This window comes from Gopherus flavomarginatus, chromosome 2, assembly GCF_025201925.1.
Source record: "Gopherus flavomarginatus isolate rGopFla2 chromosome 2, rGopFla2.mat.asm, whole genome shotgun sequence".
In the NCBI taxonomy this organism is placed as follows: Eukaryota; Metazoa; Chordata; order Testudines; family Testudinidae; genus Gopherus; species Gopherus flavomarginatus.
Genome location: NC_066618.1, coordinates 209,294,580 through 209,365,679, shown reverse-complemented (window position 1 = coordinate 209,365,679; position 71,100 = coordinate 209,294,580). Strand labels below are relative to the sequence as shown.

General features: G+C 41.4%; 1 protein-coding gene across 6 annotated transcripts; it reads left to right on the top strand.

Moving 5' to 3' along the window:
* Positions 1-13,730: 13,730 nt before the first annotated feature.
* On the top strand, positions 13,731-70,521 carry RALBP1 (ralA binding protein 1). 6 transcript variants are annotated; one of them, XM_050942149.1, is made up of 12 exons: positions 13,731-13,900; positions 32,912-33,057; positions 36,075-36,156; positions 37,792-38,083; positions 49,416-49,874; positions 53,815-54,164; positions 56,425-56,586; positions 60,757-60,888; positions 62,047-62,154; positions 65,517-65,638; positions 66,098-66,221; positions 68,022-70,521. In XM_050942149.1, exons 4-12 carry the CDS (start codon positions 37,840-37,842, stop codon positions 68,286-68,288), a joined length of 1,968 nt encoding a protein of 655 aa, XP_050798106.1. In that variant the 5' UTR covers positions 13,731-13,900; positions 32,912-33,057; positions 36,075-36,156; positions 37,792-37,839; the 3' UTR covers positions 68,289-70,521. The 6 variants fall into 6 exon arrangements, with proteins under 6 accessions (XP_050798106.1, XP_050798107.1, XP_050798105.1 ...); XM_050942150.1 differs by lacking the exon at positions 36,075-36,156; XM_050942148.1 differs by lacking the exons at positions 32,912-33,057; positions 36,075-36,156.
* The last annotated feature ends 579 nt before the right edge of the window (positions 70,522-71,100 follow it).

Below are 71,100 nucleotides of genomic sequence, written 5' to 3'. Positions count from 1 at the left end.
CTTTATATAAAACATGAAACCTACAAAATGCAATTTGTGTAACATTCTGAAATGTTCTTATCTATGAAAATCCCATTATAGGAGAATACTATGTAATTTACATGGCATGGGAGGAAAAATAATAAATATTATCACACATCTCAGTTAGGCCCTAATTGTAGGAAAGCACTTAAACACGGGGTTGAAGTGAAGCATATGCGTAAGTACCTTGCTGAATTGGTATCTTATCCAGCTGAAGCATCTGGGCAACTTATATAATTAAACATTCACTATAAAATTGTAAATCCTTAAACTTTAAGTACTCAGTAAAAAATGCCCCTGTGTAACGATCAGTGGTACAAATCCCAGGTAAATTCTTGATCAACTAAATTCTCTTTGTTTCTATCTAATACATTAAAGCACAGACATGTAATATATAAAATATTTTAACAGTCAATTAGTCTCTCAGCCCCAGATTTCTAATATCTGTAAAAATGATTGATGTGTAATTTGTAGAATGGTAATGTAATGCCAGTGTAGTATTTAATGCAGTGTGATTTATAACTGAATTGTCATTTCATTTTGAAGTCATATACGTTTAAAAAAAAAAACAAAACCTGAGGGACAGATCACATCTGCTCCAGTAGGTTGCTCTGAGAGCATACAGGGGATAGAGCTGTGCTGCAATGGGCTGAGGCCGGGTGAATTATCTCAGTGCAGGTTCTCCATGGCGACTCTACAGTGGTTCCTCTTGGAAACCTCAGTGCAGAGGGAATCTTGGTAGCAGGAGGCTCACTCAGGTGTGTAGAAGGAAGTCTCTGCAATGAACTGTGGAGATTCTGGGCTGCTCTGGAGTGTGCATCAGCCTATGTCAGGCTGCCATGAACTAGAGCACCTCTGGGACTGCTTTAATTTTTGCCAGGGGGGCCTTTCAGTACTTGAAGCAGCCCAGAATCCCAAAGGTGAAAAGGACACTTAAAGCCACCTTTGCCCCCACCTTCCCCTGAGCTGCACCTTCTATGTTGCATTTCAGGGAGGCATAGCACAGAATTTTAATACACTGGACTTAGCCCAGTGATACTGTGCTTAAACTCATTGAATAAGACCCTCAGCTGGTGTATATTGTCTTACCTCATTGACTTCAATTGAATTATGCCAGTGTGCACCAGCAGAGAATCTGGCCCACGGTGTATAAAGCCAGACTGTATTTTAACATATAGAAGATGATCCTGCATGCCCATCACTACTGCAGTGCACACATCGAACACATTAGTCTTTCTCTGGTTCCTGTCAATCTTCAGTTAGTTTCACCAGGTCCTAGTATCTACTGGGAGAGGTAAATTTCCTAAATCTTGTCAATAGCTTGTCTTACTTAAGCTCCCTAGTAAAAGTCATCTGACATATGCTGAAAACCTGGCATTTTTGTTGAGAATCATCAAATAGTTGTCTGTCTCTGCAGAGAGGGCACACAAGGCTCTAAAACACAACGCTATCATCTCACTTGTTGGGACTCCTGTCATGCCCTAAGACTGAAGTTCTCAAACTCTGGTTTGCGGGCCACCAGTGGTCCATGAGCTCCATTCAGGTGGTCCATGGATAGTTCCCTCTAAGGTGTGTGCCTGGGTGGCCACATGCGAGGGAATGAAGGGCAACCCACCTAATTAGTGGAGTCGCGCAGGCGTGGCTGCACTAATTAGGTGCCTGGACCCTGGAGAATATGCACATGAAAGGTGAGGTGGTGGCCTTGCGAGGAATACGGGGTAGGTGGGAGAGGGCAGTGGGGTGAGAAGACAGGATGGGGGGAATTTGGGACGTGCAGGGCTGTGGTGGCCAGAGAAAGAGGTGACTTTTCCAGGGCTGCGACTGCCGGGAAGAGATGACCCTCCTTCCCAGCCTCAGCTCTGTGGCTGGGAAGAGAAACCCCTTCCTTCCCAGCCCCAGCATGGGGGAAGCTGCGATGGGGGAGAGACGGAGAGACCCCCTCCTTCCCAGCCCCAGCTTGGGGGCTGCCATGGCAGGGGAGAGAGGGCACATCCATCGCATTAGAAAGGTAAGACTACGTCTACTGATATTAAAATGAGTTATGTGCTTTTATGTGTAACAATCAGAACAAAAAAAGTTAATTAGTATAAAGTTTTTTTGTATAGTGCTTTTATCCAAAATGCTTTACAATAGTTAGCTAAAGGTACAAACAACATTTGGAACGATCGTTAAGTGGTCCGCCGAGACCCTCAGCAATTTTCAGGTGGTCCACGAAGAAAAAAAGTTTGAGAACCACTGCCCTAGGAAACATCCACTCCACTTTCCTGTTCTTAAGAAATGGATATAAGGGTGAGCACCTCACCACAGCTATAAAAAGAAATGGATTTATTCTTGTGAGGCTCACCAGTTCCTACTGTTGCTATTTTCTGAGTGAGTGGATTCTTTAGCCCTTTTTGTTTGAATGGAGAGAATGTTTTTACCATCTATTCACCAGGAAAAATTGGTACTAGAAGTTATCTCTTCACATGGCTGAGATAGTGCTGATGGCATAAGCTGTTCTAACAAGCAGGGTGTGAGTCTGATGGGTGACGCTCATCAATGGTAAGCTTAAAAACTGCCTGGGGTAAAATATGTAGCTTTCAGACAAATCTGATACGTACAACATAGGGTTGCCAAAATTCACTCTGTCCTTATCTTTCCCTTATATGTATTTTAAAGATTTCTTATTCTTCTAGAAGTTGTTTGAAAGAGAGAGATCTAAACTGTGTAACTCCATAACAATAATGAGAGTTGTATAGATAAAGCTTGATATGTTGAGTAGATAATTTTTGGTCCATAGCTACTTTAACGCTGAGATTTACTGTCAGCTTGTACCCAAACTTTTGCAGACTAATCATATTTACATAGAATGTCTTTAGAAAAACTTATCTTTTCCCAGGCTTTCCTTTACTCTTATAAAATGTGTGCGACAAGATTTAAGGTGAGTGAATATTGTGAACGCAAAAATCACACTCAGCCAAGGGAAAATTAAATGTCTAAGGCAATGCTTGCCATTATAGCTTGCATATAGTCTTCGTGTTTTGTATGTCAGGTTAGCCACTCTCCTAAATCAGATCTCTTTTGTTACTGCATCCTTGGGTTGCTGGCAAGAGTTAAATAGTCTCTCTACAGATTGTGTGCATGGAAGTTATTCTGGAATAAGGCAGGCTGTAAATTTGGATATTCCAAAATAGCTTCCTGTGTGCACACTTAGTGTTCCAGAATAAAAATGTTCACATGGGGATACACATGGAAAACTTATTCGGAGTAACTATGCTGGTCAATTTCCCCATGTAGCCAGTAACACTGAGTGTTAAATATTTTAGAGAATTATTTAGAAGTGGTAGTTCAATATGTTCATCAGAACCTGACAATTCCATTTCAAGGTAGGTGAAGGCGTGATAAGTCTTTGAAGGTGGTTCCATGCATAACTTTCATTCAAAACAGAGGGTGGTGAGTGCTGAATAATCTGCCAAAGATCATCAGAATGCTCTTACCTCACTAAGCATTCTCCTTGCTCCTCCCTGAGCAAAATGGGGACAGACTTCAGTAAGCTCCCCCTCCCCAATGCTGCAGAGCAGCCAACTAGCTGACTCATACCCTGTTCTTCATCAGCTGAAGATGAAGAGGGCATGGGATGCCCTCAACTGAATATGGAGAGGCAGCCTCAGGCAACCTCCTACCCTTTAGCAACCAGGGCACCAGTTCATGTCACTTTCCTGATTCAGGGGCCAAGGCAGCAGAGGTAGCCTCTGTTACTTTTCTCCCTGGCAGCAGGGACAGAGTTGAGCCTGATCCTATCATGTAAACTGGTTGGGGTCTTCATATTAAAGTAGTTCTTTTCCAAGGGTGCAGGCAGCCTACCTTCAACAAGTTAATCTGTAGCCAGAGCACTATAAAATAAAAACATTGCTAAGCTGTTCTTGCAAGCGCTCTCTTTAAAAGCATCGTTTTAATTGACCAAATATAATAGTATTATAGTTTGACCATGGCAAAATGTCTTGACCTTTATTAAACCAATGGATAGTTTTTTAAACTGCTGCACTAGAAAACAGCAATAATAGTGAATTTAAGGGCCAGGAGGGAGAAATTAAAAGTTACTTCATAAAAATGGCCTCTTAAAGCAACAACTACCAAAAAATGCCAACAGCAATAACATCAGGAAAAGAGGCTTCCTCTAGCTCCTCCAAAAATCATTCTCTACTTGTGCATATTATTTCTCAGTTCTTTCCAAATCTGCCAGCATCTTGTCTGCTCCTATTCAAAGTATTGTGTTCAGAGAAATCTGTGCTCACTGTATTCCTTCTGCTACTGGTATTTTATTCTGTTTTGGCCACTGCTTTACCTAAGGCCACCTTAGTTATTTCAAAATGTTTGTTAACTGACAAATTAGAAAGTGTATCAGCATGCTTAGAGCTATCACCTTATTGCATTCCTTAGTATTGGCATTATCCAAAAAGCTACTCCCAAGTTATCCGTATTGTAGATTTTAAACTTAATAGTAACTAGACAACTCAGTGCAAAATGTAACTGCCATTAAATGTAAAATTTACAAGTAGCAGTAAAGTCTTAATGGAATTAATCAAACTTCAGTTTCCATCAAAGATTTACAGCAGGTTTGCTGTTGCATGGGGCCTTTTTTTTTTTTACCTTATCAAAACGTATATTTTATTATAAGATATATCCCAGAATTCAACTCTCACTTGATACACAGGGATTTGCTGCTGGGCAGCACAGCTAAACCATGTTTTTTTCTACATGGAAACATGAGCAAAAATATGAATATGCTTACTTGAGCCCTTATGCTTGAGGTTGAATTAATTTCCATCAGTTGTCTAATACAGTGGTTCTCAAAGCCGGTCCGCTGCTTGTTCAGGGAAAGCCCCTGGCGGGCTGGGCTGGTTTGTTTACCTGCCTCGTCCACAGGTTCGGCCGATCGCGGCTCCCACTGGCTGCAGTTCACCGCTCCAGACCAGTGGGGGTGGCGGGAAGCGGCAGCCAGCATATCCCTCGGTCCGCGCCACTTTCCGCAGCCCCCACTGGCCAGGGGCTTTCCCTGAACAAGTGGCAGACCGGCTTTGAGAACCACTGGTCTAATACTTTTCACTTTATATATAGCTCCTCTGATTGAAGGAGCTCAAAGTTCTTTACAAAGGGTTTGATGCTCACATTACAAATGGCAGGGGGAGGAGGACCTGTGACACAGGCAGGACTGGTCATACAGAGCGAGTACCAGTCAAGAATTGAACCTTAGCTCTCCTACTTGCCAGTCGTCTGCTCTAACAACTAGACTTGCCGCCTTCCTGAGGAGTTGGTGCTTCCTGTTGCTTTAAAAAATGTGTGCTAGTTTTGTTAACAAAATGTCATGCAGCAAATCTATCCCAGTAGTCTTCCTAGCTGCCAGCAAGTGGAGATGTATGGCATCCCTGGATAAAATTAATAATGGAGAATAATAAACTGATGACTGAGCTTATGAAAACAGGGCCAGACCCTGCAATGTTCTCTTGAGTTCTTGGAGGGAAGTGTTCAGGATATTTTCACTATCTGTCTAGTATGGTTAAATCATGTTCTGTGTGGTGGGTGCATATTGTTTTTTAAGGCAATTACCATTCAGTATCCAAATGTGAATTGATTCTGCAATCCTCTTCAGGGAGTTTCCTTTTTTTTAACCCCCTTACACTTTCTCCATAAGCTGAGAGATGAATGGTGATCAGCTGTTTTTATCTTTTCCAGTGCACATAAGAACATAAGATTGACCACGTAGCCCAGTATCCTGTTTTCCAACAGTGGCCAGTGCCAGACGCTTCAGAGTGAACAGACAGAGCAATTTGTCAAGTGAACCATCCCCCATTGTCCAGTTCCAGCTTCATGTAGAAGTTTAGGGATACTCAAAGCATGGGGTTGCATCCGTGACCATCTTGGCTAATAGTTATTGATGGACCTTTCTTCCATGAACTTATCTAATTCTTTTTTGAACACAGTTATACTTTTGGCTTTCACAGCATCCCTTGACAATGAGTTCCACAAGATTAACTGTGTCTTGTGTGAAGAACTATTTCCTTATGTTAGTTTTAAACCTCCCATCTATTAATTTCATTGGGTGACCCTGGCTTGTGTTTTGTTCAATTTCTCCATACCATTCATGATTTTATAGACCTCTGTAATCCCCCCCCACCCCATCATTTTTTTCCTAGCTGAGTAGTCCCATTCTTTTTAATCTGTCTTCATATGGAATCTGTCCCATACCCTTAATCATTTTAATTGCCCTTTTCTGTACTTTTTCCAGTTCTAATACACCTTTTTTGAGATGGGGTGATCAGAACTGCATGCAGTATTCCAGGTGTGGCCTACCAATGATTTATAATAACGGTAATGTGCTATTTTCTGTCGTCTTATCTATCCCTTTCCTAGTGGTTCCTAACATTGTTAGCTTTTTTGACTGGAGAACTATCCATGATGACTCCAAGATCTCTTTCTTGTGTGATAACAGCTAATTTAGATCCCATCATTTTGCACACACAGTTGGGATTATGTTTTCCAATGTTCATTACTTTGTATTTATCAACATTTAATTTCATCTGCCATTTTGTCGCTCAGTCACCCAGCCTTGGGGAGATCTCTTTGTAACTCTTTGCAGTTTGCTTTGGACTTAACTATCCTAAGTAATTTTGTGTCACCTATAAACTTTCCACCTGTTTACCCCTTTTTCCAGATCATTTATGAATATGTTGAACAGAACTGGTCCTAGCATGGATCTTTGGGGAAACCTGCTATTTAGCTCGCTCCACTGTGAAAACTGTTTATTCCTACCTTTTGTTTCCTGTCTTTTAACTAGTTACTGATCCATGAGAGGACTGGTTCCCTCTTATATCCTGACACCTTACTTTGCTTAAGAGCCTTTGGTAAAGACTGGAAGGTAAATAATTTGGCTTTGCATACACAGACCTTGTCTACACTACAGTTTACTTTAGTATAACTTGTGTCATGCCCGGGTATGAATCCACACCTCTGAGCAACAAAAGTTTAAACTGACCAAAGCGCTGGTGTAGATAGCACTATGTCAGCAACAGAGCTTCTCCTGCCGACAAAGCTACCGCCTCTCACAGAGGCAGGAGCAATTAAGCTGACGGAAGAACTCTCTCCCGTTGACTTAGAGCATCTCCACCACAAGCACTACATTGGTGCAACTGTGCTGCTGTAAGTGCTGTAGTGTAGATGTCGGCTGAGTCAACCCTTAATTTTAGTGTTCAAGTTTACCAGTGGTTGTCTCCTTGGATCCCTCTGCAATATTGAAAAGCATACTGCAAAGATACACTAGATTCTTCTCCTCTGTTAGCCTCTTCCTCCTTTTTATTATGGCGGTGTTGGTAACAACTCCATAACTGAATGTTGCATTGAGATTTCCAAGTAAAACAGGGCTAAAATCCCTGTTTTATACCTTAATGATAGAATACAGTCTTCTATGGTGCCACATTAACTCTTCATGAGACAATTAGATTTTCTGTAACTCTTTCAATAAACCTGCTTCCTCAGAGACTGGATGGCTTCTCCGGAACTGGTCTAGTCTGTCAGTTCAGCAGTGTACTTGAAATCTTCCATGAAATAGTTTTCATGATTCCTAAACCAACAAACAGCCTTTCCTGAAGTACTGTTAAAGCTGGCAGGAGATGGAATGAAGACTTCTTAATTTATACAGCTGTGCTTTTCTTGGGTTCTCTAAACACACCCTTTCCAAAACTCCAACCCATTATTTATTATACTTGTGAGGCTCAGCTGTAGCAGCAAGACTGAATTCCAGAGGGAGGACCTGTCATTTCAGATACCCTTCCCCAGCTCCTGTGAGCTCTCTCCTTGAGACAGCCAACAAGATTCTGCCAACAATAAATGTAATGAGATGGAGAGAGTGAGACTATTTCTGAGGTAACCGGGACCCTGGTCACTTAGAGCTTTACAGATGTAGAAACTAATATAGTGAATTTCACATGACAGTGAACTGGAAGCTAGTGCAGTGTAATATGCTTTCACCTGTCTGCCCTCCTTAGAAATGAGGAAAGTTTCATTGTGCATTAGTTAGCCAATGGGATGATTGTGGGCTTAAATTGAGAATTGCCTATATGAATCCCCATTCTTGGCAGTGAGTGTTCTGGTGAACGTCACCCAAGAATAGGGATCCATACAAGCAATCATCTAAAAGAACTAGAGCAGCTAGTGAAGAAACCTTTGTTTTTTTCCTTTTGCCAGCTGTATTATAGCCTTTGTATGACAAAAATATTGCTTGTAATATTAAACTGTAACGCTTAGTCTTTGACATTAGGATTTTCCTCTAAAGGAATGTGTGGAAGTTGCTTGGTTAGGAAATACATTGTAGACAATATCTCTGTGCTCATGAACACTAATCAGAATGTTTACAATCCTCCCTTTTCTATTTTCTACTGAATAGACACACAAATTCATGTGGGGGACCCTTACATTACCACAGAAAGTTGCACAAAGAATCCATTCTGTAAAGATCAAGGAGTACTGACTCCCAAGTGAATAAATGAAGCAGGTGGCAAACTGCCACAATATTAATGTGTCCAATAGCTTTAGGATTATGCCTGAAGGCTGTGGAAATGCATCAGAGCAAATTCCCTTGTTGATTAGACTCCTGAAAGAGATTCAAGATATGCAGGTGTTTAACATATCCAGAAACTCACATTTAAAAGGAGGCAGAGTACAAAAATGTATTTAGGCACTGAGATGGAAGATGCATTTCCTGGCACCGATCACACGCTCAACCAACAGCCAAATTATTTCTCCATTCTCTAGAATTCTATGGAACGGCAAAGACGAATCAAAAAAGATGCTAGATGACTCCTTGGCAAATGCGGATGTCATAATATATTGCTGCTTTGTGATACAGATATATCACTGGTAACCATGAAGCTTCATTCTAATTTTATTCCAGAAGCAAAGTGAATGTGCAGATCTATAGAGCAGTCTTGAGCCTTATGGTTTTATCAATGCTTCTTAAAGAGTGCTTGGGTTTTCTACTCTTGCAACATTTTTAAGGAGAATATAACATGACTTAGTCATATTCTAATTGAATTATGGCAAACTAGTTTTTTTGTATTTAAAAAAACTCTGTTCGGAAGAGCAGCTGTGCTGCTGAATTCCTAGGTGCAGGCCTGTTCAATATGGGTTTAGTAAATGCGACATAATTTCCCTCTTTACCTAAGAACTGCTGTTTTCTCCAGCTTTTCTTTGTTGGGAATAGACTCATGGTTTGGCATTGGGGTGGGAAGAGTTAGTGAAGGCAAAAATTCTCTGCAGCAATATTCTACACCATCCTTACCACAGGACTACCCAGCTACAACGCTAGCAGGAGGAAGAAGTGAGACCCCCAGCATTTCTCTTTATATGGAATTGCCCACAGTATTTCAAATTGAGATTTTTCTAGCGGATAAGCTCCTCTAACTGCGTTGTATAATTTTGTTAAAAGAATGGAAGCAGTCCACCACAGTAAGATGAACACACTTGCATGAGTCCTCCACTAGGATGGCAACTACTGCAAATCTATATAAATGGTTGTGATGCACAGACTAAAAATGTAACTGTGTTGTGGTTGATAGTGTTGAAAGATAACATCCACTTTTTGAGGAACACTGAGAACTTTAGAGAATTTTAAAAGTACAGTGACCTCCACACACTAAGATTCCCTAAACTACAAGGAAGATGCTGAGAATGTGGTGGAGTTTCCTCTGTGAGCAAGATCAGGCAAGGAGTAGAACTGTGCTTCCTTGCCCCAGCAGGAGGAAAGCTCTGACACTCCAGAAGGGGACCAGGCAAAAGATACCCATTGCTGCTCACAAACTCCTCCCCTTGTCAGTAGAAAAAAAGAGGTCTTGGCTCCTGTGTCAGAAGGAATCTACATGTGCAGTGAACGAAAGAGAGACTTGGCACTGTGTGTATCCAGTGCCTACAGTGGGAAACTGAAAAGCCTAACACCTACATTTACTTCTTCCATTTGAAAACAAAAACAAAAACATCACATTTTCCATATATTTACAGATCATAAACATCTAATATAAACTTTTTTTAGATCTGCAATATTGCTTCATTAAGTAATTATTTCTTATGCACTGTACAATTACTTACTGCACTAAATAATGTCATTTGCCAGGAAAAAAAATGAGTATCAAAGGAAAAAAGCTTACACAGTATTCTGGATATTTCCAAAGTGCCTGTCCAATAATGGGAGAACCAGCTAGCACTTTTCAGTCAATCAAAAAACACAGATTCTACCAACTCCAAAATAAGATTTACCAGTTAAGTAGAAAGAGTGTACAAAACACTTGAATATGGGATTATTCACCTTTTGAACAGAACCTCAGTTAGCTAGGGCTCTGCTGTAAACATTTAATATTTACTGTGTTATATGAAAGCGAGGCTGCAATTCTACAGTTAAGATTGTACTTAACTTTCCGTTGAAAACTTAATTACAAATCTGCCTACTTTAAGACATGCACGCATGCAAAAAGAATTTTGTTAAAGGTCTGGTTTCTAGCCAAAGGGGAGTTTCTGGCAAAGTTGGAGAATTGGACAAGAAGTTTTTGTGATATGAAACTCTGAAAAATGAGGACTTCAGTTTTTTGAATAGTCTTCTAATTTTAGTTTTCTAAATCCCAAACTCAAAAATAGTCTCAAGGTGATTATTCTTCTAATTTTCAGAAGCCTTGATTACCACTAATTCATAGGATTATATCTGCTTCAGTCTGGGGCTAGCATTAGGAATTTTTTCCTACAGGCCTCTGGACACCTTGTGAAGTTTGCCATTGATCTGCAAAGATTGTAAGAGGTCTGGCTATATAGGAGGCTGTAGGCTCCGCCAGCCAAATCATTCATGTTCAGGAAAGTTAAAAACTCCACTGGCATGTCCTGTTGTGGTGCACATTTCACCTAGAATAATTAAATTATAGCAACAGAGACTTGCAGAACATATGAACTACTTACAGTTTTCCACCATCAGCAGGGGTGAAAGTAACTTAAAGGACTTGCCGGTACTCCAGAGTCCTGCAGAGGGAGAGGGGCCTCAATGAGAAGAGGCATGGCCTCTATCAGAAGAGGTGAGGCCTTTAAATCCCAGGGCTTTTAAATCAGGATTTAAAGGGCTCAGGGATTCAGCTGAAGCTAAGGACTGGGCCCTTTAAATCACCCCCAGAGGCAGCTGGGAGCCCTGGGGTTTGGGCAGGGGTGAAAGTAATTTAAATTTCTTACCCATATGGTCCAATTGCAAGCAACCCACCTCTCCTACGTACTTCATGGATCCCTCCCATTGCATGACATAGATAGAGAAAATAAAGCTACTATTACTACTACCAGTAGTGTCTGTAATAAAACTTTACTATTGGAATAAGCCTGAAAAAGTGAAAACTTACTGTCACAATTTTCTCTGTCTCTTCTCTCCTCCTCCAGCCAGGCTGTAGACACTAGGTTCCATGCTTTCTCCCTAACTGGCACTGAGCTGCAGCTGCAGGGGCTTCTCTCTAGCTTGCAGCAGGGAGCAGGGAGACTGGCTGAGGGAGGGAGAAGCCTGCCTCCTGCATAAGAACAGTTTAAACTCAGCTGTTCCCTGCACGGTTCAGTAACATTTCAAAGAGGATCTGCAAGCAGTTTGGACAGCACAACCATGATCCTCGGCTGGGGAGGGAATGGGATAGATTTGAGCTTGGAAATGGTTCCTGATTTTGATTGTGTTTTTTGTGTATAGGAGATCCCCCTCATCCTGGGTGCAGAAAAGAACTGCCCTGGCATGGACATACCCCAAACAACTGGAAGTGAAATTAACAAGGATGCCAGAAACCGCTTCTAACCCTGGGGCTGAACTGCGCAGGGAACAGCTGAGTTTAAACTGTTCTTATGCAGGCAGCAGCAGCACGCATCTCAGCCAGTGTCCCTACTGCAAGCTAGAGCCTAGAGGCGAACCCCTGCTGGGTTGGGGGAGGAATGCAGAGCCTTGTCTGCAGCCTGGCTGGAGGGGGAGAGAGGAGACAAGAAACCACTATGACAGTGAGTTTTCCCCTTCCACCTGCTTTTACTAGCTCTGGATTTAAGCTGTGCAGCCAAATGCTTGTATTTGTTGTGTATATTAGTACTGGAGAGAGATTCCCCTCATCCCTGGGGGCAGACAAGGACTGCCCCTCCCATGGTCAAACACACCCTCCTCACTCCCCCCAGCTACTGTGAGTGAAATTAACAAGGATGCCAGAAACCACTCCCAAGCCCCAGGGCTGAACCACTCAGGGAACAGCTGAGTTTAAACTATTCTGGGGGGGGGCAGGCTTAACCAGTCTCCTTTTCTTACTGGTCCTCCGTATCTGCCCCTACCTGCTTACTTTCACCTCTGACCATCAGTGAGCCAGTTCATACCATCCTGCACGTACATGCAAGATAGGGCCCTCTGGGAGAGAAAAATCTATGAGAGGCTCACTTCGTGGAGACTCTCCTACCTCTCCAGTTCTCCACCAGTGATACCCCTCCCTCTTTGAAAAAGGCTGCAAGACCCACTCCTAAACCTACCTGATCCTTGTAGCAGACCACCCAGAATCCTTCATATAGACCCCTGATCACATGGGGGGCCGCGGGTAGGAAGAGGGGCTCAGATGCAGCCAGAAAGACCTACTCCCTCTAGAACCTGGCTCTCATGAGAGTAAGGAAAAGGGGATCACACCTCTGTAGATGGGAGGGGAACAAGAGGACGGATGATAGCCTGGTACTCCTGTCTCCTCACTAGTGTCGCACCCCTTCCCTCCTCCTCTCCCAGCGAGCATTTTCTTTTCCAACCGAGTTTCAGCGCCCTCTGACCATTCCGCGGCAGTCCCACCGCCTGTCCCGAAATAAACGCGCCCCTTTGACAGAGGCAGATGGCAGCAGCAAGACAGGTGCCGCCTTGTGTTGTGCCAGTTTGCAGCCTGGCCGCACAGCGCCGGGGGCTCAGATGCGGTGAGCGCGACACAAGCGCGGGGCAGCCCTACGGGTAGTTGTGCAGCGAGTTAGCGCTTCTCCCCCGGCACACGCTGAGCGGCGGAGCCATTTGGCCTCAAGCCCACCCGGCGCGCCCCGAGCCGGAGAAGCAGCTTGGCCGATCACGTTTTAGCGAACCCCGAGCCCCCCGGCAAGGGGCTGGGGCTGCGGGGCCGGGGCAGGGACCCTGCTTTGATCGCTGCCTTTGCGCTCAAACCCGTCGCCTTTAAGACAAGTTACTTTATGGCGGGGGCCCCCGGCTTTGGATCGCGGCCCCCTCCGGTCCCCCACACTCCCGGGCACAGGTGTCAGCGCGCGGGCAGCAGCCACGCTCCCAACAGAAAGCGGGGCTGGGACTCGCTCTGAGCCACCCACCCAGCCCGACTTCCGTGCGCAGCTGGCACCGCGTCCAGAGAAAAGCCCGGCGGACTGGACGCGGGCAGACCGCTAGAAGCTCCACCCTCCGATATCCAACCCCCTGCCGTCCCGGCCTCTACTTCAAGCGACGGAACTACAATTCCCAGCATGCCCCACGCGGGGAGGAGACATAACTGCCTCCAGCAGTGCGCAAGCGCACTGTCGTCTTCCCGTCGCGTACTCACCGGCAATACGCATACCCCCCCCCCCCGAGTTTGCGAGGCGCCTGCGCAGCTCCCTCCCGCCTCTTACGGCTGCCTTTGCTACGCGCATGCGCACTTTCCTCCTACCGCTGCGTGGGGCTGACGGAGGGAAAGCTGGCGGCGGCGGCGGCGGCGCATGCGCGTTGGCAGGCTCACTGTATTCACGAATCCGTACCCGTCCTTGTAAACGGGCGGCGGAGGCGGAATGGGGCGCGAGGCGGCGTGCGCGTGAGGCCGAGGCGGAGCTGAGCCGCCCTGCAGGCAAGCGGAAACCTGGGGTCAGTGCTGGGGTCGCGCGCGTGGAGGTCCCCGCCCCCACTTCCCAGTGTGGGGTGGCGGGGGGAGTGACTTCCGGGCGGGGGTTAGAGTGCAGCCCCCGGGGGCAGGGACCCTCTTCTTTCCCCACCCCCAGCGCCCCGGGCAGCGCCTGGGACCCTCCCCCACCCAGCGCCCTCCCTGGAGAGGCGTTCACACCGGGGACCTCGAGGCTGCTGCTGCCCGTGGTGTCTCCAGGGCAGGGGTGTGGCAGAGACCTACATCCCAGTACCCCCTCACAGGGACAGGAGCTCAGTGTGCGCCACTATCTCCGTTTACCCCAGCCCGCTGCCCTCAGGCATTTTTGGGCGGGCACCTAGCTTTTGCACCTGCTTTCCTCTCCCAGGGTGAGCATCGCACCTCCCAGTGACGGATACCAAGCTCCCTGCACCCCACGTACTCCCAGATGGTTGTATGCTGTGAAACACACATGATATTCTGTGCTGCTTATATAGCACCAATGGGGAGGACTGTGGTGCTGCATCTTACTGTCCTGTCTTTTTCATCCACTTCCCTTTTATTGCCTTGAAGTGGAAATCACTCTTAAACAAAACTGGTGTCATGCTCTTCATATTGTATATGGTGTGTTTGGAAAGTACCTAGTATGCCCTACACAATACCAGCAACTAATAGTAATTTGTTGTTACAGCTGTGCATGGTTTCTATGTAAGTAAAAAGGTAGACCCTGTCCCAAAGTGTTTGTTATCCATTAAAGCAAAATGCAATGAAAGGGGTAACAGAACACAGGGGAATGTGCATTAGGTCAAAGAACATCTTGTTCTGGAAACACTGAGGTTTGTGGTCATTCTGAGGAGTTCCACAGTCCTGGGTAATTTGCTTAGAAAGCTCTTCCTCCTGCACAAATAAACCTTTTTTTTTTCTTTTTTTTTTTTTTTTTTTTGAGATTGACAGATTCCATTGTTGCAGTGGAACAAAGTGGACCTGCTCACATAGAGTGCAGATAATGATTAATCATATGTAGCACCTTTTATCCCAAACACTCTTGATCCACTTCAAACAATATATGTTCAGCGTCACTAAAATGCATCTGCCAATAAGCTTGAAGGTGGCAGTCAGGTGGCATGTTGTATGATGTAGAAAAACAAGGAGAAGAAATTATTAGAGCATTGGGAGTCAATCTCTACTCTTACAAAAATGTTATGGGATCTTAATAATCATACAGGTGTGGATACAGCCTTTATTGCATGATGCAGTTTAACTTTTTTAATGTTTATATTGACTTCTAGTGTAGTAATAATATATAAATCAGTATTATTTAGTATTTGTAGTGCTTAGGGGCCAGAGTTATAGACCAGGACCTCATTGTACTAGGTGCTGTACAGACACATAACAAAAAGACAGTTTCTGCTCCAGGTGGCTTATAGTCCAAGAATGAGACAAGAGATGACAGATGGATATAGACAGATGGAGGAGTACAAGTAAATAATGAGACATTATTGGTCAGCATGGTAGGCAGTGGTCTGTGCACACTAGCAGCCTAACCATTATCATGTTTTCTGTAAGCCTCACAGCAAAAGGGAGGGATTTGAAGGTGGATAGTGAGGTAGTTTTGCAGATGTTTAGAAGGAGTGCCTTCCAAGTGTTTGGGGCAGCATGAGAGAAATAGTATACTGGAAAAAACACACATTTCAGATATTTGGGTCCAAAAGTATGACAACTTAGTGTGGATCTGGGTTCAGTTTTCAGTTTTGCCAAAGGCTTCCTGTGTTGCCTGAAAAAGTAACTTAATCTTTCTTTGCCACAGTTCACCATCTCTAAAATGGGAATAATAAAATTTCCTTTCTCCCACACTTTGACATGTCTATTTAGATTGTAAGATTTTTGAACTTGGCTTGCTCTACACACAGTTTTTGTGCTAGTATAACTTTTAATTAGGGATACAATATTATATTTTTTAAACAAATGGTTAAAATAGTATGTCCCCTAATGTGGACCCTTTTCGTGGTATAAAGGTGCCTTCTATCATTGTAACTTATTCCCCTTCCTGTATGGGAATAGCTAAACTGTTGTAAAGCACCTTTATACTGAAATAATTGGGTCCACACTAGATGAGTTATACTATCACTGTACCAATGTAGTTAAACCAGTACAACTTTTGTGTGTAAAATCCTTGTGTGTGTGTGTGCTGCATCTGGCACATTGGGACTCTGATATCCGTTGGGGCTTGTGAGCACTACACTAATACAACTCTAATTTTTGTTATATATTATTTGTATTGCTCTTAGCAAAAGTTGAATGGTAGTCTGCCAAATAAAAATACTTGATAGGCTGAATAGATCAATATTTAAGATATCACTGCCTCAAAATAATCTATTGTGTACCCTTTTCTCTCATTCCATAAAATCTGGCAACATGTAACCAGTGTCAGCAGAAAGGAACTCTGGGGATGGAATGCTGTTGTATGACAGTAAAGGGGCTCAAGGAAACACACATACTTAGCTTAATACACTTGAGTAATCTCATTGAAATCAGTGAACCTACTCTCATGTAAGTATTTACAATATTTGGGAGTTTAGTTTTCCCTTTTGTGTGCATGTTTTTCGCTTTGTAAAAGAGTCGAAAGAAATTTTAAACATAAAAAATATAACTGAAAAACCACAAATTGGACAAGGACCAAGGGAAGTCTGTGTCTTTCCGGCTCCATATTCACTACCGTAGAATCTCAGGAGTTACAAACACCTTTGGAATGGAGATGATTCATAACTGAACAAAATGTTATGATTGTTCTTTCAAAAGTTTACAACTGAACACTGACTTAACACAGCTTTGAAACTGGTGTGAAAAGAAAAGTGCTGCTTTTTACTATCTTAATTTAAATGAAACAAGCACAGAAAGTCTCCTTACCTTGTCAAATCCTTTTTTTAAACTTTCCCTTTATTTTTAGTAGTTTAGTTTACTGTATTTCCATATATATATATATTTGTCTCTGCTGCTGCCTGATTGTGTACTTCCGGTTCCAAATGAGATATGTGGTTGACCTGTCAGTTCATAACTCTGGTGTTCGTAACACTGAGGTTCTACCGTAATTCTTTGACTCTTTCTGTTGTTTTTTTTTTTTTAATTTTCTATTTTTTTTATAAAATAGAGATACCAAAAATCTTAGAAAATTGCTCAGTACAGAATAAAATGGAACACTCTCTTTATCATTTAAATTTTTGTGAGATTGTTGAACAGTCACGGCACTGAAGTCACCCCATTCTCTCCTGGGACATGTCAGCAGTCTAACAAAAGAAACTTCACTGACTTGGTGGAAACAGGGCTTTGGAGCAGAGCCTGGAACTGGAGCACAGAGCAGCAGGTTTTTGCCTGGAGCAGGAGCAGAGCGGGAGCACAGCTCCAAAGCCCTGAGTGGAAAGAAATAAGTTTTTATATATATATATATATATATATATATATATATATATATATATATATATATATATATATATATATATATATATATATATATAGCTTTTAAGTGCTTGTTAGTTTTTTGAAAATTCTGCTGCTACTAAAATGCTGGAACAGTATTGTAAAAGTTGAAAATAACACCCTAATCTTGTCTGCCTAACTCCAGGCTCTGGGGGATTTTTCAGATCTACAGGACTTTCTCCAGTGTCTCAGCCAGTGCCACAGCCATGGGTACAAAAGATGTGAAAGTGACATTAAATGGAATTAACTTTTGTTCAGGCAAGCCACCAAAATGAGTTTTTTATTCCCAGTCATCTGGAGTCTTCTAAAGCTGTTGTCCTGTTTTATTAATTTTAATAACACAAAGCATTTGGCAATATTTTCAAACAGAAGACACACATAGGTATGTGTTTTTAAATAAAAAAAAAAGGATGAGGAAAGCCAAGAGGAAAACCTCAAGGTTTCCCATTGTAGGCAGGAATGCCATTGACCCACACTAAAGTGATTGCCAATTTTAGTGACAGTTAATTTTAAAGTAAGATATTCAGTGGTTCAAAGCAAATGCCAACCTAAATTAGCCCTCGGAATGCACATTTCTAGTGTAAAGAGGAAATGTCACTAAGCATTTTTTGTGATTACCTTTTTTATTTGTTTAATTGTCTGGATCATCTCCTTGTCATCAAAGTAATATTTTGGTACTGTAGTTACACTACACTGAATATTCCCGTGTATATGGACTTGTTTAGCTTAGTGCACAGTGATCACGTCCTGCTTTGAATCAGAATTTCAACAGATTTCCAACTGTTTACATAAAGAGTGAATCCAGCAAAGCGCATGCTAGTCAGCAGAAAGAAACAATGGGTATGGAGTACAGTCTTATGACAGTAATGGAGCTCAAGCAGAATGAGGAGTGGGTTGGAAAAAATGCATTATGTGAGAATGACACCAAATGGTGCATTGGAATCAGAACGTGAGATGTTGCGTCCATTTTCACAAGAATTAACAACCATAAAGATTCAATTCTATTTAAAACAGATCTAATTTTTAGAATGCTAGTTATACAGTAAATTAAAAAAAAAAAAAAGACTGATGATGACAAATATCTCTTTAACTAATCCCTAGACATTGAAGGGATTCTCAGGTCAGTATCAGAGTAAGTGTTCAAATTAACTTGATTGTTGGGGTGATCAGTACCTTAAGAATTCCAATTGTACATGTTTGTATTGATCTTGTTGCAGCACTTAAAAAAAAAATTTAAAAAAGGGAGAACCCACTTCCTGTGTGTTACACTGAAAATAAATTGATGTATATTGATCTATTAGGACAAAATACATGGAGTAAAAAAAGTAATCCTCAAAGGTAAACATTCCAGCAGTGAAGCTCTCCGGTTGTGCTGGTGGTGGTGAATGTTTTTGCTGTGGGTGTTCTGTAAAAGTTCTTAGGTTCATGTGTAGTGTGTGTTTTCTCTAAATTAGTAAAAATGTACTAGTTTGAACAGGATTGAGAAGCAAAGAATCCTGTGGCACCTTATAGTGCCAAGAAAGAAACCAACAGGACTCCACTGGCCATCACATACGGTCCCCAGCTAAAACCTCTCCAACGCATCATCAGGGATCTACAACCCATCCTGGACAATGATCTCACACTTTAACAGGCCTTGGGTGGCAGGCCAGTCCTCGCCCACAGGCAACCTGCCAACCTGAAACATATTCTCACCAGTAACTGCACACCGCACCATAGTAACTCTAGCTCAGGAACCAATCCATGCAACAAACCCCGAAGCCAACTCTGCCCACATATCTACACCAGCGACACTATCACAGGACCTAACCAGATCAGCCACACACACCATCACCGGTTCATTCACCTGCACGTCCACCAATGTAATATACGCCATCATATGCCAGCAATGCCCCTCTGCTACGTACATCGGCCAAACTGGACAATCGCTATGGAAAAGGATAAATGGACACAAATCAGATATCAGGAATGGCAATATACAAAAACCTGTAGGAGAACACTTCAACCTCCCTGGCCACACTATAGCAGACCTTAAGGTGGCCATCCTGCAGCAAAAAAAACTTCAGGACCAGACTTCAAAGAGAAACTGCTGAGCTTCAGTTCATCTGCAAATTTGACACCATCAGCTCAGGATTAAACAAAGACTGTGAATGGCTTGCCAACTACAAAACCAGTTTCTCCTCCTTTGGTTTTCACACCTCAACTGCTAGAACAGGGCCTCATCCTCCCTGATTGAACTATCTCATTATCTCTAGCTTGCCTGCATATATACACCTGCCCCTGGAAATTTCCACTACATGCATCTGACGAAGTGGGTATTCACCCACGAAAGCTAAAAAAACAAAACAAAAAACACAACAAACTATAAGGTGCCACAGGATTCTTTGCTGCTTTTACAGATCTAGACTAACACGACCACCCCTCTGAGAATTGAGAAGACTCGTTAAATAATTATGGAATTATACAATTGCTTAATTGTGGGATTTTAAAGTAATGTATAATATATAATTTTAGAATTATAATGTAATTATAACTAAAGAACAATTATGTCCCGTAAATGCATTCATTGCATTGATAGTAGCGGTGGGGAGAAGAAATAAGTACCCATCTGGTCTGTTTCAAATATGTTGAAGTCAGAAAGAATGTTTCAGAAATCCAGTGGATTACTTAAATCTAATGATTTTTACATTTCCTGTTCATTAGATGTTTTTTCCTCTATAAATTCCATACAAAGTGTGCTTCATATTGCTGCTAGTCTCCTCCAAACTAATCTCAACTGAAAAGTTCTTTCACAGGGAGCAAGTGGCGCACTTCTTAAAATGTTTAATCCTTTGAAATCTGGCTTTATAGTACTCTCAATTCACATAGCAACTCAAAGACTGCTTGATCATAGGGTTTATTTGGCTTCTTCTCAAGAATGTTCTGAAAATGCTTTACAGAGTTGTTGGAGGAAATGAAATACAATTTGTGGGATGAGGGTTAGGAATGAACAGCTGGGTGGAGATCTTGACTGCGAGCCTAGATGGTTAATATAACTCTTGAATTGAGTCTTGGATTCAAATCCTAGCTTGTCATATAAGAGGATGAATTTGGTGGTCTCACCATAGTTCATAGGAATGTGGAAATTATCCTATATCACAGAAACAACTCAGAATGGGATAAGATTTGCAGTCTCTTCAGGAAAATAGCCTAGAAATGGAATAGCAGGGGATGCGCAGGTCAGAAAAGAGGCACACTGTATACTCATCCTGTGCTTGGTTTTAGCTAGTGCTTTTAGTCCTTTATTTTAAAGAACCCAAGCAATTTAATGTTAAAAAAATGATTTCAGTTCAGACTTCAGACACATCTACAGTCATGGGCGACAGGTATAATAGGCTAGGAGAGGCTCTGCCTCCACCAGCGTGGCCGCTGGACCCTCAGTTGCGGGATTTGGCAGCGAAGCTTTGCTTTATTATGCCCCATGCAGGTTCCTGGGTGGAAGAGGAGGCACATACCACCTCCTCGGCCACTCTGGAACCTGCCTGGGGCACATCAAAAGCGTCTTCTAACAGACACTTTTCCCCTGGGCTGGTTGGGTCTGGGGAGGGGAGGTGTGGCTGTGGCTGTCCCAGGGCTCCTCTGGATGTGGGGAGGCTGGGAAGACTCAGGGCTTCGGCCAGCCCGGGACTCCTCCAGCAGGGTGGGGGGCTCAGAGCTTCAGCCAGCCCAGGGCTACTCCAGCCAAGTGGGAGTTGCTCAGGACTTCAGTTGGCCTGGGCTTCCTGCGGCCAAGGGAGGGGGGGAGGACGGCTTGTGGCTCTGGCCACGGCGGGGGGGGGAAGCAGGGAATCCTGGGGCTACAGTCGTGGGGAGGGTGTGGGTGAAAGGGGCGGAGCTGGGGCTAGGCTCCACCTGCCGCCCATGTCTACAGTATAGTCAAACATATATCATACAGGTCTGGTTTACACACAGTTTTTGTATCATAACTGCCAGGGGTGTAATTCTGTTTTATTTTTTGTTTGTTTTTAACTGTTAATTATATTGGTACAATCCCTAGTCTGGCGGTACTTAGGCAGGTATAAACGTGCCTTTTACCAAAATAGCTTATTCTCCTTTCCATATGGGAATAAGCTGTACTAATTTAAGTGTGTTTATACCAATATAACTGTCCATGCTGAGGGGTCGTGCCACCTGCTTTAACTATACTGGTGTAGTTACAGTGGTACAGCTTTTGGATGTAGACAAGACATGATACCAATGAGTTATATTCTTTTAATGAATCTGAGTTGTCTGATATTTTATCAATCAGTTTATTAATCAAAGATAAATCAGCATGATGCAGAGAGGTAATACATTACCAATCTCTGGGAAACAGTCCTGCAGCATCCAGCCTGTCCCAAAATGATTACAGAATTTTGGTATATAGCCTGCCTTTTTACAACAGATGGAAAATCAAAAAAATACTCTGTATTAGCACAATCCTTTCCTCTTTTCTCTTATGTGGCTTCATACATGTTTTGCAAGACATAGAGGTATCTGTACCAGTGTGACCCAGTACGGCTGCAGTACAGTAACTGGCAGATGGTGCATATCTTACAAGCTTCACCAGAACATACATCTTATTTTCTGACAGATTCTGTACGTACAAAGAACAGAACTGCATGTACAAAAACAGATTGCAACAGTTTAGTTACTAGTAGTTTTCCACAGTAAGCTTAGCAGGAATACAGTTCATAGTTCTACAACTTAGAATATATGATATATCTTAATTGTTCAGTATTAGCTACTTTCTCATTTTAGTTGCACAACACACCATATTCTATCAGATTTCTAGTTATGCAATAAAGTAATTTACATATTTTGGTTAATACATCTGTTTGTAAGAGCTGATTTCACAGTCTTAATACAATTCTGTTCTTTAAATGATGAAACTACCACTGCAAGCATGAACACTATAGTTTCTCAGGTTGTAGTTTTCCACTTCATCTGTGGTCTAGTCATAGAGTATTATAGGACTGTGGTTCTCTTTGGTCATCACCATAATTGCACAGGTAGGATAAAGTGGGCAAGGCATGGGACGGGGAGTCAGAAATTCAAGTTCCAGAACTGGCTCTGACATTGATTCTGAGTGTGGCTTTGGTCAAGTCCTGTAACTTTTCAGTATCTGTCGGGGTTTTTTTTTTTTTGTTTGATTGGTTGGCTCTCTTCCCACCCACACCCAGCCTATAAAATGGAGACAATTACTTAACTCGCACAGGTGTTGTGAGGAGTCAGTATTTGTATAGCACTTTGAAGATGTAAAGTATATCAGTGATAAGTAATGCTGTTAACTTCAAACTTGATATTAGAAAAAATATGGTAATGTATATGAGTTTAATCTGAATTAAAAAGGTGTTCTATCACCCCTCAGAACTGTAGACTGCTAATGTTTCACTTCAGCCTTGTGTGGGACTGTTTTGTAAGTCTGCAGCCTGTTGGACAAACCCAAGTTATATTTTCTCTTCTGTACAGTAGGCTTCTGTGGTGATGTTTTTGTAGAATATTGCCAATGTATTCAGTGTAAATATTTGTTAGTTTTATTTAAGGCTCTGTATAATCCATGTCTTGTCCCTTCCAGGGGGTTTGTTTTATTGAATCTCAAACAACAATCAGACATGTTCTACAGCCAAAACTTTCAGTCCAAATGTGGCTGGGGTTCATTTTTTTTCTTCCAGAATCTCTCTGTACCAGACTTTAGTTTCCGTGCCTGACAGAGTTTCAAATTCCCTTTATGTCTTCATTGGCACAAATGAATATAGCTACTGGTATGACATAGTAATTCCACTGCACCTTCATGTAAGGTACAAGCACCTGATAGAAAGTCTTACATATATATACTTAGAATATGGCACATTTTTACAAATAATTTGAGTTTTTACAACAGTATTCATTCAGGCAATGAAAGCACGTTTATTTTTTAGACTCATAGACTTTAAGGTCAGAAGGGACCATTATGATCATCTAGTCTGACCTCCTGCACAATGCAGGCCACAGAATCTCACCCACCCACTCCTGTAACAAACCTCTAACCTATGTCTGAGTTATTGAAGTCCTCAAATTGTGGTTTGAAGACCTCAAGCTTCAGAGAATCCTCCACCAAGTGACTTGTGCCCCATGCCACAGAGGAAGGCGAAAAACCTCCAGGGCCTCTGCCAGTCTGCCCTGGAGGAAAATTCCTTCCCAGCCCCAAATATGGCAATCAGCTAAACCCTGAGCATGTGAGCAAGACTCACCAGCCAGCACCCAGGAAAGAATTCTCTATAGTAATTCAGATCCCATCACGGACCACTGTGCATACTTACCTGCTGATAATCAAAAGATCAGTTGCCAAATTAATTGCCAAAATTAGGCTATCTCATCATACCATCCCCTCCATAAACTTATCAAGCTTAGTCTTAAAGCCAGATATGTCTTTTGCTCCCACTACTCCCTTGGAAGGCTATTCCAGAACTTCACTCCTCTGATGGTTAGAAACCATCAAGTCTAAACTTCCTAGTGTCCAGTTTATATCCATTTGTTCTTGTGTCCACATTGGTACTAAGCTTAAATAATTCCTCTCCCTCCCTAATATTTATCCCTCTGATATATTTATAAAGAGCAATCATATCCCCCCTCAGCCTTCTTTTGGTTAGGCTAAACAAGCCAAGCTCTTTGAGTCTCCTTTCATAAGATAGGTTTTCCATTCCTTAGATCATCCTAGTAGCCCTTCTCTGAACCTGTTCCAGTTTGAATTCATCCTTCTTAAACATGGGAGACCAGAACTGCACACAGTATTCCAGATGAGGTTTCACCAGTGCCTTGTATAACGGTACTGACACCTCCTTATCTTTGCTGGAAATACCTCGCCTGTTGCATCCTAAAATCGCATTAGCTTTTTTAATGGCCATATCACATTGGCAGCTCAGTCATCCTATGATCAACCAGTGCTCCAAGGTCCTTCTCCTCCTTTGTTACTGATGTGTCCCCAATTTATAACTAAAATTCTTGTTATCGATCCCTAAATGCATGACCTTGCACTTTTCACTATTAAATTTCATCCTATTACTATTACTCCAGTTTACAAAGTCATCCACATCTTCCTGAATGATATCCCGGTCCTTCTCCGTGTTAGCAATACCTCCCAGCTTTGTGTCATCCGCAAACTTTATTAGCACACTCCCACTTTTTGTGCCAAGGTCAGTAATAAAAAGATTAAATAAGATTGGTCCCAAAACTGATCCCTGAGGAACTCTACTAGTAACCTCCTTCCATCCTGACCATTCACCTTTCAGTACGACCCGTTGTAGTCTCTCCTTTAACCAGTTCCTTATCCACCTTTCAATTTTCATATTGATCCCCATCTTTTCCAATTTAACTAATAATTCTTCATGTAAAACCGTATCAAATGCCTTACTGAAATCGAGGTAAGTCAGATCCACTGCGTTTCCTTTGTCTAAAAAATCTGTTACCGTCTCAAAGAAGGAGATCAGGTTGGTTTGGCACGATCTACCTTATGTAAAACCATGTAAGTCATATAGGAAAAATTCTACTTGTTTAGTTGCCTGGTGCAAGTCACTTTTTGATGGGCAAGTAAAATATCATCATAGCAAAGATAGATGAGTACATTTGATATCTGGGCTTGTGTGTTTTCATAAACACTTTGCAAGGCTTAATTAAGTCTTACAACATCCCTGCACAGTAGATATTAACGTTTCATATTAATCATAATTAATGATATACTATGCGTGGCAGATTTGAGACCTTGGAAGCCTGAAAATTTCAAAAGACTATTGTATTGGGATGTGGCAGACACTGGGATTAGTGATAAACTTTTATATGTAACATTTATAAATACATCTTTTGTTTGCAATGTTGGTCCCAGGATATTAGAGAGACAAGGTGGGTGAGATAATATCTTTTACTAGATCAACTTCATCCACCCACCTTCTCTCTCACAGGTCATTTCATAGGTGATCCAGTCATTATATTGTACTTAGATTTTCAGAAAGCCTTTAAAAAGGGCCCTCACCAAAGGCTCTTAAGCAAAGTAAACTGTTATAGGATAATAGGGCAGGTTCTCTCAGGGATCAATAACTTGTTAAAATATTGGAAATAAAAGCTAGGAATAAATGGTCAGCTGTCAGAGTGAAGAGAGATAAATAGTGGGGTCCCTCAAGGATCTGTACTGGAACTTATGCTGTTCAACATATTCATAAACAATCCGGAAAAAGGGGTAAACAATGAGGTGGCAAAATTTGTAGATGATACAAAATGATTCAGGATAGTAAAGTCCTGAAAAGAAAGATGACTGTGAAGACTAACAGAGGAATCTCACAAAGCTGCGTGACAAAATGGCAAATTTAAATTCAATGTTGATAAATACAAAGTAATGCACATAGGAAAAACTGATCCCAACTCTGCATACATCTTAGAAAAGAGATGACTGAGGGATAGATGTGATAGAGGTCTATAAAATCATGAATAGTGCGGAGAAAGTGAATAAAGAAGTATTATTTACCCCTTCACTTAACACGATGATGGGATCCCCAGGGTGCTCTTGGAACTGGGGTACTGCTGTGCACCCTTATGCCTCCAGCCTGGGCTGTGTCTTACAGTGCTTTGCTAGTGACAAGCAGCAAACCCCACCAGGTGCTGCTGTCACTCAGGACAACAGCCCCACACCCAGCTCAATTGCATGACTGCTCCCAAAGCCACTCATGAATCACACAGAGAAAGGCACCAGCCAATTCCCCCCAGCCTTGCATCCCCAGACTATACCATCTTGCCCTGGTCAGAAGCCTAACCAGTGTAAGTTTATTACCCAGTCTGCCCCTCCCTCAATGTGGCAAGAACATGCACCAGTTTTGTACCAGATTTCCCAAGCACTTCAACCAAACCACACTGTTTTAGGTAAAATGTAAAACAAGTTTATTAACTACGGAAAGGTAGATTTTAAGTGATTATAAGTGATAGGCATAAAAGACCAGAGACAGTTACCAAAGGAAAAAAAAGATAAACGCGCAATCTAAATCTTAAACCATATTATACTAGGCTTTATTTAGATAGCAATTTTCTCACCCCACTGGATGTTACAGTTCTTAATGCACAGGCTTCTCCTTAAGCCTGGACCAATCTCCTCAGATGACTCACCACTCTTAAAAAAAAAAAACCACCTCAACAAGGGGCATAGCTCCCAGTGCTGGGGCACTGTTTACGCTGGCACTTTACAGCGCTGCAACGTGCTGCACGGGGGTGGGAGAGTTCACACCCCTGAACGAGAAAGTTGCAGCGCTGTAAATTGCCAGTGTAGACAAGCCCAGAGTCATAGAGTTGAGCAATCTCCATTATGTGGTGCTTCTGCAGCCCTCATTGAATTGTAAATCCCTTGATGATACCTCCCCTGCTGATTAATATTTGTTGAGCACCCTTCTGGAAGTGGTTTGCCTTCTTTGTATGTCACTAGCAAACTTGCAACATATTTCAGTAACAAGCACACAGCAAAATCTCATAACTGGATACATAGTAACAATATATGTATTTTGACATAACAATGGGTTTCAGAATATCATGATCTTTAATTTGATATCTTACATGGCATGTTTTATATGAAATATCACAACCATATATGAATGATGAATATGGGGGTTATAGGGTGCCATTTTGAGGTGCAGTATGTCACAGTAGATTTTTTTAGGACAGAAAATGAGAGTACCATCTTCCTTTGGGTTTGTGGAAGAAACTTGATGATGTGAGATTGCAATACTGTTCTGTGTTGGAAGCACTGCAGGTGCTTCTGGCCATGCAGCCAAATTCAGGATTACATTGTTAAACTAGCAATTGTTGAAAAGGTCCCCATTTCATGCTGCAATACTTCACTTCCCTAAAGTTTTTTTCTCATAATGGGTCTGATCCAATACTGTTGAAGTCAGTGGGAGTCTTTTAATTTACTTAATGAGCATTGGATTAAACCCATTAACAGTATGATAATACACAAGGCTTTCTACCCACAGTAAGAGTTAGGGCACAATTTGCTTTCCCACTCATCAAAAGCCCTTATCTATCGGAAGAACTGTTGTGCAGTATATAGGATGAATAACTAGTCTTTCTAGGTCATAAGCTTAATTACAGGCTTCCTTTCCCTTCTGGTGCCATTATTGAATGGAGTTCATCCCCACAACTGCTAATTCCATTTTAATCATATGGAGGTCATGAAATGTTCGTTAGAAGATGCTGCGATTCATTTATGTTGCATTATCATCCAGTGCAATATATCTTACGATTTCATTAATAACTTTCAAGTTGATCTTCTCTGTGTCATTTATCACCCCATAGAGGAATCAGAGCAAAGCTGTTTTCAGCTTTTTTGTTTTAGATTTGTCAATGCAAATGAGTTTGTGTTGTAATAATGCAGCCTGTTGTCAGTCTATATATGGCAGCAATTGAATAGGAAGCTGTAGAAGCTAGTCTACTCATGTCAAACCTGGAGGAGAACTACTTTTTGCTGGAAGTGTTAGGTTTGTATCAGAAGGTATTTGCTTTTGCGGACTGTAGTGCCTCTGTTAAATCTTATTATTTTTTATATTGAGAACTGGATCAAACAAAGCTAGATTGTTTACACTCATGTCTCAAATAAAGGATTATATAGCAGCTTTCATAAAATGGACCCAGAGCACTTTCCAGATTGTAAATACATGAAATTAAGCCTCTTCTTTGGAGAACCATGGCATCCTTTCAAGTCTGTTAGCAGTGCTTTCTAGAGCGGGAAAGTAAAGAATAAACTATCCAGTTGAAACTACTTTAGAGAATTTTTAGGTTGGAAAACTTGTATCTAAATTGGAGTATTTAACAGAGCTAATATCCCTACTCTTGTGAAAATATTTAACAACTTTTTCTACATCCCACCTAAAAAGATGCTACCTTTAGATAGAAGCACAGTGTCCCTGCTCCATTCAGACTCCTGCTGCCAGGTAATGGATTAGAAGGAAATGTGCTGTCCATTGTCACAGTAACATTACTTAGGATTTAGGCCAGGGGTCGGCAACCTTTCAGAAGTGATGTGCCAAGTCTTTATTCATTCACTCTAATTTAAAGTTTCACGTGCCAGTAATACATTTTAACGTTCTCAGAAGGTCTCCTTCTATAAGTCTGTAATATATAACTAAACTATTGTTGTATGTAAAGTAAATAAGGTTTTTAAAATGTTTAAAAAGCTTCATTTAAAATTAAATAAAATGCAGAACTCCTCAGACCAGCGGCCAGGACCCAGGCAGTGTGAATGCCGCTGAAAATCAGCTCACGTGTCGCCTTCGGCACCCATGCCATAGGTTGCCTACCCCTGATTTAGGCTTTTCTTTGACAGTGTCTCCTCCTAGTGCTAATAGGGCTCAGACCTGTTTAACTGACAATATCTATTAATCCTTGCCTAGACTATTTAAGGAGTGATATTAGCATGTTAGCTAAAATGTTTTAGAAGTCTAGTGTAGACAAGGCATGCTGCCTTTAACATATGCTAAACTGGTCAAGATAGTATGTTAAAGGCATTCTGCCTTGTTGCTCCAGACTTTTTAAAATGTCTTACACATTAGGTAACACATGCTAACATCACATCTTCAATTCTAGTCTACCCACAGCCTTAAATCACAGACCCAGATGGTAGAACTGGTAATTCTTGTTTCTCTTCCTGCTATGGAAAATCAGTTCCTATTCTTTTGCTTCCTGATCTATCATGTTCAATGAATAGTAGCATAGTGGCAATTGAAAGAGTAACAAGAACTGCTCAACACTCAAAATACTCAGTGCTGGATCCATTGGCTTTATTCAGCTCATTTTATTTCCATTGTGGTACTTTAGACATGTTTTCTGAATTAAATTGTATGGTATGTTTAGCTAAACCAATCTGTTCTTATTTTTACTGGAGTATCTGTACAGTCCTGCATAAACATTGGTGTTTTCAGGCCATTAGAGCTTTAAGTACAGAGGTGAAGGTTCCAGTGTGCACATGTGATTATTAAATAGAGTGGAATAACTGAGACCTGAGTAAGGGGTATTTCTTCATCTAAACAAGCCCAGTTCAGCAGCTGAAAGTGTAAGAAAACAAGAACAATCCAATATGATTGCTATTTGGACACTAAACACTACTGTTAACAGTCTGAAGCTTCTGCATACTTGTAGTGATCTAGGATCCTATGTGAAGACTTATTCAGAAATTTCAAATTATTTAAAAAGTGTGTCAGCCTCTGGGTATGTGCAAAACCTCGTGTGGGGTTATGGCAGTTGGGTAAAATAGCCCCAAAAAAGTGGGGATGGGGATTTGGCATAGTCAGATAAATTATAATAATATGTCTAGGGCTGCCGATTAATCACAGTTAACTCATGCAATTAACTCAAAAAAATTAATCACAATTAAAAAAATGAATTGCAAATAATCACCCTTTTAATTGCACTATTAAATAATAGAATACCAATTGAAATTTATTAAATATTTTGGATGTTTTTCTACATTTCCATATATATTTTATTCTGGGTTGTAACTGAAATCAAAGTGTATATTTTTATTATAAATATTTGCACTATAAAAATGATAAAAGAATTGTGTTTTTCAACTCCCCACATACTACTGTAGTGCAATTTTTTTGTGCAGTGAAAGTGCAACTTACAAATGTAGGTTTAAAAAAAAATTGTTATATAACTGCACTCAAAAGCAAAACAATGTAAAATGTCCCCTGGTATGATGGTTGAAGCATGAAGGGACATATGAATCTTTAGCACACCTGCCCTGTGGCGAGGTGGTGAATCTCAGGGCTTGAGCCATACAGGAGGCATGTGCTGGGGCTCCGAGCTTCAGCTGGAGTGGGGCTGAAGCCCGGAGCTCCAGCAAGTGTGCCCCACAGGTCTAGCCCTGAGATTCCCAGACCCTTAGCCCCATCGCCCCACTGCAGGGCTCAAGCCCTGAGCCCTAGCAGGCATGTCTGGCTCTGAAACTTCTGAAGATTGTCATATGTGGCTCGGAAAGCCAGTAAGTTTGTCCATTCCTGCTATAGTGATAAGCTCTATAGAAAACCCTTTGAGGAAATTAATAATTCTATCTTCAGAGCAGATCTGAATATCATGCAGTAAATAAGGACTACACAGTGAACAACAAGGAGAAATCAAAATACTGAATATCTTCTCCTAAATGAAGTAGGGGACCTGTGGAAAAAATAGTACATCATCATATAATTAAAGACTGTACCATAATGCATACACATAAGAGGGCCCAAATAAGATTGCACAGGCTACTTTAATTCTGGCATTTCCTAATTTATGAGTTCTTAACTTTGCAAACTTAGTAATTTTTTTTAATACAGATTTTTGTATGTGTAATACTAATAAAGCTGGGCTGGGGCTAGTATTATTTTGAAGATCATGTTAATAATGTATTTAATGATCTGATAGTTTAAAATTGCAGTAGGTAACAATCATTTTGCTAAATAAGAAAATTTTAAATAAAAATAAGCTTTTAGTTTTAAAATAGATAACATTATAGGATTCTTATGTAAGAGAGCATGAACCCTGTTATTTAATACAGATTTTATCTTCATCTGTGAAATTTCAGGGAGGGCCTTTATAAGACTTTAATTATCAGTAATTATGGAGAGTATGTGATTCACATGGGAATTATTTGATGAGCTGATCAGTCATGCCATTATGCTGACTTGTGAAATTTAAGCTTGCTTTACCTGTCTCTGTTGTTGCAGGTCAGCAAGCTGGGAGATTAGGGCAGAAAAATTTTAAGCTTCTCCAAGATAGCTCTTGAGTGTGTTTAAAACCCAGCACAACAATCTAAAATCCAGATGAGTGAGCTTTGTGTAAATGACAGAGAAAAACTAGATACTTGTTTTCACAGTTAACTAGTATCATCGTAGGTCAGATGCCACTCCTGAATTTGAAATTTGCTTTGTAGGACTTTCTTGTAGAGACTGAAGTACGTAACTTTGGAGAGAAATACACTTCTCTTTTACACGTGCGGGCGAAAGCTTATCCTTTATAAGACTATTTTTGTATATCCCAGTGCTTTACACTAATTCAATAAAGCTGTTTGGATTCCTGCTTGGTTTCAGCAAGCCAGGCTGAGTCACATCGTTGTCTTTTTCTCTGTTTTCATGGCATTTCACGTTGACAGAAAAACAAGGATGCACATTTGCACAACTGAATACTGATTTTTTATTAATACAGCTAGGCTTGGCAGAACTCGATTTTTATTTATTTTCATTTGATGGATAATGTGTTTATTTTAAAGCTTTTATTTGTATAAATTTTAAATTTTCAGTTGCATTAAATTGTGAGTTGAGGCATTTTTTTATTTTTATCAATTTAAAACTTTTGCAGTTATAGGAAATTATGGGGTCAGACAATAATTATTTAATGACAGTTCCCAAGCAGCATTTTTCTTTCTTTGCCTATCTGTAAATTTCAATTATTATTGATGGCAATCTTTTTTTCATCAGCTTGCGTGTGGATGGTTACATTTTACCAATAAAAATTGAATCCTTCCAAACCTAAATATAACTTGGCTTTTTCTCTTTAAAGAATGTGTAATTAAACCAGCAAGAGGACCTTCCAGTTTGCATACAGTACATTGCTTTGTCTCAAATACAACTTGGGTTTCTTTCAAGAGAATATTAAGAATTATTTTGATGTATTTTATGTGCAGTTGCCTGAACTATTGCATTTTTTTGCTGTAATACTTTAGTATGATTTAAAGCTAAATTATTTTAAATTGGTAAAACTATTGCTTGTTTTTTGTTTAAGTTGTTGTCAAATTTGACAGCCATCTGCATTATTATTGAAAGATTAGATTTGACAAAGATTTCACAATCCTTCCTCATAGCATAGCTTAGCGGTTGAAGTTCTAGTCTGGGAGTCAGGTTTGGGTTCTATTTCCAGCTCTGTTATGACCTTAAGTAAGTCACTTAACTCCTCTGTACCTCAGTTTTCTCATCGGTAAAAAGTGAGTAATCATCCTTAACTTCTAAGCGGTATGTAAGCCTTTATCACACTTATGTTTGTAAAGTGCTTTGAGGTTTTTTCTGCTCCTGCTTGTTTCTTTAAAAGTGAAGCTGATGTTTGTTACTAGCGTGCTTTTGTTCCAAGAATGGTGATCCTTATTTCCTTGAGGGATGAGTTGTTTCCTTAATTTGTCCTGGTCTTTTTGACGTAAGGCCTAAGATAATGAGTACATTCTGTACCCTGGGTCTTGTTTTTATGTAGCTGTCATAAAACAAGGTATCCCAGGGTGGTTGGTAGCCTGGGAAAGTACTCCCACTTTGTCTCCGTCTGTTGACTTCTTAGCTTTTAGCACTCTACTTCATCATGACAACTAGAATTTGAGAGAGTATGGAGAAAACACATTAAGTTTTGGGGCCATATGCAGTGTTTCTGGTGTAGACCTGCAGAGTACTTGCTGCTGTAGTAGAAATTCTCATCTACTTCACTCTGCATAGCAGTTGTTCTGAAGAATAGCAGCCAAGCGTGCAGTCACCTCTTTTCATTTGCCCCTGTTGCAGTCAGGACAAAGGCATGGGACTGGCTCAGCACAAAGAAATAATGAAGCATTCTGTGCTGAAAGTGTGTGTGGTGTGTAGAAGACAAGCACAGCCCTGAAAGCGGTATGGTCAAGAGCTTCAATCTCTGTGACCCATGTTGCTATAAGGTATGGCTGGTACCACCGCCTATTATTAAGATTGCGTGGCGCTTCCCATTAGAAGACCCATTTTTCTGTTCTTTATAATTTTAATCACTGGGGATGGAATATTTCTGCCTCAGATTCCAAATTTTTTGGAAAATTTAAGCCAAAATGGTTCAGCCATTTATGAGAATGAGGCTAGGGAAAAATACATTTGTTTTGCCCATTCTGGTGACCTTTTCTTCTAAAAGTTCTAGTTACCCATGTTTTGGAGCAGAGACTTGAAATTTGTAAGGACTACATTAACACAAACTAGGTGTCTTTTAATTCATGCTAGCGGGGAATACACAGGGCAGTTACAGCGCCACACTTCAGTGTGCATTGCAGCTCATGCCTCCGTAGTCCACATTGCTGGGCAATGTAGATAAGCCTGTACATTTGAGCAGGTAATTTCCCCGAAGATTCCATCTGCACAGGACTGAGCAGGATTTCCCCTGCAATTGCAGCTCTGGGCTGCTGCAGATCGTGTTGGGTCTGGGCGCCTGAACTGAGAGCAGGGAGAGTCTCTTATGCTGTCAGTCAGTGGTGGATTAGCCACTGGACCAACAGGAGCCCTGTTGTCCAGGAGCCCCGGGAAAATGGGCACCCCTGCGCCCTGGCCCACTCTACCCACCCGGCACTACAGCCGGGGCACACCCCACTCCACCTACCTGCTGAGCACTCCTACTGGGGAACAGAGCATGGGGGTTTCCCTTGCCCTCCCAGCACTCCTGCTGGGGAGCAGAGGAAGCCCTCATGTGCTGACCCCGCTTCCCGGCAGAAGCACTGGGCAGAGCAGAGTAAGCCCCTGCACTCCAACCCTGCTCCCCAGCAGGAGCACAGGGGAAGGGAGGGGCGGGAAGGGAGACACCCTACTTGCTTTGGCCCAGGTCCCCACCAAACGGTAATCAGCCTTTGCTGTCAGTGACTCTTACACTGTCAGAGACCCCCAAGGCAGTGTGGAGAAGGAAGCTGCCTTATCTGAATGCAGAGGGAGCAAGGACTGGACATTTGGGGGAAGGAGGGAGTAGCTTGGGGCTGTGGGAGGAATCTGGCGGGAGGGGACAGGTAAACTGAGACTGGGAATTGGCGAACGGAGACTGAGACTGGGAATCAGTAGGTGTGGGGAGACTAAAAGATGATGGGCAAGGAAATGGACTGAGAATCAATGGAGCAGGAGGAAGGAGGTATAGGGGAGGGGAGACATCTGACAAAGACTATGGAGGAGAATTAGGACTGTCTGGACAAAAGACTGGGATGAGGAGCTGGGGGAGGAAGATTAGAACTGAGAGCCAGAGCAGACAGGGATGACGGGGTCGGGATGGGGAGAGCAACTGGAGACCAAAGGGTGGGGGGAGGTAGAGGAGAGACAGATTGGTTTAGAAATTGGGAGAGGAGAACTGGCTGGCCAATAGGAGTGGGATGAGCTGCCTGAGAAATGGAGAATGGGCCTGGCGAGGTGAGGAGATAATGGAATTATGATTAGGAGCCTGGATTGGGAAAGAGAGAGGACTCGGACAGGTTGAGGAGGGTGGGGTAGAAGTCAGACTTCAGTGGAATGGTCAAAAAAATCTCTGCCCACTAGAGCGTGCTCTCCTCCAGAGCCATGAATGGAACCCAAGATTCCTGAGTCTCACCATTCCTCTGTTGTCAGCAAATCTCTGTAAAACCCACTGGCATAGCGTCCCATCCACCTCATGGTAGTCTACATCAAGGACAACAGTTTACTGTTGCCATCAGTTACGCTGTTAGCTCAAGCGGCAGAGGTCCTTGTGGCTGATATAAAAGTTCCAACTCTGCTGATGACCCATGTGGATGTCAATATGATCTCAACATAATGGGTTGGTTTTCAATTTTGTTTTTTTAAAAACCTAGGAAATTCCACACACAACTACATTAAAAGAACATTATTAAGGTTGTAAAGTTAAGCACTCAAACGTTAGGACATGTCAGAATTAAGATTGCCTGTGCAACCTTAATTAAACATGTGAGTGGTGGAGGAGGTAGCATTAAGTGATTTAAAAGAAGTTATTATGGAATCAGTCCTTCAGCGCTGTGTGAAGCGCTACTGTGCTGTGGGAGGTGCCATCTTTCGGATGAGAGATAAAACTCATGTCGTGACCACAAGAGTAGGGATGTGAATCCTGGTGTCTTTGCCAAATTCTAATTGAAAATTAAAAGTTACGTTTAGATATTGCTCTATTAAACAGCTTCTGTATTCCAACCTATAGATGACTGCATTTCATTGGTGGGTGCAGTGATGTTCCTGTCCTTTACTTGAAGTATTATGAGGTTAATTTTGTAGCATTTTTAAAGCACATTGAGATATACAACCGAAGGATGCCATGGAAGTGCAAGGCAATGTCATTATTCATACTAAGTGCATTTTTATGGATTGCAAACTATGATATTGGAAATGTCTTGGATGGTCACAACTCTTAAACCACAGCAACTCCTAAATATTCCTGTTAGAGTATATACTATTACAGAAATAGTCACTTGTTTACATGTAAAAACAAGTTAGCACAACAGTTATTGAGGAGATTTGCAGCAAAGAATCCTGTGGCACCTTATAGACTAACAGACGTTTTGGAGCATGAGCTTTCGTGGGTGAATACCCACTTTGTCAGATGCATGTAGTGGAAATTTCCAGGGGCAAGTATATATATGTAAGCAAGCTAGAGATAACGAGGTTAGTTCAATCAGGGAGGATGAGGCCCTGTTCTAGCAGTTGAGATGTGAAAACCAAGGGAGGAGAAACTGGTTTTGTAGTTGGCAAGCCATTCACAGTCTTTGTTTAATCCTGAGCTGATGGTGTCAAATTTGCAGATGAACTGAAGCTTAGCAGTTTCTCTTTGAAGTCTGGTCCTGAAGTGTTTTTGCTGCAGGATAGCCACCTTAAGATCTGCTATAGTGTGGCCAGGGAGGTTGAAGTGTTCTCCTACAGGTTTTTGTATATTGCCATTCCTGATATCTGATTTGTGTCCGTTTATCCTTTTCCGTAGAAACTGTCCAGTTTGGCCGATGTACATAGCAGAGGGGCATTGCTGGCATATGATGGCGTATATTACATTGGTGGACGTGCAGGTGAATGAACCGATGATGGTGTGGCTGATCTGGTTAGGTCCTGTGATGGTGTCGCTGATGTAGATATGTGGGCAGAGTTGGCATCGAGGTTTGTTGCATGGATTGGTTCCTGAGCTAGAGTTACTATGGTGCGGTGTGCAGTTACTGGTGAGGAGATTTGGATATCTATAATTCAAATAAGAAAAACACAAGACAAACAGGAAACAGTTATCAAAATTAACACCATTGAAATAAGAAAAATTAGTTGTGTCCTTTGGATAAGAATATACAGTCTAACATATATGATCATTTATCTAGGGTTATTTTCACCCCCAGATAATTTTGTGCATTTTGTTCCCCTGAATGAAGGTTTATCTAGTTATTTTTAAATGGAATTGTTCTCTGCTTACATTGGGGAGGTGGGGATTTCTCACTATATAGTGTGTACATCACTGAGCAGGAGCTCCAGATCTGCTGACTCCAAGGAGTTGGTTACGTTGAAGCCAAAATACTGATGTTTGGAAGCAATCCTCTGGCAACTAGAATACTCTTCATGTGGAAGTCAGTTCATCAAGACTCTGTTCACATTTCATTGTAAACCCATAATTCTATTCTCTGAGCCTTTTGTCCAAGCACACCAGTAGACGTAGGAATGGAGAGTCTCCTAGACTGAGGAAGCAGGGAAAGCAATAAAATGGAAAAGTTACATTTCAGGATGACCATTTAGATTCAAGAGGCCAAATTCAGCAAAAGCTGATGCAGGGAGATGTAAAATATCCTATGAATCAATCCGGTGGAGGGCAGAGTTTCTGCAACTGCTCTCTGAGAATGTGCTGGTTTGGGAAGAATTTTAATTCTGGCCAGGAGCTCTGCTATAAGGAACCTCTGAAGGGAGCCTTCTGCATTAGTGGCCTTTATGGCTAACTTGGCCATGACTCCCTAATAGGTAGCTTGCCCAAATTTTGGGTTCTGCTTGCCCATTATACTCCTATCCTTTGTAAGCGAGGTTGTGGTTGTTCTGCACTGGATCAACCCACTCCTCCTTGATTCTCTCCCTCTTCCCTCTCACTTACACCGCCATAAGCTGGAGATGAATTTGACCTCATCTCTTTTCATATTGGAGCAGGATAAGCAAATTCTTGTTTGCATGTAGGCAAGATAATTAATTGGAGAAGAGAATGATCTCTGTATGTGAGTGGTGGGGCCTGTAGAAGGTACTCATGGTCACTGCCAGCCCCCATACAAGAGTAATTTGTGTGAAAACTAGAAGCGTAAATTCCAGTAAACCTTTCAAACAAGCAAACAAGAACCAAAACCACTACCTAATTCAAGAAGTAGAAGCTTCTAGGATTATTTTTGTAACTGGTATTCAAATCTGTTGATATTTGAAATGGCAAATTTTAAATATTTTATCCTTTTCCAGTTTAACTGTCTAATAGATCCCTCAGTACATTTGTATAACAAGGCTGCAGTTCAGTAATTGTCAGATCCTGCAGACACTTACTGCTGAGTATAGTACCAGGAGCGATCCCATTGACTGTCTCATTGTAATAAACATTACTGTTGCTGCTGGTTGTAGGATGGGGATCTAAGGAGGTTGTTTAAAAAACATTGTTTGGAGTATTTCAGAGATCTTCTTTGTTTTTTCTGTTGTAGGTGTGATGGACAGGTGACAAATTTTTCATTTTGTGTCAGGGAATCAGAATGACCGAGTGCTTCCTGCCTCCTACCAGCAGCCCTAGTGAACATCGCAGAGTGGAACACAGTGGGGTTCTTGCCCGTACCCCGAGCTCCGAAGAAATCAGCCCTACAAAATTCCCTGGATTATACCGGACTGGTGAGCCTTCACCACCTCATGACAATCTACATGAGCCTCCAGATATAGTGTCTGATGATGAAAAGGAGCATGGGAAGAAGAAAGGAAAATTTAAGAAAAAGGAGAAAAGAAGTGAGTAGGCAGCTTCTTACTCCATGTGTGTGATCTCTCTAACTCGGAGTTTCTCAACCTGGGAGTCTGGGATGGGTTTGGAGGAGGGTCACAAGCAGGGCCTGCATTAGGGGGTGCGAAGCAGGGCAATTGCCTGGGGCAGCCCCACAAAACTAATTGACATGTTTCACAGGGCTGAAGCCTGGAGCCCTGAGTTTGAGATGGGGGTTGCAATTTTTGTGGCGGGAACGGGACGGTGGAGGGTCCAAAAAAAATTTTAAATCCAAAAGGGGTCGCCAACACTCGCAGGTTGAGAAACACTGCTCTGACTCCTTTCTTTTCATGCCTAAATTTTGAGCTATGATTGCCTCTCTTAAAAAATACTTTGTTGTTTTTAAATATCTTACTTCTTTCTAGGAAAGCTAATGAGCAGGTTTATCCAAAGTCCAAGACACTGCTCGGTCAATTGTCTGGCAGTGGGTTCTCTCATTCCTCTCTCTTCTTTCAGACACATCCCTCGAAGTCTGAAGCGATAATTGGGTATGTCTTCACTGCAGAGTTAGCCCATGTGTTGCCCCTGAAGGTTCCATCCACCAAAGGAAAATCTCTAACCTGGGTTTAAGCCCAAGTGAGCACAGCCGAACGTATAGGCATGAGCTTGGGTTTGGCTTCAGTCCAGGAACCCACCTGCTGTTAGTGTGCTAATCCTGTCCCACAGTTCCACCTAGGCTGTACTTCCTTGTTTTAGTCCTCCATTCCTCTGCACTGCATTTTTAATCTCGTGTAACTGCTCCAATTCTGCACTTTCACAGCATTTGAACAGATATGCTATCAGAGAAATCCACCTCCTGTGCTGCCAGTTTGCCAGAAGCTGACACCAGCCCTCTGATAAAGGTTTTGTGTGATAATATCTGTAATTTGGGGAAATATCTACAAAATGACATATGTTTAGTGGACGGGAAAGAAATGGAGAGGCAAAGGAATCAGTCCATTAGGTGTGAATTACTTTGGTTTGCAGACTGAATTTCTTAACGAGCCAGGATGAGTGAGGCAATATCTTTTATTGGACCAACTTCTGTTGGTGAGAGAGACAAGCTTTCCAGCCACACACAGCTCTTCTTCAAGTCTGGGAAAGGTATTTAGAGCCTCACAACTAAATGTAGGTGGAACAGACTGTTTAGCATAAGTTGTTAGCACATATTCAGGCCGCTCTGCCTTGAATGTTCCCTTAGCTTAGGCTAACTGCAGTGAAGACATACCTTGAGAAAGGAGTTCCCAAGCGTGTTCGCAAATTCTGAGATAATAGCATGCCAGTAAAACAGAGCACTTTGGTGTCAAATCTCTTTAATTGTCCAAAAATAGATACTTTTTGTTTTAAATTATTTCTATAATTTTTAAAGTCAGAAGAGTGAAAAATTAACTTTAACCCTTTGCCATCCTGTAATTTTTTGTTGTGGAATCACTCAAGTTTTGTGTGTGCATACTGTATGCTTTTTGAGGTGTAGTGAAATGTGCACTATGGTTACTTAGTTAAGCCTAGTCACGTAGCCACAAATTATGGACCTAAGCATGAAATGGCATATTTACTATTTTGTATATTATGGTGGTGCCCAAAATGAGCAAGCAAATTGTAAGATCGGCATCTTAAAAAACAGATCGAGAAAGGGAGGGGTAAAGTGGTGCTGTGGCATTCCCTGCCACAAAATCATTTTTTAAAACTTCAGCTTTCACAGCAAAAATTGTTTCTGGTCCTTAACAGTTGTGAAGAAAATGGTAAAAACACAAAATGATTGTAAACTTGGTACAGTGATATCTTCCTGAGCCTTCAGACAACCTAAAGCAATGGCTCAGAGAGAGATTAACTGCCTCACTCCCCACAATACGTTGCTAAGTCTGAAACCTAAAGATGACAGTTTAAATGTCAGTACTTCCAACTATTCGCTGCTGTTCATTTTGTCAGAAACATTCAATTAACGTGCTTACTCCACAATCGCTAACTACACCTCTACTCCAATATAATGCAGTCCTCGGGAGACAAAAAAACTCACTGCGTTATAAGTGAGACCGCTTTACATCAAACTTGCTTTGCCCTTCCTCGTTCTCTGACTGCCCCCTCCAGAGATCCCCATCCCTAATCACCCCCAGGATCCCACCCCCTACCACCCGCCCGTCTCCTGACTGCTCCGACTCCTATCCACCCCCATCCCCCTGCCCCCTGACAGGCACTCACCGGCAACGGCGGGAAGCGGAGCATCCTGGCCCCAGTCCGCTCCACTCCGCCAGCTCCCAGCCATGTCGCTCCGCTTCCAGCTGTCAGTGAGTTCGGGGAGGTTGGGGAAAGTGGAGCGACGCGGCCCCAGCCCGCTCCGCTTTCCTTGCCCCAGCCCCAGCTGTGTCGCTGGGGGGTGGCTGGGAAAAGGTCCTGCACTCACCTGTGACGGGAAGTGGAGCGCCGCGGCTGGGAGCTGACCGAGTGGAGCTGGCTGGGGCTGGGCTGCTCTGCTTCCTGCTGCCAGTGAGTGCAGGGAGTTTGGGGAAAGGACAATCCCCGCACTCACCTGCGTTGGGAAGCGGAGCACTGCGGTTGGAAACTGGCAGAGTGGAGTGGGCTGGGGCCGGGCTGCTCCACTTCCACCACTGCTGGTGAGTGCAGGGGGGATCCCTTCCCCTAAGCCACCTCCCCCGAGCGACATGGCTGGGGCCAGGGCGATGGAAGCAGAGCGGGCTGCTCTCGGCCCTCCACTAATCCCCTGGGCCACTGTGGGACTGCAGGGCCCCCAAAAGTGCTCTCCCACAGCTCCTGCCCCTCAGAGACTGAGGGGGGCAGCCCCTGACCACCCCTGAGACCCTCTGCCCCTTATCGAACCCCTTGGCCCCGGCCTGGCCCGGCACCCTTAACATGCTGCTCAGAGCAGCGTGTCAGAGCTTTACCGCGTTGTATGCAAACCCGCGTTATATCAGGGCGCGTTATATTGGCATAAAGGTGTACTTCCCTCGGTGCTAAAAGCATCGCCTTCACCAGTAACTACTTATATGACACACAGTTATATCTTGTCAATAAAAACTTGTCATTGAAAACATGATGACAGCATAAAGTTCAGTCAACTCATATTAAAATGCACACAGGGACTACTGTACTTGTAATATTCAGATTCATATTTAATTAAATGGCAAGAAACCTTAACGCAGAGTTAAGGTAGCCCAATGGTAGCACGTATCCTTCCAGAATGTCGAGTTTCAGCGAAACTCAAACTTCTGAAAACCAGAAAATTCAGAGTTAAGGTAAATTCCCATGCAACCTTAACTTTGCCCTCTGGAGCTGGCGGGAGCCACTGGGAATTATCTGTGTCATGCTGTCTTGCCTGGCTCATGACCATGAGTACCAGCCTCAGGGCAGACTATCAAAAAGCAGGGCACAGACATCCTAAACTGGTTGTATGTTCTATAATTAGATTTCACTAACCTGGTAACAAGTGTGAACTTTGAAAGCACTGTAACAGTCTTATCATGGAGTCACAGACCGTCTCCTTGGGCATCTATGTTGGCGATCGCTGCAAGTTGGACTATGTGATAGATTATAAGTGGGCAAACTGTGGCCCACGGGCTGTGTCCAGCTGTCAGAGCTTTTAATCCAGCCCTCGAGCTCCACTGCTCCGCACCAGCACTCCCACCGGGGAGCTGGGTCAGGGGCTTGCCCCATTCCACCAGTCCATGTTCTCCTAATCTTTCTGAACCAGTCTCTCATATTTCAAACTTGTAAGTAACAGCCAGGCAAGGCTTGTTAGTTTTATCTTAGTTTTCTCAACTTGTAAATGTTCCTTTTTGCTAAGAGGATTTACCTCTGTTTGCTGTAACTTTGAACCTAAGGCTGGAGGGGGTTCCTCTGGACTCTATGAATCTGATTACCCTGTAAAGTTATTTTCCACCCTGATTTTACAGAGATTATTTTTACCTTTCTTTCTTTAATTAAAAGCCTTCTTTTTAAGAACCTGATTGATTTTTCCTTGTTTTAAGATCCAAGGGGATTGGATCTGGACTCACCAGGAATTGGTGGCGGAAAGGAGGGGGGATGGTTAAATTCTCCTTGTGTTAAGATCCAAGGGATTGGATCAGTGTTCACCAGGAATTTGGTGAAGAAGTCTCTCAAGCCTATCCAGGGAAGGGAGTTAGTATTTGGGAGTGGTGGCAGCAAAACCTGATCTAAGCTGATAATTACATGCAGGTCCTCATCTGTACTCCAAAGTCCAGAGTGGGGAAAGAACCTTGAGAGAAACAAACTTGTGTTGTCCCTGTTTGAAAATGAATTGTTAATTTCTTGAGCATTCATCGCCCACCATACAATTTCCATACCCAGATGTGGCCCTTATGCCAAAAAGTTTGCCCAGCCCGTGATAGATGATCACTTTACACCAAAAATACCAACAATTTTCAGGTTACTCCCAGTCACTATCCTCAGGTCAGTTGTACTCAGATCTCAAACCAAAGATAATGCCGCTAGCCAATCCTGTAATAAACTAACTAAAGCTTTGTTAACTAAGAAAAGAAATGAGTTACTTACAAAGTTAAAACAGGAAACATTTACAGGCCAATGAGTTACAGTCTTAGATTTAAAAAGGTAATATAATCTTCTATAATAAGCAGTTCTGTATGTCCTTAGGGCTGACTCAGGAGAATCTCTTGTTTAGTAATCTTTGCCTTTCAGAGTCCAGACAGTATAAAAACCCAGTTTCCTTTTCAGGGATTTTTGTCCCTTTCACCCCAGAATCCAAACAGATGGGATGAGTTCATGTGCAGGTCTCCCCTTCCTGCAAGGAGTGAGGAATGCAGTCAACAATGTGCTTTGATGCTACCCATTGCCCCCTTTGCCTTCAGTGGGCCATCTTGTATGCAGGACAAGCACTTTACCTTAATTAATGCTGCTTTTCCTGTTTGGTGAGTTACACAATTATAGTGGTTTTACAATGCACTATAACTTTATACTATGGGATACAGTTGTTATAAGTAAAATTAATACCTGCAGCATCCTGTAAGCGTTCCATAAAGTCTAAACACTAAACATGTTCATATAACACTAATATCTCTTTTAATTATACTAACCCACAAATGTGCCAGACTCTGTTTTCAGCTATGCATTTGTCAGTGTTCAGTGAGGCCTTAGGCCTTTGGTATGAGCTGGTATCCGGTCTGCCAGCATCACAGTCTGCATGCATTTCAGCTGCATTCATTATGTGATGTGTAGCTGTATAGTGGAGAGAAAAGTGGAGCTGCTCGGAAGAGCTGTGATTGTGATATGAAGAGACCTGGGTCTGAGTCCCCCGTATGTATTATCAAAGGAAGGAGGTGCATGTGTATCTTGAGGTTCCAGCCTGCATTATTTCAATACAGAATTATATAAGTTGTTTCCGTAACAGGGCACTGGGGTCGTCTTGCCATGGTTGTTGTCATTAGTGAAGTGGGATATGAGTGCAATCTGTGGATTTATTAATGGGTAGGGGAAGGTATAGGTTTAGGTAGTATCCTGTGTGCAGATGTGAAGGGGTTGTAAGCAGGTATGAAGTGGTTGTTAAATTTTCAAGGGTGGTATTCTCTCAGGGGAATAGGCTCAATGTTTAACTGTAGGAGGTGCAGTAGCACCAGTCCATTACAGTGAAGAGGCAGAGTGTGTGTGTGTGTTATGGGCATTGTGTATGAGGCACTGATCAAAAAGGATACAGTTAAGGCTGTGTGGGTGTTTACCAGGTGCAACCACTTCAGAATTCTCTCCAATTTTCTGTATACTGGACTCATAGAATATGGGGGTTTTGCATGTGCATCTTGAGAAATGTTAGATCCTTTTAAAGTATCTCCCTTCTCAAGGCCAAAACCAAGACTGTAGGGTTCAACTAACAGTAAGATCTTCTGGAGGCCCTGCCCCTCCCCCAACAATCTCTTTTCCCGCAAGCAGGTGTTCCCTTTATTCCTCTTACCCCCACTTGTAACCTTGTGTGGAAGCCCAGTGGTCTGCAACTCCTCCTTTTCAGTATCTTCAGGTTTTCATTTTCAGTTGTCAAGGATGAAGCTTTCCCCCATTCCATTCTGAGTTTAGTTCTTGAAGCAATGAAAGAGTAGTTCTCTCTGCAAGCTGATTCAATCCTTGATCTCTCTGTGAAGTGTCAACAGAGATGGACATTATGATGATAGGTTTTGTGAGGTGGACACTTGTCTATTAAGAATTGAATGAGACCAACTCATCTTGCTCAGCTAACATTTGATTTCTGCCAAGCCAATGTGGTGTTGAACTAATGTCTTAGAAGAAAAGCTCTGTATACTGTTCTAGACTTGTGAGATATAAAGTCCCTCTGATTCTCTTACTTTGTGTCAGGCTGTTTAGAGTGGCTCACAACTCACAGGGCCGACTGTTAAGAAGCAGAGCACAAACCCCAAATTGGTTGTGAGTTCTATAATTAGATTTCACCAACCAAGTATCAACTGTGAACTCCTCAAGCACTATAACAATCTTAATGTGGAGTCATAACAGTCCCCTTGGGTACGTTGGTCTATTTTGCCACCCAGGCAAATTTACCTTTGTGATAGATGATCCCTTACACCAAAAATATTTAGATTAGTCCCAGTCCCAAAGGTCCAGTCACTTATCCCAGGTCAGTGGTACCTCTGATGTCACACTAAAGACAACACTTGTAGCCAATCCTATAATAAACTAACTAAAGATTTATTAACTAGGTAAAAGAATCAGTTATTGACACTGTTAAAGCAGGTAAGCATACATACACAAATGAGATACTTTTTGAAGCTTAAGACTAATAGAAGCTGTTGCAATATCTAAGGTTTGTTTGTCCTTTACAGCTAATCTGAGCTAAGCAGCTTGGGGATCTCTTGCTTATGCTTAGAAATATTTTCCTCTCCAAATGCCAAGCAGCATAGTGATACAGTTCCTTCCAGTCAGGGACTTTCATACCCTTCCCCTAGAGTTCAAATAGTTGTGCAAGTTTTTGTGCCTGTATCTCTTCATGGGTGTAGGGGAGAGGAAGGAGGGATAGGATCAGTGAAGTCTTTGTCCTTTGATGGTTGGCGGATTTGGTTTCAGTGGGCGCCTTGTGTGGGGGAACAGCACTTTGCATTAATTAATACTTTCCTATTTGGTGAATTACACAGTTACAGGGGTTTACAAACACTCAATATAACTTTATACCATGGATAAAGCTACATTTTAGTCACAGGTATTTTTAATAAGTTATGAACAGGTCACGGGCCATAAACAAAAATTCACGGGCCCGTGACCGGTCCATGACTTTTCCTGGGCGAGGGGCCTTGGGTGCTTGGGGGGTGGGGCATTCTGGGGGCACCATGGGTGCTGGGGGAGGTGGCCTGGGACCCCTGCTGGTACTGAGGGAGAGGGAGGCCGGACCACGGCGCACAGCCCGGGACCCCCATTGGTACTGGGGGAGGGAGAGGTTGGTGGGGCTGGCAGGGGCTTCCTAACTGGCTCCGCGTTCCTGCAGCTCCTAGGTGGCAGGGACCAGGGCAGGGGCTCTGCTACTCCCACAAGTGCTGGCAGCCGCAACTAATGTGAGTTATGGGGTGGGGCATCCGCTGCCTCAGAGCTATTGGGGGGCCATGCCAGTAGAAGCTAGGGAAATCCCCCACCCTAAGGTAAGTGCCCCCCGCACTCCCCAGCCCCCTGCCCCTAGCCCTGACCCCCCCCCCCCGACACCCAAACTGCTGTTGCTGGCCCAGGGGCTGCCTGACTCAGGCAGCTCTTGAGCCAGCACCAGCCGCTGCAAAAGTCATGGAGGACATGGAAAGTCACGGAATCTGTGACCTCCATGACACTTGCAGCCTTAACCATGGATACAGATGTTATATGTGAGATCAGTAAATGTAGCACTCTACAAGCATTTCATCAAGTCTGAACACTAAACACATTCTTATAAACTTAACATCTGTTTTAACAATGCTAACACACAGGTGAGCCAGACTGGTTTCCAGCTCTGCGTTTGACATTGTTCAGTAAAACCGAGTCTGCCAGCATCATCCTTTTATGTTCATTATCTCTTCTAAGCCATGGCTACACTATGGCACCACAGCCATGATGTCGCAGCTGTGCCACTGTAGCAACATAGGGTAGATCAGTGGTCCCCAACCTTTTTCATCTGGCAGACACCAGACGAAGGACCATGGCGGCAGTCGAGCATCTGCCGAAATGCCACCGAAATTCAGCGGTGACTCCTCTGGATGATGCCGCTTGTCGGTGGCAAGCAGCATCATCCAGAGGCAGCGATGCCGGAATGCCACCGAATGTCGGTGGATGCTCGACCGCTGGCCAGGATCTGGGCGCATTTAGATGCACCCGTGGACATCGTATTGGGGACCCCTGGGGTAGATGCTTCTCACGTAGATGGAAAGTGTTTTTCCAGCAGTAGAGTTAATCCATCTTTCTGTCGACCTAGCTGCGTCTGCACCAGTGATTCAGTCAACCTAACTATACTGCCCAGGGCTCACATTTTTCACAGCTGTGAGTAATGTAACTAGGTTGATCTAATTTTTAAATGTAGACCAGGCCTTAGTGTGTGGATTTGTACTTTTGCTTTGTGACATTTTCTTTGCTGGGAGAAACTGCTATGAATGTAGGTTCTGCTTTGCTTTTCTAAAACTAATAAAATCCTTTACAATGAAAAGAAAATAAAGCAAAGCACTTACTTCAATTTCTGGTGCTCCCCACACCCAAGGGAGAGCAGTAGCCTGAATGTGAACTTACACTCAGGAGTTCTTTATGTATTAAATAACACAATTGTGGAGTGACCTACTTGTAAGTTCGTTACCAAATTTTGGCACAAGTCTACTAGCTCTTGTCAGTTGAAATTCTAGTAGTAGACAAATTGGGGGGCAAGAGGGGAAATGAAAAAAGTCATTACAGAAGCTAAATATGCATGCATCTCTGTTCCATCCTTATTTTTAAGAGACCTATATCTGTTGATGTAGAATCATTGACAAATTGAAGCCATGCTTTTTTATGTAGATATAGAAGTATAGATATTATGTGTATTTACATCAGGGTTACACATAAGATCAGTGTACTCATAACTTCCTTCTGTTCTAAACTTGTTTTTCATCTACCTCTTCTTGCTTACTTAAAATGGACCTACATATTTTTAAATCAACTAATTGTAGAGACACATGCAGAATGCCCCAAAGAGCTAAAATAAGAGGGCTCATAAATGATTTAAAATATTTGTTAGTTCAAACACCTCACCCACTTAACATGTATATCTGCCCCCCTGTGATAGATTGCAGTTCTGTAGAATGCAAGATTTCACTTTAAAAATAAAATAAAATGAACTCTTAGCACTTATCGTACAGAGAGCCTTCCAAACATGGAGAGTATAACCTACAAAGGAGCTGTCTTCATGAGACAACAGAAAAACTGAAACATTGGCTCTAAGAGATGTTAACTGTCTCCATTCATCTCAGTATTATAATTTAAGCCTATAAACTACACTGTATGAGTCAGATTTAGCTTGTATTGCACAGTTATGCAACTCTCTACACAAATTGAGTTAATCATATATCCAAGGGATTAAAGGATAGAAATAGTGGTTGTCCTAAAAGTGTCCATAAACACTCTTTGACTAATGGTGACTGTAATAAAGTAATCTTATTAACTAAAGTTTAGCTGCTACATTCTGAGCACGTTTTCTTCTGGAGAGATCTGCAAACCTCCCATTGTTATCAGTGGGATTTCTTCTGAGGATCATGGGTAGTATATGTTCCTGAACTTGGAGACTTTACACACACACACACCCAAATTAAAATATGAAATTTGACCCTCTTCACAGAATGAGTTTAACTTGACTGATTTTAACATATGACTTTGATCCCTTGAAGCCAGAGCACTCCACTTTCACCAGCATGCACTGTGCTGGTGCTGTTACATTAACCAGTTAATCCCCCTGGAACATGGAGTATTTTTGAGGGAATTAAAGGAGGAGTGTGCTGGTCAAGTAATTGCAGTTTATTGAGTATTCCTCAGTTCTATATATTTAAAATATTTTATACCCGTTACATTTTTGGGATTTGAATATAAAAACTTTGCAAAAACTATATTGTCTATAGAGCAGCTTGGGGAAGCTGCCATCGAGGCTGTCTAAATTATGCTGGGGGCTCCTCTAGCCCTTGGAGCAGCCCAAGATCAGAAGGGCACAAGGTGGTTTAAATCCATTTTAGCTCTGTGAGTGCAATCATACAATGTCACATATGGCGCCTGCTCTGAGGACCTCACAAACCAAGTAGTTAAAAAAAAAAATTATAAAAGCATGTCCATTAAGAAATGGCGCTTGACTTAACTCTGTTCTTTCCTCATGCAAATAATAGGCCAGTTTCATGTTCCAGGAATTTTTGACTAATGGAACAATATCAGGAAAACCTCATTCAGGAGCATCACATCAGAGCTTAGAGCTGATTATCCTCAGCTTTCAGGGAACCTAAAAACTACGTATTGCATGTAAAATCTCTGCTTTGTTGAACACATTTCTTGTTTACTTTATTTAGCTCTTCGGAGTATTGAGCATGTAAACCTATAATTAGTTGGCTTAAAAAAAAAACCTTCCAGTCCACCTTTAAAGATTTGCCTGTTCTTGCCTAGAGGATAGGCAGGGCTAGTTGCAGAGGTGTAGCTTATAAAAACTCTTGTGCATATAGTTCAGAGACAGTACCTTGTATTTTGCAGCTGAAGTATGGTGTTATTAGGCTGTGACTTTGGAGCTGCAGTCTCTCATAGGCTACATAAGGCAAACGTAGAACTGCAATAATAGATATGTCAGTACAGTTGGAAAAGTAAGATTCCCCCCTTTTAATATCTTGATCTGAGGCTAAAATTTAATAATTTCATACTCCTCTTAAGAAGATTCTTAACGCTTTCAGAAAGGGAGTGAGCAATTAAGTGACTCCACCCTTTGCAAAGTAATTTATTAAAGCTGAACTTGTGTAGCAGATGATTTTTCTTAACAGCAACTTTTATGCTGTTGATTGCAGGAACATAGAAGTTGCCAGACAGTTGTTTTATTTTGCATTTCCTTGACTATTAAGTGGACAAGTAGCACGTAAGATGGACATTGTCATACTGAGTAAGTACTTAAAATACCAAATGTTGAGGTGATTCATGAGATGTGTTCATATTGGGCAGAACTGTGAAATGCTGATTTAATAATTGCCCTACTTAACGCTACAAAAAGAAAAGTGGATCTTTTTTAGTTGTAGGCGGGTACCATGTCTTTTCAATGTTACCCTTTGCCCCTTTTTTTTAAATAAAACAGGTCTTAACTTTCTGCCTCTTGCTTTCTCTTCTTTCTCCCAATAGCGGAAGGTTATGCTGCCTTCCAAGAGGACAGTTCTGGTGATGAAGCAGAAAGTCCTTCCAAGTTGAAGCGGTCCAAAGGAATTCATGTTTTCAAGAAGCCCAGCTTTTCCAAAAAGAAAGAAAAGGATTTTAAAGTAAAAGAAAAACCCAAAGATGAAAAACATAAAGATGACAAACACAAGGAAGAAAAACATAAAGAGAAGAAGTCAAAAGACTTAACAGCAGCAGATGTTGTAAAACAGTGGAAGGAGAAGAAAAAAAAGAAAAAGCCAACTCCAGAGCCAGAGGTACCTCAGATCGATGTTCCAAGTTTTAGGCCAGTGTTTGGGATTCCTTTGACTGATGCAGCAGACAGGACCATGATGTACGATGGCATTCGCCTGCCAGCCGTTTTCCGTGAATGTATAGATTACATAGAGAAGTATGGCATGAAATGTGAAGGCATCTACAGAGTTTCAGGTATATTGGGCACATCTAAGTGCAGATTTACAAGGCTTTACCTTCATCTGTCCAAAAAAATAACATGAATATAGTACTTTGCCCTTCTCCCCATATCCACAGCACATGTATAGTTTTACTCTTTTAATTTAATAAAAGACTGCAATTTCAGTGAAATTAACTATGTAATTGTAAGCCAAGCTATGGATTTGAAATTTCTGAAAGATGGCTTATGTGATAGTAGAGAAGAAAATTCTACGTTCTTAACCTGTGGAGCAGGAGATGGTTAAGTTACAAAACCAGTCTCATGGTGTAAGGGAAGGGAAAGGTTTATAAGATGCACGGGTGTTCAGTGTTGGACCTCTCCTTCTCCAATGTTTCCAGAGCATGGTCACCCTCTTGCTGAAGGTGGCAACAAAAATGTATATGGTTTGGTCTTTTTGAAGGGGTAGAAACTAGGTATGTAGCACAATGTGCCTTTGAGGCAAGCAATAGACTCTAACAACATTTTGATTAGTGCTTGTGATTATTTTGAGTATATTGCTCCGTTGTTAGAAATAGGATACAATTCTAGCTAATGAAAATGGAGATTTGGTGGGGAGCTGAAGTAATAAATAGGTTACTCCTGACTTTGCTTTCCCCATCCACTTTCATTCTAATTTTCTTTCAAAAAGAATGTAAATATATACAAAACCTTTCTTTTTTTTTCTTTCAGTAAATCCACTAGTAATGTAGAACAGCAGTTGAGAATTTCAGCTTGGATTTGAAGAATCACACTGGTAGTAACACCAAGCTAATTAGTAGCCTTAGTTGTATAACATTGATCTACATACAAGTACCAATGATTTTAGTCATTATTTAAATATACAGCTATATTTGATTTTTGAAAGCCACTTGCAGTAGGAATTGTGCAAATATTCCAAGTACAGTACTTGAGCTGTAGAACAAAAGAGGACAGAAAATAAGAAAAAGCATTTAGAGCAAGTAAAATACATATGATCTAAATCTATAAAACAGCTGAGGGAACCAATTTTAAAGGCTTTGATACATGTATGCTGTTGATATACATGGAATTTGTTGGGGATGCAAAGATAAGGCAATAGTAAAAACTTATTCTCAGACCTTGTATTTCAGAGCATTCAAGTGATCACAATGTCTTGCAGAAATATAATCTGCTGTGGGTTTTTGTTTGGTGACCTATTTTTGAGCTCTCTCGGCATTCTCTAGTGCAACGTTCCCCTCCTCTCATGTGAAAGACAGTTCAAGTTAAGCTTATTAGCTGAATCAGATTCCTCGTTCCTTTACTATGCAGATGTATTAGTTTATGCAGTTGCATATTAATTTCAACCTATATTTGAGCCTAGGGTATAACAGTAGAAACAGTTCCTCACGAGCTGAGGTCTGAAAATTCTGTGCCTAGGATGATCTTCATTTTCCTTGGATAGCCTTTTCTTTATTCACAATGTGCTGTCTAGTTCTGGGTCTTTTGGTGGGAAGCGCATTTAACCTACCACCTGTCACATTTACCTGATAGCCATACCAAAATTCTCAGTTTTAAATTTCTCTGTACATTTCTGCAGGGTGAACTGAATTAAATCATCAATTTTAATCATGATTTAAATCAGCACACAGGAAATCTTGTTTTGAATAATCGGTTTTAATTATGGTTTGCATTTGTAATTTTTAATTATTTTCCTAAATTATTTTCCTATTTTATTGGTTAGTAACCAATAAAACATGTTGATTTGCAAGTGAATATAGCATTAAATTTAGTGCTCTATTTTGCTAACTAGAAGAATACACTATATTATACACATTTATTTAAGCAATTATGTAATTTAATTTATATTTATTCAGATTCTTACTTATTATATTTTGCTTTTAAAAACAGCAAAGGATGCATTTTTTATTTACTAGACAATTGTTTACTTTTGATATATGTCAAGCTCTATAAGAATGAAAATTCAAATTAAATTAAAAATTCACAAAAACAGCATTTTAACATTTTTATTAAGTAAAGCTACCTTAAATGTGATCAATACGGAAGCAAAAAAAGTTTATCAAAACATTTTTTGTATTTCAAACTAATTTACCAAACTAAGTATTATTATCTATAGTTAGTGAATTGAACTGATTGTTTCTGGTCACCATGTCCTTCTAGATTTTAGAACTAGTAGTTCTTACCCTCTTACTCCCAGGTTTTTATTCATAGTTTGGAAAAGGAAAACCAGCTTGACTGCTTTTTCAGTTCCTGATTGGTTTCTTAACTTTGAATGAACAAGTCATTGAACTGACCTAGTTGAATAAACTGAAATGAAGAAAATATTTTCTTTGCTCCTGCAGAGACTGCTGCTGTCAAATGCTGGTTTGTTAAACTCTGGTTCCAGGTACTCAGCCAGTTCAGTGGTTTGACCTTCTGTAAAACTTGGCAGCAAACATACTGCTTAATATTACTTTTGTACTTAATTTAAATTATTTTAAAATGTTTAGGCCTTAACATAGGTTTCTAGTTTCTAATTTAATTTTAAAAAGGTTTATTTTTTAAAAATTAACCTGTATTTAATTTAAATGAAAAAAATCTGTTTTAAGTAAAAGACTAATTTTTAAAACAAAATCAATTTTTGTTGTTTTGTTTTTTCAAATAAAATCAGGTTTTTTATTTTAAAACAAAAATAACCAATTTTTATCCATCTGTATTTCTGCAGAAAACTGTATCAAAGCCTTCCCATTAACTGACAAAGATTCCCCTGGTTTTGGGGATATTAGATAGTTTTTTCTAGTCATACAATAAATATACACTTTGACACTGATAGCGACCCGAACCAAGAGTTTTAAAGATCACGCATCCCAGGAAGGATGACTGATTGGAAATTGGCAAACAAGAGTTGTTGTTGTTTTAAAGGAGGTCTCTGGCTTTTGGGGGGGCTGTTGCTTAGAGATTATTCTGTCATATTAAAAGTTAACTGCAAGTATTTTTTTTAATAAAAATACTCATTTTAGGGCTACATGCTGAATTCCAACTGAGAGTTTAAATACACAAGTGATCTTAAACTTTTGCCCTTATTTTAGGTGCTTTGGCTCCCACATTGATCTGGCATTGCATCAATTTCTATGATCATGAAACCCTAGTAGAGCATGTAGGCAACTTACTTGGGGGTGGGGTTCAGGTAGGTGCCATTGCTTTACTATATAGTGTGGTTTAGCAGTGGGTCTTTTGGTATATACAAATATTTAAACTTTATAAAATTATACCAGGATGGTAAAGCAGTGTCTCTTACTTGTTTAACCCCTCCACACCCACGTGTGCTCATGCTGTCAGGCTGGAACTGTGCTTCAGCTACACAGCCATTTCACATCAGAGCAGGAGCCAATGTTTTTTGACCTAAAACAAAACACATTACACTAGCTTATGTGCATGAATTTCCTTCTTAGTCTTGTTTTTAGAGGCATTGAGCACAAAACCTTACTTGATCTTGGCTTTATTTTGTAACATACAGGTCACCTTGAGAAGTTTTTCTGAATTAACTTCATTCTTTGTAGGGAGCCACCGAAAAAAAAAAAAAGCATCTAAAAAGAAAGTGTGTGTATTAATAAGGAGGGGTGGGTAGAAGAAAACCTGTAAGTCTAAAGCTGTGTCTACACTGCAAATTAAGATGTAAATAGTTGCCAGCTTTAATTTAGCTAGCCTGGGTAACAGTAGCAATGAAGACATGGCGGAATGGTCCCTGGCGTGGTCTAGCAACATGAGTAAGCACTCTTTGTCCATTGAGGGCTTATATTAGTGCTTGTGCTGAAGCCCGTGCCACCACATCTTCATTACTGTTGTTACTATCACTAGTTAGATGAAAGCTAATGGGTATACAATTCACGTTAATTGGCAGTGTAGACATACCCTAAATGTAAAGATGGTTGATATACTTGTTTTCAAGGTCTCTTTAATTTCCAATCTAAATATTTAAAGGAATAAAATCAAGGGTGGATGAACTGAAAGCAGCCTATGATCGAGAAGAATCTCCCAACTTGGAGGAATATGAGCCGAATACCATAGCCAGCTTGCTGAAACAGTATCTACGAGAACTGCCTGAAAACTTGCTTACCAAAGAGCTAATACCCCGCTTCGAAGAGGCGTGTGGGAAGAGCACAGAGGGGGAAAAAGTTCAGGAGTGCCAACGCTTGCTGAAGGAGTTGCCAGAGTGTAACCATCTCTTAATTTCTTGGTTGATTGTGCACATGGACCATGTTATCGCAAAGGAACTAGAAACAAAAATGAACATCCAGAACATTTCTATAGTGCTCAGCCCTACTGTTCAGGTACATGCACAACCCAATGTGTGAGCTGTATTGCAGTCCTAGCAAGCGATTCTTTAAAACATCCTCTCTTAGAAATGTGTACACAAAGCATAAATGTTATATTGCAGTTGAATAATAGCTTCTCTTCATATATTCTTCAGGACTTAATATTTTGGTTTTACTTATTCCTAATGTGGGCTGGTCTGAAATCCAGATGAACATATTTGGCCTTTAAATATAGTTACATAATGTAAGCATTATAAACACTGTTGTATGATTAGTTTTACAAGTACGCTAACAGTGTGCAGTGAGAGAGGAGGAGTGGAAGCCTTTGATGCCTATAGTTGCACACACACTTCATTAGAATTTGTTAAAGTTGGTGGTTTAATGATTTATCATTGAACAATATTGTATTAGTGCTTAACTCCTATATCATGCCAGTCAATCCAGTTCTGTAAACACAGATTTTCCTCATGAAATAATTATTTGGGTATATTGGCTAAGTATCAGTTAATATATTATCAGAAGAAATCAAATGGACCTAGTGAGAGTTTTGAGCAATAATTGGATTACAGCTTAATTTTTAATTATACTTTATATATTTTTAATTGGTCACCATTTGGAATTGGAGTTTTGCTGCATAACGCACTTTGTGATTGGGGTTTTTCAAAATCTTACTTCATGATTTTATAATCTCAGTAAGGCCCTGCAGCAACAGGGTTGGGTTTTACTCACTGATGCTTTGTTGTGGCAGCCACTGTCCTGTCCTCCTCCCTAACAGAGTAGGCATGAAATTAATGCAACATAACTCATGTCCTGTCATGTCTTATTGCTTAAATAGATTTAGGCAATAATACAAAATTGGTGTCAGAACTCTCACTTATTTCAACACACATTGTGAATTTTCATTTGATAAATCATATCCAAACAAATCTAGTCTCAAGGCAATGAGCATAACGGCAGCTCTTTCAAAAACATTTTGTGGCCAGCTTTTTTCCCCCTTTAAAGTATTTGAGATGTGTTTAAAGGATATTTTAAATCTCCTGAAATATTGGGGAGAAATACAAGTGGTTATTCATGCATAACTCAATGATTCCCTTATTTTTTTAGCACTTCACAGTATGGTAGACGTTACTTGCAGCCCTGTACAGAGTCTGTTGTTGGATTATCCTTTAAAACTGTAAATGTTAGTTTAGCTGAAGTCTGTATCTGTAAGGAAGTGGGGGTGTCATTCTGAGCATTTTAGCAAACATGATGAAATATGTGGCCTAATAGTTATAAAATGTGTTATCATTAACTCTTTAGTCTGAGAGTTAGGCCAGTCTACACTACAGACCGATATCGGTATAACTACTTCGCTCAGGGATGTGAAAAATCCAGACCCCTGAAAGACGTAACCTTCCCTGTAGACAGCACTATGTCGATGGGAGAGCTTCTCCCATTGACATAGATACCGCCTCTTGGGGAAGTACATTAACTACACCTATGGGAGAAGCTCCCCTGTTGGTGCAGGCACATCTTTACTTAAGCGTTACAGAGGTGCAGCTACATTGGTGCAGCTGCGCCGATGCCGCATTTTAAATGTAAATCTGCCCTCAATGTCCTGATATTCCTGACTTACTCCAGATTTTTAAGGTTCTGAGTTTTTCATACCCACTGATCTCCAAAAACAATAGCAATTGAATGAGGTAATACAGTCTGCTATAAAGCAGTTGCTAAATCTGTTAAACACAGACAAATGATCATTCTCATTTTGCAGTAAGTTAGAGAAAAATCAGCTTGGTCGATAAAAGGGAAAAAACCATAACTGGTGCAGTACAGTTTTTGTAAGGTCTCTCGTCTGTCACTAGCATTGACTTCACATTTTTGTGTATGGCGACAGGCCTAACAAGACACTAGCAAATTTCTGTGTCTACCATTTATAAAGCTAACTATTGCAGGCCAACAACTTTTCACTTGGCAATAGAATGTCTCATGGTCACCAGAGAGTAGAGTGATGTGAGACCACTAAGTGAATACAGCGTGGTCACGCTTCCTTCAGTCTAGCAGCAGATCATGAATGTCAGACATAATTTTATTTTAAACCAACCCTTGAATCTACTAGAAGTAGCATTGATTAGCTTGTCTGAACAGAGTTGTAGATATAGCCCAAAGATTGAAAAAAGCTTACATCCTTTGTCCGGTAAGATGCAATGTAGAGCAAATGTACCATTGATAACAACAGGCAATGTGTTAAAAAAATCACCTTCTGAAGCAGTATTTTCACTCTCATTTCTTCCAGATCAGCAACCGTGTCCTGTATGTATTTTTTACACATGTCCAAGAGTTCTTTGGAAATGTGACACTAAAGCAGGTGACAAAACCCCTTCGCTGGTCTAATATGGCAACAATGCCAGCACTGCCAGAAACACAGGAAAACATTAAAGAGGAAATCAGACGACAGGTTTGTCTTTACCTCAGTGGGTTAACAAATGTGTCTGGCCTGAAGATTATGTTCTTGGTCAGGTAGCTGAGACCTGATGGAAGCAGATCTCATATATAGTAGTGATGGCTTTTAATTTCCCATGTGCTGTAACAATTTGCTGCAAACTCAGTCATGTGGCTAAGTAGTTGGTATTTTGTTAAGGTTTCCATTGTATTTGGGGGAAGATATGTTGCACTTCTGTAGAGACATATAGAAAAACCAAGTCTTGTACTAATCACGTTGTGAGCTATTCAAGGACTTTCTGAAGGTATGGGGATAGTGGGGACGATGTTTTGCAGGTAAGTGGTTTGTGTAATATCACTTCATAGCATGCTCTAGGATTTATTTAAATGTGTCTAAAGTTCATTACTAACAGGCCAATAAAATGTGGTAATAGGGGATGTGGTATAGAGTTCCAAACTTGTGGAACTGGAAAGGTGACTTTTGTGCACTAGGGTTGCTTTGTGCTGCATCAGCAGTCTCCTAGGACTGGTTTGCCAGGCTACTGGAGTATTTCCCCTTGCCTGTGGAAATCCAGGGTTGATGTAGAACTGCTGCAGCACCTCTTACACCACCTAGCTTTCAGTGCAGGAAGAGGAGCTGAGCTGAGGCATCCCTATGTACTGGTGACTCCAGCTGCTATAACATCTTCTGGGAGCTGCAGCAGTTGGTCTAAAATACAGCAACCTTCAGACTGCTCAGGATTGGGATGTTCGGGCTCAAAGGGCAACTTCCCAGTCCGTCTCCTAACGTGCTGCACACCACACTACCTAAAAAGCAGATAAAGGCCAAGATTTCTGGGGAAATAGATACTGATTATAACTGTCTTTTGGAATGGGTGCAACTCTGTGGAGTTCAGTTCGGGGCTGAAGAGCTAGCTAAACAGAGATGCTTTCCATGAGTATGGGAGATGATGGCACTAATAAACCACTGGATAGAGGAAGGAGAATGGAAAAGGAGCTAGAACTATTTGAATTTTCTTCTAGCCAAGTTGCAGTTCAGTGTTAATGTAACTTCCAACATATACTACCCATGCCAATGCTGGTGGTTTCCCCATATCATTCCTTAAGACCTCCAGAAAAGATCTTTTGTGAAAGTAGTAAGTTTAGATAAGGGGAAGGAAAGGGTATCTTATTTTATAAGTCTTTTGGATGGACTTTCCTCTGTGTATAAAGATTTGTGCATTTTAATGTCTGTCTCTGCTTCCATGTGTCTTACATAATTTTCTGTGTTGGTGCATTCTTGCCATGCAGTCTTTATTATTGTATATTAGCACTAAGAATAAACTTGAAATTGCAACTTTCCCTAACTTGATTCTGCTGTTTATAATTAAAGGAACTGAAACTTGAGGTGGTGAGGGAAAGCAGTCCTATGTAAATAATTTATTATTTGTATTACTGTAGCACCTAGGAGCCCTCGTTAAGAACCAGGTGCTAAAGGCTATACAAATTCAGAGCAAAAAGATGGTTCCTCCTGCAAAGAGCTTACAATCTAACTATAAGACAAAACACAACAGATGGATAGAGATAGATGGGGGAATACAAGGAAGCAATGAGACAATATGGTTAGCATGGCAGGTAGTGATCTCAGCACACTAGTAGCCTAACTGTTGGCAAGTTTTTTGCAGGCATCTCGGAAAAGAAGAGTTAAGCAGGTATTTGAAGGCTGGTAATGAAGTAATTTTGTGGATGTTTACGGGGAGCTCCTCCCAAACAATGGATGCAGCACAGACAAAGCAAGAAGGTGCTTGTTTGAAAATGTATTAAGTAGGCAATGAAGAATGGTATCATTTGCCGATTGTAGGCAGGAGTCAACATCTCAGTAGTGAATGAGAGACAATTGGTAGGGTAGGGATAGGCAGTAAAAGGTCTTGAAAGTGAAGACAAGTAGCATATGTTTGATGTGATGGGGAAGGGAGGAGCCGGGCGGGATGCAAAGAGAGAATGTGACCTGGCCAAAGCAACAAGCTCAGAAAATAACTTTTGGAGCAGCATTCTGAATAGATATGAGCAGGGCAAGATTGCATTTGTCAAGGAAAGGATGTTGCAGTAATTGAGATGCAAAATGATGCAAGCCTGGATGAGAGTTTCAGTTGTGTGGATGAACAGGAAAGGCCATACCTTTATAGATATTACACAGAATGAATCAACAAGATTTAGATACAGACTGGAAGTGGGGGACCTCGGTAGAGGTTTGAGTCAAGGATGATGGCCAGGTTATGGGCCAGTGACAGACAGGATGGTAGCATTGTCCACAGTGATTAAGAAAGAAGAGAGAGGGTTTGGAGGGGGGGAGATTAAGAATGATGTTTTCTAGCCTTGTTGAGCTTGAGCTGAGAGCTTGATACCCCAAATGAAATGTCAGAGTAACAGGGCAAGATTTTAGTTTGGACAGAAGATGAAAGATGTGGAATAGAGAGGAAAATCTGAGGCCTGCTCTACACTAGGGGGGGATTGACCTAAGATATGCAACTTCAGCTACGAGAATAACGTAGCTGAAATTGATGTATCTTAGTTCGACTTACCTTGCGTTCTCACGGCGCGAGATCAATTGCCGCAGCTCTCCCGTCGACTTTGCCTCCTCCTCTCACCAAGCTGGAGTTCAGCAGTCGATGAGAGAGTGATCGGGGATTGATCTGCCGGGTAGTGTAGACGTACCCTGAGAGTCATGTGCAGAGAGATAATAGTTGAATTCGTGCTTTTGGAGAGATTACTCAGAAATAATGTGGAAAAGGAGAAGGGAATGGGACCAAGGACAGCCCTGTGGAATCCCCCTAGAAAGTTGGAGGAGGATCCTTTGAAGGACACACTGAAGGAGAAATTAGAGAGACGAGAGAACCACAGAAGACAGTCTTTGAAGCCAAAGTGAGGACAAGATTTCAGGAAGAGTGTGGTCAACAGTGTCAAAGGTGGCTGACAGGTTAAGGGAGGTAAGGATGGAGTACTAGTTCTGAGCTTTGGCAAGGAAGAGATCAAGACTTTTGCAACAGTGATTTCAGTGGAATGCAAGAAGAGGAATCCAGATTGGAGAGGGTCCAGGATGGAATTGGAGGAGAAGAAATCCAAACAGCGAATGAAAACGGCATGTTCAGCGAACTTAAAGATGAAAGGAAGGTGGGGTTGTAGTTAGAGAGACAGCTGGGATCAAGGGTCAGGTTTTAAGATTTGAGAGACTAAAGCATGATCATACTGTGAGAAGGAAGAGCCAGAGGGGGAAGAGAGATTAAGGAGACGAGTAAGGGAAAGGGTCAGAGTGTGTGCAAGGGAGATCAGGAAATGTAATAGGGTCACTGGTAAGTGGAAGGTTTGGAGGAGAAGTGCAAACAAGAAACTTCTGCACCTCTGACAAGAGAGGAGGAGGAGGAGAGGGTTATAGGAGAGAGGGCAAGGGAAAGAGAGCGGAAGGGGCAGGGAAGGTCATGTCATTTTTTCTATTTTCTCTTGGAAGTGACTGGCCAGATCCTGTGTGGAGAGGGAAATGGAGGGTTTAAAGAGCAAGTCAAAGTTGGTGAAAAGGCAGCTGGGATTGAGGACACGGAATTAAGTTGGAGAAGTAGAGTGGTTTAGCTAGGAAGATGACAGAACTGAAAAGAGGAGAGAATGAATCTGCAGTAGAAAAAATTGGCCAGATCATGGGATTTGTGCCAGACACACTCCACAGCATGAGAGCAGGATTGGAGGAAGAGGATGTTTGGGGTGGCCCAAGGCTGAGGGTTAGCAGGGCAAATCTTGTGATGGGAGACAGGCAGGAGAATCAGTGGAACAATCATATCAGTGGAAAACAGGCTAAATCTAACAGCTCAGAAGGAAGGAGTAGGGTGATGTCTGTTTAGCCATGAATGCTTTATACAACCAAAATGAAGGTTGTTATGACAACAATGGAAGTTACACTTTTTTCCCTTCTGGAAGGAAACCAGTGAGTTCCCTACTTGCAGTCCAGGTTCTTGTGTCTAAAAGAGATTGTGGTATTTTTCAGTTTCCCCTTCTGTAAAATGGGGATAGTGTATTGACCTCTTTTGTAAAGTACTTTTGAGTCCTACTGATGAAATGCACCATATAAGAGCTTGGTGGTGGCGGTGTTATTGTGTATAATTAGTAAGTACTTGTAGAGCACTGAGTGATGAATATGATGCTTTTGGTGTTATTCTAGGAGTTCCTTTTGAACTGTTTACATCGAGACTTGCAGGCGGGGATAAAAGACTTATCCAAAGAAGAGAGATTATGGGAGGTGCAAAGAATTTTAACAGCCCTCAAACGGAAACTAAGAGAAGCTAAAAGACAGGTGGGTCATTTTATCTGTTCATTGCCAAACCTTTTAAATTCATAGATTGCAATTGCTGTGGGCATATTTTTGACCTGTTCAGAGAGATGACTAAAAGTCATCTTATAATTTCCTGTTATAATAGCTCCAGTGACATGCACAATTTTTTTTAACATGAAACTAACTCATTTTCAGGACCTCTCATTGCAACATGCTGGAGTTGTTCTAAGAGAGGGTTAAGATGTGTTTGATTTGGATTTAGAAAGGGTAAATGTTGCTATGGGATTTTGGTTTGATTTTCTTGCTGCATATCCTGTCTGTTTGATCTTGTTTTTAGCTTGTAAGTACTAAAAAAGGCAAGTGGAGGATTTTCTAAACGTTAAAGTTGCTGGGTAATGCAAGCAACTGGCAGAACTGAGTAGATAACTAAAAGGTTTGCTACGTTCAGGGTTTCAAAAGGATGAGAGTTGCTTAAATGTGAGAGCAGAAATGGATTTGTAGAGGAATAGGTGAGCAGTTACTTTGCTAATGTCAATGTATCACATAAGTGCCTGAGTCCTACTATTCCATTTGTTTCCAAAGGACATCCATTTAAAATTGCAGTTCTGAATGCTCACAGCAGTTCATTAGGAAAGGGATTGAATTTTCCCATTGTACTCCCACCCCTTCCCTCATGCCTTGTTTTTGAGTTGTGCTTTCAGTCCAGTTTTTGATTTTCAGTCTTTGGTTACATTGACCTTGAGCCTTAAGAATCTGTGTTCATTAAACACATCACTCTTGTGCACATAAAGCAATACGTCCTGAAGAGCCAATACATACAACTCCAATTGATTATCTACCCTGCGACATCCACGGTCTGCTTTGTACATACTGATTCCCCAGAGCAAGTGACTCCAAACGTTGGCCTTATTTAACTACCATGTGTCCCAGAAAGGTGGACAAGTGATGAATGACTTCTGGATACTGTTTTAAAAAACTGGAAATAAAAACAGAAATCTTCTCTGGGGATGACTGACAATAAATGCAGGCTTTGAACAGATACATAGATTCATAGACTTCAACGTCAGAAAGGACCATTATAATCGTCTAGTCTGACCTCCTGCACAATGAATAGGGTTGTATTATATAATGTGGTGATGTGGCCGGGTAGCCTTCTAATCCAAACTTCTGTCACTGCAGGAGTGTGAAACAAAGATTGCTCAAGAAATTGCCAGCCTTTCAAAGGAGGATGTCTCCAAAGAGGAAATGAATGAAAATGAAGAAGTTATTAATATCCTACTCGCCCAGGTCGGTGGTGTTTTTAATCCCATTCTCCTTCTATTCTTCTTACCCTTCTGTTAATATACCAGCAAAGCAAGTTTTGGAATACAAACCAATGACTAAAGAGAAGCAAATATATTTCAGGTTTGTTAAAGAAACCTTTGCTTGTTAGGAAAGTTAGTCAGTTAAAGAAGGCTGTAAATGTTCTCTTATTCTCTGTATTTGCACCCTGGGAAGCCTGCTATATTGTCTGAATGGTAGGTGTGAGATGGTTCGAGAATGGGGAAGGAATAGGTGGCTGGTTGCTGGAATGATCCTGAGCCTAGAGTAGGCACATACTATAACAGGTGCTAAAAAATCATGTGCACATGAAAGGTTCATATTTCTATTGCATATTTAAACATTTTCATATCTAGTACCACAACTATTCCTTAATATAATCTAGTTAACCCTGTTAACTATTTCACTGTTAATCAAAGAGAGGAAAGATTATTATGAGATTTTCCACAGTCTAATCGGTCTCTCACTTTGGCATCACCCATAGGTGGAGCTTGGGTTATGGGAAGATTTTGCAGAGCACTACCACTATTTTCTCCCAGTCTGTTCCATAATTGGATGTAGATCAAGATTCTTCCCCCCCCCCTCATTTTAATTGTGTCTGTGAAAGTCTTGATAAGTTGAGTGCTGAGGTGAGGCTGGACATATAAGGCTGGTTTTGAAAGTTTTGAACAGAAAGTGTAATGTACATTACAATAAAAATGTACTGATTAACTGAGCACTTCGCATTGCATCACAATTGTATTTAAATGCTATAAAAGAGCTTTGAATCCTCCTAACTTACCTGGAGCCAGAGAGCTAGAGGAGACAACTCCAGCAACCCTGAAGGCACCTATATTCACTTGGTGTCTACAATTTCAGAGTATAAGTTCCCTCTATGCCTAGGTTTCTGCCTCTGAGCATGTGCACTGCTGCCTCCTGCTAGGTGTTGGGATACCTACCTTCTGCCTAAGCCCCAGTGTGATGCACAAACCAGGGAGAGGTAGATGTTCTCCTGCCAGTCTTGTGTGTGGAGCCTGATCTGGTAGGTATGCTCACAGGCCACCTATTGCATCAGTCAAAAAGTGGCTAGAGGAGGCAGCAGCAGCAGCACTCACCTTATAACTTTTATCCCGGTGGTTGGAGCACTCAGCTGGGATGTTGGAGACCCACATTCAATTCCCCCACCTCTACCTGAGGGGAGCGGAGGGGGGCAGTATTTGAACAAGAGTCTCCCACCTCTGAGTGCTCTGAGCTATGGGATATTCTGATCTGGGGCTCCCTCAGTCTCTCCTGTTTAATCTGTTCCACTGTGGATAAATAACTAGATACTAGAGCAGGGACTTGGGTGTCTCAATACTCAGATGGGTGCCCTCACCACCAGGCTGTGAAGTCATTCTTACTCTCTGGCCCAGTGACTCTTTAGTTATTTATCCACAGGAGCTCTTAAAGGAGCCCTGCAGCAGAATATCCAATATCTTAGAGATTAGAGCATGCTGAGAGGTGGGAGGCCCCTATCAACTCCTTTCTCCCCCTGTGCCAGAGAGGGGAATTGTACCTGGGTGTCTCACATTCCAAGTGCCTCTGGGCTACAGAGTATAAGGTGGGTGCCGCCACCACCTCCTCCTCTTGTGGCCATTTTGCGTGGGTTTAGTCTGGTGCCTAACTCATGTTCCCAAGAAATGTCTTGGTGCCCAAGCACCCTGACTCCAGGAGAAGGGTTCCCATTTGAGAGAGAGGTGCCTGGATTTAGATGCCTATCTCCTTGAGAGCAGAGAGAGTCAGGACCTACTCCTGTCATCTGCAACTCCATCGGCTAACTTAGGTAGTTCCCTGCCTGGCATGCTGGCTTTGTGAATTGCAGCCTACGTCTCCTCTATCTCCCTGTTCATTGTACAGGAAATCTAGGTGCCTAACTCAGGCTTTGTGAATCAATGTTGTTCCCTTTAATTTGTAAAGTGGCTAAAAGTTAGGTATTGCAACACTGAGCATCACAATGCCTAAGTCCTTTTGTGAATCTGGGCCCCAGTGTCCGATGTACACTATGCTCATCATGAAAAGGGATGAGCTACACACAGTTCTCATTGGCTTCAGGTCAGACCTCCCTCCAGTTGTTAGTTTTCTCTCTCTTCCTCTCTAATGCCTGAGTGAGGGTCAAGACTAAAGCACTTACTGTCTGAGTAACTTAGACTGTTGTTCTCCTTCACTTCTCTTATTCATGTCTCACACTCTATTGCTCTTTCCAAATACAATTAATTGGAAGCTTTTAGTAAGATTTTTCTACAGCTCTCATTCTTGCCTGCATTTTTACTGTTATCGGCAACAAGGTAACTAAAAACTTGTCACTGAAGAGGCTCATTAGGTTTGATGTAAAAAGTTAATCTTGTCTTATTGGATAGAATGCTTGCTAGGTAGCCAAATAAGTTCTGTGGACTTTTTAAACCCTTTAGATGTGTTATTTTTGATATACATAATTAAAAAGGTAAGTGGAGGTGTTTCCTTGCTCAGTTCTGCATTCTTTGCTCCTCGCCTCTTTGGAATTGACACAGAGGAGTGTAAGTTTAAAGTTTGTTTTACCCACTGGTTTTAAGTAAGCAGCCTTTAGAGTAAAGGACTCAAAATTTCCAGATCTTTGAAACAAGAACCACTTTTTCTTAATGCTGCAAGGCTGGCACAAGCGAAAGGAGACAAAGGCCTGGGCTCATATAAGAAGCCTGGTAGGAAAGAGGTTGATGTTTAGGGTGTTTGGCATGTGGAGAGAGTGGTGAGGGAGGTACTCAGCGTTTTCATCGTCTTAGTCCCAAACCACCATTTTGGCCTTACTGCCACCTATCTCATCTGTTCTTCCCCAGTCTTCTTGGCCCCATCCATCATGACACTCTTCTGCCATAATTCTTGCCACCCACTTTCCGTCTTCAAAGGTGAATTTAGGACTTGTCTACTTCTGTACTTGGCCCCAGTGGTTCCCCTTTGATTTGAGCTTTGGCACCTAATGGAGTATGGGAAGCAGGAAATCCCAGCCTCATACCATTTGGCTTGTGCTGGAATTTGGTGAGCCAGAGCACACAACAGTTCAAGTAAGAAGATCTCAAAGCAGACATAACTTGATCCCAGATTAATCTTGGCTGTGAGAACTGATGGACCAGAGTAGTAGAAAGGTTGGCCAGCCTGTCTGCATACATCCACACTAGGACAAAACTGTGCTTTCAGCATAATTATATGAAATGTTTCCAGAAAACAAAGTTGTCTGGTCTCTTCTGAGGATGCAGCATTAGAAAGAAGAAATACTGTAGTGTATTTTTTATAAACCATAAATCCAAGACCTCCTGAGGTGAATTAATTGATCATTGCAGGAGAATGAGATCTTGACAGAACAGGAGGAGCTACTGGCAATGGAGCAGTTTCTGCGCAGACAAATTGCCTCTGAGAAGGAGGAGATAGAACGCCTTCGAGCAGAAATAGCAGAAATTCAAAGGTAAGAAAGAGCCTGCTGACATTGGATCCTCAGCCAGGCTAGAACTCTTACAAGAATTTCTCTGTAAAGGGTGGGATTTTGAAAAACAGAAGTGTGCAGTTCAGAATGCTAATGGAAAGCACAGGAACCTGATGAACATTACAGATTGCCTCGTTGCAGCTTTTGGGATATTTTCTTCTAGATCATAATAACTTGTGCAGATTTTAAGCATTAAAAAATCCCATTGTCTTAATGGACAAACTGCTTTTTTCTTTACTTCACCAAGAATAGATTTTAAAAAAAGCAAAAAAAAAAAAAAAAAAAAAAAAAAGCAAAGAGAGAAAATGCTTTAGTTTTATAAATTGCTACAGAACCTCAAATGGATAAGCAAGTGAAAATAGCTACTTTCTCACCTCCTGCATTTCTGGCAAACATGCATGTGAACAGGGCTTAAATTTAAGATCTCTTTTACTCTTTCAGTCGTCAGCAACATGGGCGAAGTGAAACTGAAGAGTATTCTTCTGAGAGTGAGAGTGAGAGCGAGGATGAGGAGGAGCTACAGATTATTTTGGAAGATTTGCAAAGACAGAACGAGGAACTGGAGGTGAGACAAGTGCATTTTACCAAAACAACCTTTGCTTTTCATGCTGGCTTCCTTCGGGGGTGGACTCCCAGCCATATGGAAGAATTTCTTTGACATGCAGTTTGGCAAATGTTCTCAGTGTAAGAGCGAGAGAGAGAACAGAGAATTACTTCAGTCTCTCTCTGGAATATATTTAATTCTCAGGAACCAATGCTGCTGTTTTGAAAAGCTAACTTCATTCCCAAGGCCTCCTGCACCATGTGCAAACTGGGTGTAAATTGCTACCAGATACGATTTAGTAGAGTCTCTCAACCACTTTGCCCTAGAGGTGTAAATGACTGCGTGCCAGGCAGAGCCTGGAGAATGGACTTCTCAGACTTTTTCCCCACACAGCCCTTTCCATTTCTTTCATGCATCTGTCTGTTTTTCCCTCCCTACAAACGTTTTAGACTTTCTCTTCACCTGGGCACTGTGTCTGAATTGTGACTCTTCCTTAAACCCATGGAGGGCCATTGCTCAGTTCAGAAATTGTTACTCACTGGAGGGTGACGAGCATTTTAAAAGAGCAGCATTCGTATCCAAAAAATAAATACAGATATTTCAGAGAGAGATTGAAGCAATTCTTTTATCTAGTGTGAGGAATAGTTCCTCACTGTCAAGGGCCAATCCAAAGAACCTTTGTCATCTTTCCCTTGTGCCATTGTGATTTTCCTGGGTAGGAACAGTGTTACCTTAGCCAGCTAAGGAGAGCTCTAAGGTCCTTTCAATCCCTTCTTCTCACTCTGAGGATAGAGTTGTATTTCCCCCACCACTCTCCCAGCCCTGTGACTGGGAGTAACATGCAACACTTGGCATATAAATTCTGATCTCTTAGTGGTGCCTAGTGCTGTCAGGATGCTCCTGGGTTAATGTCCTTTACAATTCTCAGTAGAAAACTCTGTACTGCTACTGTGTGGTGTTTTCCATCTGAGGGACTTAAATACTTCTCGGTTATTAACAAACTACACCTCACGAACACCCTGTCAAGTACTGTTCTGATATTATGGGTGAGGCACAGAAAGGTTAAGTGACATGCCCAAAGTCATACAGAAAGTCGGTGGCACAGCCATGAATAAATCCTAGGTTTCCTGAATTCTAGTTCTGTGCTTTGACTAGTTAGCTGCTAACTTTGGTTAGCTGTTGATATGCCATATTTGTAACTCAGATTGAAGATAGGGACGATTTAAGAAGCTGATTAAGAACAGACTCCAAAAAATGCATCTAAAGCTGCCTTGCTGCAAAAAATTAAAAGTAGCCCAGCTCTAAGAATAACATCTGAGACACTTCACTGTATTTTTCAACCTGTAGATTTGTTTTTCAAACTGCTAATCTCATTTTTATAGTAATTCCTGCTGGAGGGAGGTGAGGCAAGGCAGCTCCAGAACTTTTTTAAATGTAAAGTCTCTTTGCAGTCCATATTGGAACTATCAGAACCTAATTGTTAAGTATTTAACTTGAAATATAGTTTACAAAAATCTTAAACCAGCTCTGAACCATTCTGTAGAGGGGTGGGCAGGCATGCTCATTTTCTCATCTAAGTGTGTATTTTTGGTCAGTGCAGCTGTTAGTCCATTGTCACCATAAATCTTCTGTTTCTTGTGGGGTTAGTTTTTTCATGCACTCCATTTCTGTTCATTCCTGTGTGTATATTTATGCACACGTGCACACACTTGTCTCTCTCCCAATTTAGCAGCAAAGGTTACATTGTGTGATACTCTATTCATGGTTCAGTAGCTACAGAAGTTACTGTTTTGTCCTACTTTTCTTTCCCTTGCTCAAAAGATAAAGAACAATCATCTGAACCAAGCGATTCATGAGGAACGAGAGGCCATCATTGAGCTGCGAGTGCAACTTCGACTGCTACAGATGCAGCGAGCAAAATCAGAGCAGCAGGTGCAGGAAGAAGACGAGCCAGAAAAGCGTGGGGGTGTTTCTCAGCAGCAAAGAGACAGTGTCCTGGAGACAAAAGCAGCTAAAGAGCAGTCCAAGGCAGTCAAGGAGCTAGTCAAGCCATCACCAAGCAAAGACAGGAAGGAAACTCCAATTTGATCAGGGTCCTTGGGTATTCATAAAATCAACTGGACTTAGCAAGGACTGTGCAATTTACTGTAATTCAGAGGCTAAAACTGCACAAATCTTTGCTGGCTGTGTACATTGTGTAAAGAATCTTGTCTTTTAAAACCCTCGAGATTTTTGTCTCCTTCATAATAGTGGTTTCTGTCCATTAGGCTCAGGTTACTTTGGAGGACAAAGCAATTAGAGGTTGGAGGGTGCAGAGGAGTTTTCCAGCTAGTGTCAGATTATTGGAGACCAATTTGCTTCAGGTGACTATAGATAATTCACTAATGGTTTTTATTTTAAACCAGAGCAATTATTTGTTGTCATCAGATCAAAATTGGGAGGTCTTTTCTTTCCAGTCAATAAAAAGCAAAAACCTATCCACAAACATTAATTATTTGCCTTGTGAATCTATTCATTCTCATTCACAGTCATTTGCTGCTTACCTGGTCACTCTTGCTTGTGCCTTTGATACCTTTCTGATGCAGATTATATACAAACGAGCTTTAAATTCTTTCTTGTTTGGCTAAAATGTCTGAGACTGCAGGAGATCATAGTTACCTAACAAATGCCCTAATAACTTCCTCATTTTACAATTCTAAAATGTATGAACATCTGTGAGATCTGAATTCAGTTTTTTAAGTATGTCCCTTTGTGGTGGAAGGTGTTCATCGAGAGCCAGTCAAGTCTTTTGGCAATGTAGTGAACTCATTTGCTGATTTGTAAACCAGTGATCCTCATCATCATACTTGTGTAACACATATGCAGTATTCACACTGCTAATGCATAACAGCAGCGTTTTCTTAGTACGGAGAAAGTGTTTTGAACTCTCAGTTCAGTCAAAACTCAGTGACTGATGCTTTAGTAATTAAAAGGGATTGGTTATGTTGTTTGCTTAGCTTAGAATAAGTTATCTTTGTCTAACCAAGCAATATATTGTTCCAGCTACAGAAATTCAAGCCATTCATGCTTTTCAGACAAGCCTGATGAAAGATGCCCAGTGGAGGGAGCAGGGTTTAGCAATAGACATTTTTTTCTTTAGTAACAATAACTGTGATTTACTTTTGGCTCAGCTATTTAGTGCTACCAGCAATCAAAGGCCTTCATAAAATTGGCATAGTAGGGCCATTTTTATGTTTCAAATGCACTCATTTATATATGTCAAATGAAATGATGGTCATGAGACTAGTCAATAAATAGTCAACTCAAAAAATATTGAAAACAACTCCACAGAGTGCTCATAGCCTATCTTGTTTCTAGAATCTGGATATTTATTTTCAGCACCTGTTGAATGCGGTTGTATTCTTTATCTATTGCACTGTTGTGAATCATGGGCCATGATTTGATTTTGTACAAATAATGCTTTGATATGTTATAGAAAACAGCCTCATATTTTTTTAAAATTTGGAAAATAGAATTTATGAAGATTGAGAATGTGATTAGGTGGCAATTGTAAACCTGTAAAGCATTCTCCCTTGCCTGTCTGTTACATGCATTTTATATATGCTAGCAATATTTAAACATTTTGTTTAAATTCACTCTAATTTCTATCGAATTGTCATGGATTTTTCTGATCAGTGTTCTTCAGACAAATCTCTTAATATTGATTAACTTTTATTTTGTTAGGACCATATTCATCAAGCTAATAAAGTCAACAGCCATTTGAAAATAGTTTGTAATGTATCTACCTCACAGTAAACGTCCATCTTTCGAAAGCAGCCTAGCTCACTTTGCACGCGCAACTACCTTCCTTTGTGTGGGGGGTTTGTTTTGTAGCAAACTCATCCCAATCAAACTCTGAAATCCGTTTTTTGGATTGTCCAGGGACAGTTATCCTGGCATTTCTATGATGAAACTCTGCTGAGGGAAAAAACTGGTTCAGGTCTGTGGTTTTCAAGAGCCTAATTTTACTGCTGTAACTGAAAAGGTGAACTCAAACATTTACTTTTTGAAACGTGAATTCAGGCACTCAGTTCTGTTTCTCCTGCAGTTACCAAGCAGCCGCATCACCTACAGGGCTTTAGGTGTTTGGGTTGTCACCAGCCCCTGTAGCAATAGGACTGAACACAGGTCTTTGCAAGTAAGTACAGGAATTAAATGTTCATCCCTTGTTTCTGTAATAATGTAATTTGGCTTATCCATATTATGTCAAGAATTTGAGTTCTAAAAGTTTCTGGGAAAAAATTCAGTTCTCTGAAAAAACAATTAAAGCAGCTTATGTCCATGTTGCTAATTCATAATAGACCCTTTTTTAATATAAATCTGAGGAGCAGAGCTATTGTGCATGATTTTTTGGTGTGTGGAGTTGTGGATTTGATTCTTAGTAACTGTTGATGGGTTTTTCATCCATCAGTTTATGTACCGACAGGATACACTGAGAGGCCCTTTGTCTGAGATCAAGTCAGTCCTAATGAAAGCAGTGCTAGATCTAATATGTATCTTACACATGTAATGAGTTAGTGATCTCTTTGAATGAGCCATTATACAGTTAAAAGAGCTGATTATTTTTAATTGGACAGTAAATATAACTATGAAAGTAACTTCAATGGTCTGATATTTTACACAACCCAACTCACTTATTAGAAGAGCATCCCAAGTGCCTTACAATAAAACTAGCAAGCCCTGCTGTACAATAAAGCTCAGCTGGAGGTATAGTTAGAGTGTTACCCCTAATCCTGAACTGCCCTGATCGTCCGAGAAAATGCACTGAAGTTTGTAATTTAAAATAGAAAGGAAACCAGCATATAAGGACCTAGGATATCTAGCTGGCCTACTGCATGGGAAACTTGGATAAACAACCACT

What these genes read in the sequence shown, in the direction of transcription:
- RALBP1 (XM_050942148.1), top strand. Translation starts at nt 37,840, where the DNA reads ATGACCGAGTGCTTCCTGCCTCCTACCAGCAGCCCTAGTGAACATCGC. An exon ending in TAAGAAAAAGGAGAAAAGAA is followed by an intron (nt 38,084 to 49,415) that starts GTGAGTAGGCAG and finishes TTCTCCCAATAG; the next exon opens with CGGAAGGTTATGCTGCCTTC. An exon ending in AAGAGGAAATCAGACGACAG is followed by an intron (nt 56,587 to 60,756) that starts GTTTGTCTTTAC and finishes GTGTTATTCTAG; the next exon opens with GAGTTCCTTTTGAACTGTTT.